This window comes from Hippoglossus stenolepis, chromosome 5 (assembly GCF_022539355.2).
Source record: "Hippoglossus stenolepis isolate QCI-W04-F060 chromosome 5, HSTE1.2, whole genome shotgun sequence".
Taxonomy (NCBI): domain Eukaryota; kingdom Metazoa; phylum Chordata; class Actinopteri; order Pleuronectiformes; family Pleuronectidae; genus Hippoglossus; species Hippoglossus stenolepis.
Window position 1 is genome coordinate 16,164,134 of NC_061487.1, and position 72,089 is coordinate 16,236,222.

The following is a 72,089-nucleotide window of genomic DNA, read 5'->3' on the forward strand; positions in this document are numbered from 1 at the left end:
GCGCCGACCATGGTCCAGACCAACGGACTAAAATTGAATCCAAAAGCGATGGATCGAACTGAACCATGGCTCGGTTCGTTTGCAGTGTGACATTTTGGGGCTGGTCGGTCCAGACTATTGGACCAATTCCAGGAAGTTCAGACGGAATTAAACAATAGAAGAAGAAAAAAGAAAATGAAAACAATGTATGAGACACGAATCTTGGTTCGGTCTTTCAGGTGTGAGAACCTTTCCCCCAGACTCATTACACCTCCACGTCTAAGGACACGCTGTTAAGGCAGCAGATTGCTTGTAAGTGCATTGTTGTCCCTATCAGGCGCAGGAGCACAGAAAACAATGATTTGGCTTCAGACTGAACAGGTTTAAAAACACCACAGCCAACAACACAAAGCAATAAATCAATACCTGAGCCCGGACCCACTGCCAATTTCTATCTGGTGCTCATACAGAGCTGTTCCTTAAGTGGACTAAACCTGGAGTTAGACAAATAAAAGCATGATTGATTCTCCGCCGAGCACCGAGGGACACAGGCAATAGAACATGTGCTGCCGGACCAAAGTGGCTTTCTGAACACTGCCCAAAGTGGGGCTGTAATCTCACTGCAAACCTGTAAGTGAAACCTATAGAATATATTAATCCCATGCAGAAAATTGAGTTTAAACACACCCATACACACACTCACTCACTCACACAGAACATTTCATTCTCCTGTCTCGATTCCCCAGGTACAATGACAGGCTTCAAATAAATAGTTTTTTCCTCTGGCAGAAAAAGCAAGTCGACTACAGTATGTGACAAAGACAGATAGCGAGCTCCCAGAATAGCATATTATTGGCCGGATGAGAGGGATAGTGATGATAGTGATGATGACTGTCTTATACCTCTGGGTCGTTTTTCACATTTTGATGTGGATGGGACCGTTTCCAGTCCAATCAAGGAAAGCAGAAGTTGTACCCGAAGTTTTATCTTCCAGAAGATTGCACCAGGCAGACGAAAACAGATTTAGGTGACACGATCATTTCATTTGGTTCTTTTTCTACCATCTCTGCGCGGCTTGGTGGGTGATCTAATGCTGCAGGCGTCTCATATGCTGCCGTAGTTTGTGGGAGATACTAAAGGGCGTCAACCACACTCCAGTGAGCCATTAATTCACATCACACAATTGAATCTGAGTGTGGGCCTCTGCCACACACGGAGAGCCCCTCCGCTTTACCATACGTGATATATTCCAGCACGGCTGCACACAGCCACATTTTTGGCAGAGCGGGAATGCTGGAGGTGGAAAAAGAGCGAGCGAGAGGGAAAAAAAGTTGGACATACTTGAAAACACTCTCTGTCAGAGTTTTAAATAATGCATGGTGTAAGTCAAACCATCATAGTGTCTGCCACATCTGAACTGCAGACAGCCGCACTGGATCTGTTGACAGTGGTTCAACCCGCACACACACTGCACACTTTCAAGCCTCCGCACACACTGCCTTTCATGGCCATCTTTCTTATTGTGTATTGATCTCTATAGGTTAGCGTAGCTTAGCCTTGCATAACAACTGTAAGGGGAAAGTAGAGCCAAAATACTTAGCCAGCCCCTGGTGGCTGGCTAAGTATTAAACCCTGCGTTTTTTAATGTTCGTGGATGGGATATGGACCAAACTAAAGTCGGATAAACCATCAAATACATTTTTCTTTAAGATATTTTCTGTCGTTTTAGGTCATTTTTAGTAATTTTTCCTGGTAGATTTGGTTTTAATTTGTTATTTGATGCTTCAAAAAACAGGGGAAACCTCAATACTGACAATTGTGACTGGCCGAGTGTGTGTATCATCGGGAACTTGATACCACAGCTCCATCCCCTGATCGCTACGGCGCAGATTCTAGCTCCAGATAAGCAGTGTTCATTTCCGGGATATTGTGGTTTCAATACTGAATAGTGGGAGATAGTGGAGACACGTCGTCCATCTTTATATACAGTCTATGTTCTCATCTAATTTTCAGCAAATCTCCAAAGAGAATTGAATGTTTCTTTGCATATTTGAATAATTAAGTGTAAATCCTCTTAAGGAAGACTCATCTGAATATTGACTTTGCCTCCATCTTAAAGTCCTTGTCCTTAGCACAGCCTGTTTCCTTGGAAACATGCCCCGCTCTGCCTGTCTCCTGGCCTCTGCTTTTATCTCCCTGAGTCTTGCTCCTGTGTGGAGCTGCTTATTGCTCCGGTACACAATAGCCAGAAGTGATAAATTGATGTGTTTCTTTTTGTATTCTTCTTTTCAGTTGCTTTCTTTTTCACTTATCTTCGTTCACTGGGTTTGCAAGAAAAATTAATATATCCACACTTTGCACAACACTTGCTGCACTAACTTAATATTCGTGTCATGTATTAGGCTGGATCAGGGAGGATTGTCATGCAGACACAAGAATAAAATGTCATCCCGCCCTCCACGGAGAACAAAGATTACTGCCAATTAATCACGTTTACTGCTGTGAGATGAAGACTGTATCATTTATGATATACCTTAAAAGGAAGCATATTGCTGCTGCTTACTTTAGAGAGGATGAACATCATATCTCTGTGTGTTCAACATCTATTGCAGTGGCTACAGGCTTCAGGTTGTGGACGGTTGTGTGAAATCAGTGAAACTCAAGTGTCTGGATGAAAGAAGGAACTCTCTGATTCGATAAGAAAAGATCAACCCTGTGAGTTCGCACATCGACAATGTTACGCTACAACACTTTCATGCCTTCACAACAGTGATAGCCAACACATCATGTTTATGGGTTTTTGTATCTCCCATTCTACTGAATCTCAGGAACACCTTAAGGGAATTTCTCTAAATTCTACGACACATGTCCACTTGGAATCAAGAATGAACCGATTTGATTTTGGTGGTTGAAAGTCAATGCTTTGTTACGGCTGCTGCAAATCCTCCCATCGTGTCCTTAAAGTGGTTTCACTAATCACAGGGGATAAGCAACGTCAAGACATTTAATTATTTTTAAAAAAACGAAATCCAAAACCCATTTTTCCAAATAAAATATAATCTATGAATTCTGAATGACACATTTGTCACAAAATAAGCTTGATATTAAAAAAGCGCAAAGTCTCCTCGGTAACAAGGTCGTGTACATTTCTGAAAGAGAGTGACAGCTCCAGATTAGTCAACAGCTCCAAACAGGCTGTTGACTCTGACAAAAATAAGCAGCCTAAGTCTGTTCTGACCTAAACAGCGCACTCTGATAAACAAGCGAGCAGTGCACACACACAATGACAGGCAGGCTGAACACACAGAGTAAACACGGAACAACACACACACATACACATACACACATTATCTGTCATACAACAACATAAAGAGAGAGGAAATGAGGGACACAGAAAGGGCAGAAATAAATGGTGCTACGTGAATTCACCAACAGAGAGTAAAATAATGATCACAGGAGATGTTGTGTAGGTAATGTGTGATGTGAAAAAAGAAAATATTTATTATTTGTCTGTTGGTGTGAACAAACAATGCTGCTTGTATAAACCATATAAAGAACTTGAGGGAAACAACAGACACCTTGAATTTACGAATTATTGGAAAATAAAAATATTGTTATCTTAATTTAGAAGTGACAAGTATTTTCTCTTTGTTTCTTCGTCACACCAGAATCTAGCTGGCATGAGGCATCGTCACATTAAGTCACAACAGAGGTAAAAATGGTAAATAAACTATTTATGCAGCGCTTTTCGAGTCTTATTGGCCACACAAAGCACATTGGCCCGTTCACACAGCGTTTCTATACACACACCATTCATACAGTGCAGGCACGGCTGTCAGGGGCAATTTAGGGGTTCAGCATCTTGCCCAAGGACACTTTGGGATTGGAGGCGTTCTGGTTAGTCGACGATCCGCTCTACCCCCTGAGCCACTTGGCTTGTGATCCCTTGAAATGAAGTAAGGCTAAAAAAAACAAAATTTTCATAACATACTTTTATATTATACTGCTATATTAAATACTTTATGATTCAGAGACACATATTTTCACTCAAGTAGAAGTATACAGATTTAAAAACGTGTGTAGTCTCTAACAATAACACACACACACACACAGAAGGAGAAAGATGGTGAGAGAGAGAGGGAGAGTGTGTGTTATTGATTCGACAGCCAGTTAATTCAAGTCTTTTGTTACCTAATACAGTCTGATCTATCGCCGATCACATCCTACAGCAGTGCACTGAATGTTGATCCTCTTTCAAAAAGACACCTGGGAAAAGAAGGAGGCAAATATAAAGAGAGGATTTCTGTAAACACTGACTCACTCTCATACGCCGACTGTGTGAGTTAACAGCAGAAACATGCCTGATACAGTGCGATGTGCCGGATGACCCTCTGTTTGTTTTACTTATAAAAACCACATGAAGAGACATGCATCAAGAACATGAGATCAAATTACACCGAATACTGCATTAATCCTGTAGCTGTCAAGAGCATGTGGAAATGTAGTCCTCAGAGGTATGCCGCCATCATCATTATCATCATCGTCATCATCATCACCACCATCTTCTTCTTCTCGGTTTGTGTCTGGACGTCTTGCGGCACATAGCTGCCTCCCTCCCTTTGCGATTAAGAGTAGAGTGATTCTTTATCCACAGGTATAATCCTGACACAGGGAGGAATTCAAGGACTCCTCATAATCCTTTACTGGGTTCTCGATGGGATTCAGCATTCAGAGTGCGTGTGTTTATTTCTCCAGTTTATTCACTTTTGTAGCTGATCGGTCAAGGTCAACAAACATATGGTCGGAAAAACACATTTTACAGGACGTCTCCTCATATAACAGGACTTGAGGGAGAGAAGCTTGCATTGATCACAATATTATTCCCCTCTGTATGATCTCATATGACAAGGGACGTGATGAAGAAGTCACACAATAACATCATGTGTAGTTCAACAATACAGGTGCCCGGTTTCCTCCAGACTTCATGCTGCAGTACAAAGTGCTGGAGTGTTGCTTGTGCCTCAACTATCATTCATGCCTGATCTTTAAAAGTAGAAATGTTCTTCACAGATATGCAATTTTACAGTAGACATGATTTAAAACTTGATATATTGAAAAATAATGAATGATCATGTCGCGGGACAATGACGTCCTGATGACGTAAGTATGAAATGTCATTATTACAAAACAAAAACGTTAGTATTGCCGGATTGGGTTACAACACCCCCCTCTGATGCTTTTCAGTGTAATTGTCTTTATATTAAAGGGGACATAGCATGCCCATTTAGGGAGACTTCCAGTTCCTTGTTACGACACAAAACCCAGGAAGCGCAATCGAGTCGCTCAAGCATGACGTTTCTGACTTAGAGGAACTATAACAAAACGCGCAAGTGTTTTTTCCCCAGAGTTTTTGGGTTGGTAGACATGCCAGATACCCACATTAACCTGTAGAAGCACTAACAAAGTGGAATTTGCATGCTATGTCCCCTTTAAGGTGTGATGCCAGAGCAGATCTTTCCTCCAATACCATGAGCAAGTAGTTCACAGTTTGATGTTTTCTTCACAGTCTGTCCTCCTGGTTCTCCATCTTGACCAAGTTTCCATCCAGGCCCACAGTGCCACAGTGTCAGTGTTGTCATAACATCTGTGTTCCGTCTCTCTCCCTAAATAACAATCTTCTTTCTTCACACTATTCTCTATTATGAAGCAGTGACGCACCCTCTTTGAATTTTCCCATTCTTTCTGCCACACATCTGTTATGATTCTGTTGATAATGAATCTGTACTGTACAGACGTCAGTAGTGCTGGGTACAGATGAGTCCTGATGAGTGCTCGCACCTCTGCGTCTCTTCAGCTTCCTCGTTCCCTTCCACATGGACTGACACCCTAAGGAACCCCAATGTGCCTCCAGCCTATTTAATATGATAAACAGCTCCAACACAAGGTCTGACTGGGCCTCATGTATCATCAGAACTGGGTTATGGTGAAGCTGAGTCTGAACATATGACTGCACTGCATGTCAAGATCGAAATCCCCCCCCCCCAGATAGTCATTCGTATTTTATATATACCAAATCTGAAAAGCAAATCATTATTTTCCAGTTTTAGTGTCTTGGGCGTCTGCATAAATCTGGAGATACTGTTGCAAGTTGCTGCCATCATGTATTTTTTGGTCATATTTGAAGTTGGAGTTCTCTCCAGCTGTTAATAAAGTCATTGTTAGTTGCGGCGCTACTTTTGTTTACAGTGTAAACAGTATGAGGCAGTTGTCTATCACAGACCTCACCAGGTCACAACAGCTTTATACTTCTGCATTTTTCTGTTCATAAACAGTCATCATCCTCCAACTGCAATCAGCAGCATCATTTTTTAATTATTTTTTTATATATATATTTTATTGAGCATCCATATTACAAGGTATCCACAGATTAAAAAGGGAAAAGGGGAAAATAAAACAAAATAAAATAAAAATAAATATATAAATGAATAAACAAATAAATAAATAAAATATAAAAAAAACATAAGGGATACAGAAAGAAAAAGAAAAGGAAAGAAGTCCCTCAGTGCTCAGCCAACCAACTCCTCAGGTACCATGTCAAGAGAGTCTATAAGGGACAATACAGGGTTCCAGACTTTGTCAAATTTCTTCAGGGAGGGATTAGTTTTTTACATATCAGAATAACATCTCCATCAGCCGTTTACTGGGTGTATTAATATTGACACAACAAAATTTACAAAAATTAAGCCCAAATATCCCGGGTACTGGTGACGCCATCTTGTGCTTGTGATGTCTTTTGCAGTAGTGATGGTGGAGTGGAGCTACGGTGTCAAGGTCCTGTCGATACACGTGCTTGACCAATCGTGAGTCAGTTCACTGCACTTTTACAGCATCATATAAGTAATTAAAACCAAACTTGCCGGTAACTAAACACTTGAACTTACATCAGTGGCAAAGAAAGTAACATTTATTACATAATCATAGAAAGTATATATAAAAAATAACATATTCAACATTCATGACAAACAACATTCCGCTCAACTGAGAAAAAGAAAAGACGCCACATGTCTGTCTTACTTTTTTTCTCCTATAGATTCACTTCGGTAAACAGACTGTAGTTATTGTGAAATGTGTTATGTCTTGAATATGTGGAATATACTGACGCACTGTATTATTCTGTGTTCGTAGCTAATGAGAAACATGCTTACAGTGAATGCTTTCGATTTATAAAAGCTGCTAACGGGTTCAGTTGTATACAAGCTGCATCTTAGAGCAGTGTTGTCATAACATAAACCAGATGTCTTTCTGTGCTGCATTTTTTTTTCAGACAGAGAAACACCTCTTTGGCGTCTAGTGTTTAGCTCAGTGTGCAGTGGCATAGATGGAGTATTTAAAATAGTCCAGTACAACCAGGGGAGAAAAACAAGGGGGGGGGGGCTGATGTCAGTTAAATAAATTATTACACGCTGTATAAAGGAATAACACTGGTTCCAATGATACAAGTGGCTCTGCTCTGTCTGTAACCTACGCACAGTGTGTCTGGATTGCAGGAGAATTACTTACACCCTGTTGTGGTGCTTCCCCTGGCTGTTTGGGTTTGGACGTGTCCCAGACAAAAGCCTGTCCAAATAAGATCAATGTGTTCGTGCTTCTCTCCTCGGAGCGGGCACTTTCCTGCAGCTCGGGAGCTGAGCAGACTGAGAGCGAGGATAAATGAGCACTTTGGAAGCTTAGATTAGATGGCAAATATCACACATTCTCAATATTCACAGGGCGGCCGTGGCTCTGGAGGTAGAGTGGGTCGCCCACTGACCAGAAAGTCTGCAGTTTGAGCCCAGTTTCCCCCATTTTGTGTGCCCAAGTTTCCTCGTGCAAGATACTGAAGCACAAATTGCCCCTGATGGCTGTGCCGACAGTGTGTGACTGTCTGAATGGGTGTGAATGGGTGAATGACAGAACTGTACTTTAAAGCTTTTTTAATTTTCATCCAAATTAGTTTTATAAATACAGACCATTCACAGTATGAAGAATTTAACTCAGGTGCATCTTTGCATCACTTTTATATAAATAATCCCAATTTAAGATGAAAGAGTTTCCATTTATTGGTGCAGAATTCCGTATTTCAAACAGCACGTTATGGGGATTTGCATGATTGAGTCAGTTACACATTAAAATGGCAAATCCAGGTCATCATTTGGTACCTGCTCCCTCCACAGCTCAGTTACTGAATCTTGCCAAATTGTAACACAGCTACTTAGTGCATGGCAAAAGCTGCGTAATAAGAAACGGGGATAATGATCATCAGGACTTTCTAGCACCTAGTGGGCTCACTCAGTGCTGTGGTTGTAAACATATAATGGCTTAATGGCGGGACAATTTGGAAGCAGCTGGAGGCAAGGCGGCCGAGGCAGCTGTTTCACTTCAAACCAGCAGGGGGGGGGGAGACGGCAAACTGCAGCTCTGCATTAGCATGGCAGCACACACATGTCCATGCACACACAAGCAAATATCACACTCGGTGAGGTAATTAAATAGTAAAACTATGGGATTAGAAAAAGAAACGAAGCAGAGGCAGTCAAAGATGTGAACCTGTGTTTAATTCAGGGGATGAATGTGGAGAGGATGAGCATCTGCGACCTGGACACTAGAGAAGAAGGTGTTTACGACACAGTCAGACCCAGAAAACACCATAAAGTTCTGCAACAGGACCATCACATTGTCTATTAAAACCATTGTCGCTCTTCACTCATAATAAGACACATGCAGATGTTGTATAACTACAGATGTCGCATCCAAATGCAGCAGCACACTGCAGGTAGAGCACTTTCTCACTTTCTCATCCAATCTGATCATAAAAAAATCTGTATTTAAAGAAACTGGAATCCAGAGACGTTAGGAGCTGCAGCACCCTCTACTGGCGGCTGCTGCCTTTTAGGTTTGTGGTTCCTGAAAACATACCCAAGGTCCACAAGAAAAACCATCAGTCACATTCCCTCAGCCACAAGCTTAAAAACTATAATTTCGTGGCTTGAGCACGACGATTTACTTGGACAGGCTGCCTGAGGTTTTGTGATCCGGCTGATCTCAGCTCCTCAGCGTGAGTCCGTCATGTTTGTTGTTGCCCCTTTGAAGCATTCAAATATAAATTAGCACTCCATGTGTGAAACAAAGCAAATATGTGTTTATGTTTTTTTTTTTTTAAATCCATGTTGTAAAAGGTCGACATGTGCTACCCTGAGAGAGTGAGCTGTCGTCCTGGCGTCTGCACGATCCACACTTTGTCACAGAGCGTGATTATAAACAATGAAGCCGACTGTGGTGCCTGTTCTCAAGTGGAGAACCACTCGCGTTCGCTCTCTGCACAAGCACATATTGTACACAGAGCTGAATATTTCTGGCACCTGTGCAAACACACACACACACACACACACACACACACACACACTTGCATACACACAGACAATCATAACATCTATTTTTAACAGTATAGCTCTGGAGTATTCCAACCAGAGAGAGGACTGAAACTTGAACAGACAATTTGTGATCCTCCCTTTTTTTCCCCCTGCAACAAATATTAATACTAACACACCTAAATACTGCTCATACCCTCGTCCTCACCTTGACACTGAGCTTACTGCATGGTGTGTCATAAGGATTCAATGAGCAGTCGTTTTCAAAAGTCTTATTCCACCCGTGCACTCTCCCTATTCAAAACAAGCTGAAGAGGGTGAGACAGCTTTCACTCAACGATACCACGCTGTGAAGCAGCCACACGAAAAAACACTTGACCACCTCTTATTTACAGTCCTGTGCTAAAACAGATAAATGGCAAGTTCGTCATCACAATAACAAAAGCACAGAGGACGAAGTAGCACAGTCGGTGGAAGACTGAGCAGCTGCGCCGCTTCACCTTCTGCAGTAAGTGTACACAAACAGTCGTCTCCTCCTCGAGCTTTACTTCTATTTTGCCAGTGATTATGAAGAATATGGTAGCGCTTGACCCGTGAATGTGACAAATGGGAAACAGACTGTCCTTACAGCTGTGAACAATTACAAACACTGGGTGGAATGTTTCTCTGCCGCTGATCTCAGGAATGTGCATCATTGCCCTTTGTCCTCTCGACAAATTGGGGGGAAAGTCAGTTTAAGCCGGTGTAATTCGTACATTAGAGGTGTTTGAAAGTGGTGGATTCTTTTAACTTAAACTGATCTTGACACCTGTGAAAAACAAACAGGTTTTAGATCATTCCGTTTGGACAGGAATTTGAAGTGTCGTGAAAGTTTTTGCTACCTTAAGAAAAGATTAAACTTTAAATTGAGTCTAGAAAAGATTCAATTTTCTGAAGATAATCTATGTTTTCTGCGGAAAATTCACAGTTTAAAAATATGAAATATATGGAGTGATGAAAGTGTGTAAGTTGAAGTGGCAGTGAAAATATGAGGAAGTTAAATCTGCCGTTAAAATTGAAGCAATGAAGTGTCAGATTAAATTTAAGGACTGACTGAAGTTGAAGTATGAAGTATATGATGGGAGCGGACGTGTCGGCACTGAATGAATTTGGAATAAATTGTGTCTCAGCAGTTGAACCTGTGAGAGAGAGAAGAGCTGAGGGTTTTTGTGGTTCAGATGTGAGAACTGAAAAGGTTTAAAGTGTCAGTTTATGTGTAAAGAAACTAGATAAGGTATTGTACTGTACTGTACTGTATTGTACTGTACTGTACTGTACTGTACTGTACTGTACTGTATTGTACACACCATGCAAACAAAGTCACTGTATTGATATGATGTGTTTTCAGACACAAATAATACGGTGAATAGATATTAATGGAATACACCAAATTTTTAGGCCTAGTTTACAAACTGAATCAGTTTAGATATTATTACATTAAACTTCTGATAGCTCCTAATCACTGTAACACACAGAGTGGAAAAACAGAAATATACATTAGATCTTAAAAACCCCAAGTTTAAGTAAAGTGAAAAACATTTTAATTTTTGACAACTCTTCTAAAAATAAATGTACATTATCTCATAAAATCACAGATTCTTCAGCTGAGAAAAATGTGTCTTTTTCTAACCAACAAAGAGACACAAAAACCCACCCATAACAGTTCGAGGTGTAAATCTCTGCGCAGCGCCTCAGCTGTGCAAATGAGGACAGATCCTTCTCAAAAAATCTCCATTCCAACCTGACAAGTTTAAACAAAGCAATTTCAGGCCCAACTGCACCGGCAGTATTGACATGCCTTACCAGGCATGTCTCACAGGAAGACAATAATTTGTCTAGTAACACGAGTGAAATGAGCTCAGAGTCTGGACGCTGTTGGCTCAGGGCAGACTGACACTGAGTAACTTTATAGAGGACGTCTCACATTAGGAGGAGTCATTCACAATCAACACACTCCCTTCTCTCTATATTTATTAACCTGCACATATTTACATCCCAGCTTTGTAATTTATGCAGTTTTGATATTTGAGATTTCCCTTTTATTAATCAGCTATTACTTTATCATAGAAAACCGATCAGCCATTTTATAAATCAATTATAAATTTGGATTTAATCTCATGAGATTTTATATTTTAGTGAATGTTAACAAATCCCAAGATAAAGCTAAAACCAACATGCAGCAATAGCTCTAAACTTTTCAACATCCCCGGCCTCAGTGTGGCACTTCCCAAACTCCCAAACTCATCTGGTTCTACTGAAGAAACTTGATCTTTGCAAAACATCACAAATACCTTGATTTAATTTTTTAGAAAATGAAATAGTCATTTCCATTGGGTCATTTTGTTTTTAGCAAATGTTACTCAAACTGGAGTAAACAGTTTATTCAAATTCTATTACAGAAAAATGTTTGGGGTGTCGATATAAAAGACCATATCACATGTTTTTAAGTATAAAACAACATGTCATCCAATGCTGTGTCTTGCTGCACAGACAATAACAGTTAATTGGACAAATTCCCTGTTGGTTTTTTGTCTTGTCTTGGTATTTGTTTACAATAAGAACAATATAGAATATCACCAGACCTATATCCTTTAATATTTACTACATTTCAGGTTTCTGTCTGCGTGAAAAGATCCATTATTAGCAAATTTTTTAAAAGAGGATCAGCTTTCGCTTTGCACTTCCCTCAGTGGGCCCGAGGGCTGAGGTTGCTAGGCGATAGTGGCTATCTCCGTGGTGACGTGATCCCCCTTGGGCCTGGTTCTCACTCATCACCTCCACAGAAAGATACAGGGACGTACGCCGTACACACACACACACACACACACACACACACACACACACTGAGGGACCAGTGCCATCCCTCCCCCTCTCTCTCTCTCTCTCTCTCTCTCTCTCTCTCTCTCTCTCTACTCTTATCTCTGGGAGGCTGTTGTCACTCACTCATGGCCGTGCTGAGAGGGGCTTCGATGGTCTGACCTGATGAGGCTTAGAGAACACCTCTGAAACCTCTCGGGTGTCAAGGAGATCCAGATGGTGACAATGAGGAGGCCCGGGGAGCAGGAGCAGCTCAGCACCTCCTCTGTCCACCGCTCAAACCGAGTCATGAACACAAAGCTCTGTTTATTCTTCAAGACTGGATGAGTGCGGAGATTTATCTTGAAACATTTAAATATCCTTAAAATACAGCTACTTGTGAGGTGTAGCTCACATTCCTGAGGTAAATATATTCCTGAGGTAAATATATTCCTGAGGTACGCTTTATTTTGAATTTGATTGATGGCAGTTGTTCAGGTTATGTTGTCAGATTTGATGAATACGCTGTTGATTTTTTAGGAAGTATTTGGAAATAGATACAACAGTTTGAAGGAACGTCAAAGACAAATTACATCCTGTCATCACAAAGTAAGTCCCACTAAACATGATGAATGATTGCGCCCCTGAGACATTTTGTAGACATCATATTTATTATATACTTACAACAAGAATCTAAAGCCACACTAGTGCCTTTGTGCTGCTGCATTTTCTCACAATGTCAACATATTGATGTCTATCGGGTGTAAGGTTTGCCATGTCCGCCATGTTAGCGTAGTGTGTTGTCATGCTAATCTATGCTAATTAGCACTAAACACAACGTACAGTACTGAGGCTGCTGGGGATGTCATATGTTTTGTAGGGAAACCACTGGACAAAACTCAAATTTGAGCTGATGATGGTGTAAAGGGAAAAGTCTGTGGACTCGCTGAATCACTCTGACTCATCTTTACGACGATGTGACTCACCGACTCAAATTTCATGACACTGCCTCCAGTAGTTGTTGAGACATTTCGTTAAAAAACACAATGAGAACTTCATAGTGGCTCAAGAGGAAAAGTCAAGAGATTATATTCATGGAGACTAATGTCTGTACAAAGTTAAGTGGAAATCCATCCAGCAGTTTGCTGAGATATTTCAATATGGACAAATGTGGTGGACTGATAGTTTGACCAAACGCAAGGAAGTAGCCTACAAGTTCCAAGTTTAAGTCCCAGAACTCGACCCGGGTATTTCTTTTCAAGTCTCAAGTAAAGTCAAACTAACAAGGAAGAATCATTGGCTCCTCACACCAATTGATATATTACATTATAAAGAAACTGTCATATGAGTCTACAATGACACTAAGTAGAGCAGACACCTCTGCCGAGGCCCAACGGCCCCAATCAAGCTGCACCATATTGCACACACTCATGGATATCAGTTCACCAATTCTTTTTATTAAAATATAATTTTTCATCAAGATCCATGATTCATTCCCTGGGGAAATGGTGAAAATATATATATATATATTTTTTAATCTCACAATGTTAACCCTGAGGAGTCCTCAGCCAATGTTTGGTCTATCTTTTTAGAAAAATATTGCCTTATGAACAGGAAACACATTTTTTACTTTTGTTTTTAAGCTCTGACATTTGAACCAATCACATGATCTGATTACGCTGGTGCGATTGGTGAATCGAGTAGAAGAAAGTGATACAAAAATGTAATGGGTTCAATCCTTCCACTAAGTTTCATGGAAACGTTTGTGCATTTTTTTCAGGATCCTGCTGACAAACAAACTGCCAGGGGTGAAAATACAACCTCCTTGCCCGATGATAGAGAATAAGAGTCAGCGAGTCCATCTTTGGCAGCATAACAGCTCCTCACCTTGTGTCAGGTCAGTCAGAGTTTTGCTAACTGACAGATTCAATGACTCCTTGATCGACTAAAATATAAAAGTACTACCGCGTGGCAGTTACAGTATTCACAGCTAAAAACCTGATCTGAGTGGCTCACAGATTTTTCAAGTGTAGAACAAAGTCTGACCTTTGGCATCAGGTTACAGCATGTTGGGAGACTTCATTGTCATCACTCTGACACACGCACACACAAATGCAGTGTGTGTATGACAAAGCACAGAGTGGAATCATGTTTTCCGTTCCCCTACTCTTCCTCTCCAGCAGCTGTATCCATGGGAGCACAAATCAGGTCAGAAAAACACATCAACATGGAGGAGGTGATTTCATATCAGCTCCAGAGTGAGGAGAGAATGTGTAAGTGTGATTTTATAGTGCATTCATAGAGCAAGTCATCAGAGTATAATTAAATTAAAGGAGTTGGGACAAGAGGCAGGCGGAAAAAAATGTTTCTCCATGCAACACATTTCAGGTTGAGCAAATGATGGCTATGAATAGATTGTAATAAACAGACTATAAAAAGACTTCAGTGGTGCAGTTTGACTGTCGTCCACATTCAGACTTGATAAAACAGTTTGTACGTCATCAGTTTTAGATTTTCTTTATCACACTTCATATATTCTTTACTAAATATTTTTTAAAAAAGGAAGAGGGCCCACTTTGACAGGTGTTTGACCCATAACATATCAGTGTGTGTTTGTGTGTGTGTGTGTGTGTGTGTGTACTTTATGTTAGGGATGAGGATTTGGTTAGGCTGTCCACAGTGAATGGAAGTCAGTGCAGTGGCCTAACAAGGATCGCTGCAGACTTGATTTCATATTGTTAGGGTTAGAATTAGGTTTAGTCTGCATCATGCCAATGAGTGTCCTCACTAAGTACAGATTTCTCCCAATTTCTATCAAATATCACCCTGGAAAAAAACAACTATATATATATATATATATATATATTACATGGGTTAGGGTTTGGGTTTATTTGACTACGTTTTTTGAATACTTGCACTAGAAAGCCCTTGCTTGCTTGAATTCACATGAATATTTAGTAGCATCTACAGTGACAGAACACAGCAACTCTGAAGCTCCGCAGCCTATTTTCTATTTTCTCAGGCTGCTTGTATGTTTAACACAGAGCTGAGAGGCACTGAGAGAAGAGTGTGCTTACATTTCTCAAGGGGTGTATTCCGCTAATCCTGATTGCTATCTCGGTTCTCTTGAATTGGAGAGTGTGTGCAGATACAGTTGGAAACTGTTGATTAGCTCAGTTTCAAAGTAAATTCACTGATGTATCTGTTTGCCAGCTTTCCAAGCAGATACAACTCTCTCACATTGCAAACTGTGTCCTTGTACCATTGATTACAAAGGGAGATATTTTCAAACCACAATTACTGGCTCCAGAAATGTTTGACACACATTAGTGACCTACTTAATATTTTGGTAGCTTAGTCACGTAGTTTACTCAGATTTTCCCGGCAGAACTTTTTTTCAAATGGGCTGAAATATCTCAACAACTAGAAGATGGATGGCCACAACATAGACTCAACATAAAGATGGACGACATGTCTGTCAGTCTCAGCTGTCAATCAAGATGTTTCACCCCATTTGTATGTCATCGAATAACTAATAGTTTGAGAAAAAATAATTGGACTTTGACTATTTAAGTTTGGTCCATGTCCCATCCACTTATATGGTTTAGACAGGGTTTATGACCTATACTGCAGCCAGCCACCAGGTGGCAATTGAGACGCTTTGTCTTCACTTTTGGGGAGGTGTCATGTCGTCCATCTTTATATACAGATTATGAGCTAAACATTCATGTTTTACAGAGGATGAATCCTCCTGATTTTGAGGATCCTCTGACTTTTCCTCTAGCGCCACCATCAGACTGACGGTTATGGTTTTAGTCAAATGCCACATCATTTCCAACAGATATTTAAGGTATATTCAACCGCACTGCACATCCTACTTTGACATATACTTTACTCCTGGTTTTCCTGTTGTTGTTCTTCACTATTGATTTTCAATTTCTTGTGGAAAAGAACTAATAAACTGTCCCCTGGTACACTGGTTTCTTCTGACTGTTGAAATCTGCTGACCGATCTGCTTCCTTCTGGAGACTGCAAGCTGAATTAATGACCAATCTACACACGTGTGAACACACACAAATCTGTTTGCATCTCTCACGTCTGCACATTCAGTCCATACCATGCAACATCTCTGAATGCAGCCCAAAACCTTTGTTTTGAATTGAAAAGGTTTCACATGAATTCTCCCACAGACAGATTTTTTCCGTGTCCCCAACGCCAGATAATCTTCAAGGTTACGTTTCCGTCTCGAGGTATAAAGACGCTGTAACTGTGTCTTTATCTGACCTCGGATCAGGAGCTGCTCGCCAAAGAGGACGGGCTGATAAGTACTCCCCGATGTATGGCAGCTTTGTGAGTCCTGTGATGAGAGATAGACGCTTGTTCCCAGTGTCCGTCCTCCATTGTTGGCCAAGTCCTCGATCATGTTTTTATCAACCTTGTTTTACCTTAACATTCAGCCGGGCTTCACTTGATCTGGCACTTGGTTGTCAAGCAGGAGAGGATGAAGTCTATTAGTGGTCGAGATTGCAGATTACACATGTCGTCCAGTAAAACTACTTAAAATAATCAACATTGTTTTTAATTCACCTAAATCTATATTAAACTATCTTAACGCACAATCACAAACAATCACATTAAGATACATATCGTTTTATTTAAATACAAAATGGAAGCTGTGAAAGTGTGCCAATCTTTCATTTCACTATGGCCTTTGGGCCGTGTCTAATCTTTGGTGTGTTTCCGACTTTTACGCTGAATGATTTGCAAACGCCAACTTTAACACTGACGTGTGAGCAACGGCAAACGCCAGCACAGCTTTCTCAAGCAAATAAATTTTCCTTTGAAAGACTCCTCTGAGAACATCTGCCCGGGAACATCTGGGAATGGCAGGAAATTCGCCATCTCCCAGCGTGAAGCGCAATGAATGTTTTTCGAGCACATCACAGGGATGAGCAAGAGCAATGAGCCCCGCAACCTCCAAACCCCGACAGGATTTATGGAGTCTGGCTGGAACTGGCTCTTGTTGCCCATGTCATCCTCCAAACAAATTAATGTATTGGGCTCGTAGCTGAGCTGCTGCGGTGATTTTGTCTCCTGGCATAATTACTGTTATTTTTGTGTTTGTACAATATGTCCACAACATTGTTCCAGCTGTTGTTAACAACACACATGTGTGATATGACTTGGACGCAGGCGACAGAGGAGGATTTTCAACTCATTAACATATGTACTCTGCCTTTTCTTTTAAAAATCCCCATGGGTCTTTGTGTGGAATAAAACCACAGACTGAGGAATATCTGTTAATAACAAGAATGCCCCGCCAGTGTGAGGGGAAATTACAGTTCCAGTTTAAAAGCCATCCACTTTTAATGGTCCTCATCTGGCGAACTACGAATTATCCGCCAAGAGTTATGGTGTAAATTGTGCCTGCGACTGGAGAGCTGAGCAGACTGCACCTGGGCTGAAACAGCTGTTTCACACACACACAGACACACAGACACACACACACACACACACACACACACACACACACACACACACACACACACACACACACACACACACACACACACACACACACACACACACACACACAGTTCTGCTGCTCACATCAAGAACCCTGCTTTTGTGTTGAGGCCTTGAAAATGTCTCAGGGGCAGAAAATAGAAAACTGCAAGGTCTCTTTCGTCGGTTATTTAAAATCCAACAGGTTTAAAGTGTGTAATTTAGCATCTACACGCTGATGGAAGAGAAGAATAGTGTGTCAGTGTTTTCAGGGGATATCTGATGTGTGTAAAGTCATTTAGCTGCTTTGATGGTTGAGGTTGTGTATTGTTTAAATCATATTGTGTTTTGATTTCGTCCGCCCTGCAGGTGTAATGCAGTATAACAGAGAGCCCATATGGAGCCTCTTGTTTACGTCTTAATGTTCTTGCTCAGGCCAAGCAGGTGCTCAGTTGAGTTGCATCCAGTGATTTGGAGATGCATGTCCAACCCATTATCCTCTCTTCAGCCATGCCTGTCTCTGTGAATTCTCTCTTCCTGCCAGCGTTTCACATTGTTCCGTGAGGACACAATGGAGCTCTGCATTTCTATGAGTGTGTGAGTATATGACCCGAGAAGCTCCACTTCAGATAGGATACCGTTTTTAAACTGTTTTCTGGTTTGTGAAATTGCATTGTTATTTATTAAATCTGTTTTTAGTAAAAGGTTTTTTATCCTCTGTTAGTATAAAAATCTAAAATTCTAAACACTACTCTACACCTGTAATGACTCTGTATAGAAATTATCTTTTTGTCACATGATAAACCAAATTACAGACTAGACACATGTTCTTCCTACATTTACAAACATTCAGTTTCTAAATTGTTCAGTTACAAATCAGGGCAAAGGGCCAAAGATAATGTCCCCAGTTAAATGAAGGGTGAGAGGAGGAGGACGAGGAGAAGGAGGTAGAGCAATTTGTCCTCTGACCTATAATCATCCAGGAAGAATATATATGATTATGCTACAGGACTGAGACTCTGTGTGAAACCAACACATTTACAAATCTGACAAAAAGATTTTCTATGAAGAACACTTATGTGGTTATGAACTATAGTGTAACTAGAGCTGAATCAGTCTCTGAAAGGTAATTCAAATGTAAACTGCAGTTCGTGCTTTATATTTCACTAATATTATAACTCTTGTATATATGCAATTTACTATGGAGTCAATATCTGTATGGTCGAGGCAGGAGAAAATAAAATAGGACACAACAACAGATCTATAGGCATAATAACAGTAACAGTAACACAGTCGAGTTAAATTACAGAATGCTGTGTATTTCAACACATAATCGGTTTGGGCAGCCGCTGCTAAAGACCATAACTGCTGGTGGAACAGTTATTATAAAAGACATGACATCCCACCTCTGTCAGGACCCCCACTCTGTGGAATACTCCTCATCCTCTTTTCACATTGGCCTTGGGATTTGGATTCACTCTTAACTTTTTATATATATATATTTATTTACTTTTAATCTGTCTCTTATCTTACAAACTATATATTCACTCTACAGTGTTTTATATTGTTAATTTTTCTTACACTTTTCTCATCTGTAACATTTCAATTTTTATATTTGTGCTCTAATATATATATATATATTTTGTGCGACCTTTGAATTTCCCTATTGTTTGCCTTCAATTCTTCATGTTTGACTAGTACCTTGTAAGTGTGTTTTGAAAGGTTAAGGTACAGTTAATACACCTCAGGCACTGACAACACGCCCAACCAATCTGTAGTGAGGATTACAGAGACAACGTCGCCCCTCTGGGACTAATCACTGACGTCTGAGCGCGAGGTGTCACAAACTGAAATTAAACACTATATAACTTCTGCATTCTTCATATACTCTGTGGGTTTAGTTTGAGTATAGAACCGTCCCTCGGGTGAGGACCCCCTCAAACCTCGGCTGGAATGTAAAACAGGTGCTGCACCATTGGTTCCTTCACAGCGGGGGCGAAAGAAAAACAGCCGCCCCTGCAGGAACATGACTGACAGAACATCGCATTCTCCGGCCAGCTGCACCCCCAGATGATCCCTCACTTACACAGTCAGACTTAAGGGATAACATACAGCGTGCATACACTGCGTTGTGTATTCTGACTGAGCTGCATTGAGAAAGAAATTGCACTCCTGTGGTCGATTAGTTTTAACAGCACAGATACTGTTTGTGTTTCTCACAGGACTGAAGAGATGCTGATAAAAACACACTCAACCATCTCAGCTCTCTGCCTGACACCTTGTGTGTTCTTGAAGTGACGCTGGAACATCTGGCCTGGATTTATACATTGAAATTCTGGCCGCGGATTCAAAGAGAAGATTTTTTTTTTTTAATTGAATCCACTCTGAAGCTTGTGAGACTGAAATGTCTCTTGGCAAGAAGCTTCAAATACATACTCATGTTGCTTTGTCATGTGACCTCTTTCACACACTTAGATATTTTTCTTCTGTTTTTGACTCTTGTGTCAAACTGATTCTGATCTTCTCGTGTTGATCCATGAAATGTGAGTTCTTTTTGGAGAATGGATCATCTTGGGGAGAAATTAACTTCATCCTTTCTGTCTAAAAAAGGAGGATAAATGAAAGGTGTATCTTTATCAGAATAGTTTTCAACAAATTCCCTTGTTGTGATTTTGGTTTTGTCCACGAGCGTCTACCCTGCTGCTGCCTCCCTTCCAGCAGTCCAGCCCTGACCGTCGCACATACCGGCACAACACCAAACCTACTGCTCTGCAACAATACACACATTCACAGGCCACAGACAGCAAATTGCTTCTCTCATTCCCCCACCACACCCTGCCTTCGTCCTCAGCCACCTGCAAAACAAACTGTGCTGGAAATTTCACTACAAATTACCCTGTGTCTGCCAAATCCCCCCGGGAGTGGAGGAAATCAAGACCTCGGATCTCCCTGCCCCCCACCAGAGAGAAGAAGAAAAAAAAAAACAGCCTAACTCACACAGAAAATATTCATTCTGTATTTTGGTTTTCTAATATGAATAATCATGATTGATTAAATCTACTTTGTCGTATTAGTTTTATTGAAATTTAGGGTTATAATTTCTACTATTAAAAGTGGAGACATGTCAGAAGAAACTACAGAGAAACTTTCACCAAAAAGTAGGTAGGAATAATAAAACTGTCTGTGGGTGAACAGGAGAAACCACATGAAAGAACTGGGTTGACTTTTGTTGACGCAGATTATACGAACAACCTGTACTTCTGTGGGTCAACGTGACAACGTGAAACTGAGTCTTCATTCCCACTAAGAAAGAGTGAAAACTGAGACCTGCTTTGCTTCAGGGGAAAATCAAAGGAAGGCACATACCTTAGCAGTGAATAATGATCAACAGCATAAACCCCACAGCGTTTGCATAGCAAGGGCCGCAGCGCCTCCTGGTGGCGCATCGGCAGAACTCCACCCAGGCAGGAATGTCAGAGAGAGAGAAAGAGAGAGAGAGGGAGTCAGTGGCCGATGTGCCAGAGAGATGAGTGTTGAAAGCTCCTTGGAAAAAGGATTAGGGCTGTTTATGTTGGCCAAGTGGCTCGCTGCCAGCTGCTCAAGTGTGCAAACTTCTTAAAGCTGCAGAGCTTCGGTCTGTTCATGAATCTTTTCACTCCGTTTGCCCTTCGCCCAGACTGTGTGGATGGCTGTGCTTTGTTCAGGGGGGAAAGCCCCTTCGGCTTCAGCCCCCCACCTCCCTAAAAGCGCACTCTGCTCCAAGAAAAATATATGCTGGAATCAAATTCTGCCTCTCTCCGACACCACCCCTAAAAACACAGCCATACACAGTGTGTATAGGTGGAAAAAGTCACTGTAAATCTACAAGCTAAATGTTTGTACTGTACATTTGTTTTTGTATTTCAGTGTAATCACAGTCACATGTCAGTCAACCCCTTCTGCTCATTGACATGTACTGTGTATTACCAACCACACACGGCATATTGCATTTGGATCGTCGAGGGTAAAGAATCAGATTAAAGTGAGTAAATCTAACTGCAGGAGCAGACTGGATATGGATTTCATCAAATAAAAGACAGGCAGGGGAGTAGATGTGTCCAGGTTGGAGGTAAAGGGAGAAAAGAAAGAGGGGAGACGGGGGACGGGTGGTGGGGGAGGCCCACCTATCAACAGTAGGATGAGACCCAGCCTGGGAGATGGCTGCGTGCCAGAGCTCTGCGGCCTGGAGCTAGATCAGAGCAGGGTTCGTGAGCTGTACTTATGATGCAAGGTTCTTGGGTCATGGAATAATAAAAGATGCAGAGCCTCCGCAGCAATAGAGCTAAAGTACTGCTTTTGTTCTGGAGTCTTAGACAATGACAGTAGAGATGTGTAGGACTGATGCTCCCAAGCAGACTTACACACACACATATTCACAGGTTTTACATATTACAAAAAATTCTAAATCTATTTAGCTGTTCCTGTACTTTTGAATCCCCACAGGAGATAAAATGTGTCTGTAGAGCGTCTCTGTGTTCTGTCTGGACGGCAGTGTTTGGGTAAACTATCGTTCAACCAGACGCTCCAGGTCCAGACTCCATTAAAGCGAGTGACCATGGGCCAGACACTGGATTTCCTTTTAGTTTCAACACTGCTGCTCCACTGCTGACCTTGTTCTTGGACTTCCACACAGAGGGAGGAGAAAAAAAATAATTTTGCCTTTGGGTCTTTAAAATCCAGCTTTTTGTGTTACCGAGTAAAATCCTATTTCATTGCCTCCACCAGTAAGGTTATTCATACATATTCAAAGGGCTTTGGTGCCCAAGACAATACAATGACTTCCTGATATAGGGTCCCCCTTCAAATTAGTCATTATACAGATCACAAATCCACAGTTGGACTGAATTTTTTTTTTTTAAACTAAGTGCGGTGCAAAAACACAACTCACATCTGTGGATACTTTCTTTGGAGAAGTTGTTAAATGAACTGATGACTGGGCAGAAGTTCAGACTTCTACTCATTGTTAACTGGAAAATCATTTAATAACTATTAGGACAATCATTTAGGAACAAAAATCAGCATATCACTAATCTACATGCAAAAATCCCCATAGATGCAGCCTGACTTCATTCCTGTAAAAACAAACACTACAGTGTCACTGTTTGTGCCTGTTGTGCCAATATCTTCTGATAACTGCAGGTACTGCAATAATAATCAGAAATTGCATTGGTATGAATACAGGTATATTTAGTTGTATATTTTCTGTAGTGAGCGATTTTATCGCATTCGTTTTGCATCTGTGTGCATCTATAATCTCATTGTACAAAAGCAAGTGTGCTAAAATAACCTAATCTTTCACAAAAGACAACATGTTAGAAAATACTTTAAAGACACAATACACACACACTATCTTACTGCATACAATGACCAGTTTATTAGGAACAACCTAACTAAAACTAATGCAATCTCATTCAACAGTTCTGCAATAAATTTCCCTTCATAATTTATAATGTTCATAGACCTGCTGATTTTACTGTGATCAGTTTGAAAGCTGCTGTTTGTGCTGTTGCTGTAAACGGACTCCAAGTTTCTATTAAATAGAGACACGCTCATGAAAAGAGTCGTGCACATCCATTGTGTCAACTCTTCCAAAGACAATGGAACTCAAATGTTATTGAAATACGTTAATGAAAATCCTTCACCTGTTTTGTTAAAATAAAATAATAATTTAGACTTAGAATTCACAACCTGTTCACAATGGACTTGAATTCCCATCAGACAATGAATGACAGGAGCGTGCAATTTAAATATAACAATAAAGGTTTAAGACACTCACAAGAGTAAGTCATTTTCAAAATACAACACCTTGTATTTTAAAAGTTGATGTGAAATGAACACATAGTCAAAACCAAATAATTATTACTGTAAACACACGTTTGGCATCATCAGACTCAGAGATAAGGCACAGGGTGCATTGTCATAACTAAACAATAAAAACTTGACACATTGAAAATAAGTTAGACCAAAAAGAGGCACACACACGACGCTCACACCCAGGTCAAATACAACATAACCTCACACAGTTTTGGCAACAGGGGAACACCGTTATAAAATATAAAATAAATCTCCCATTTGATCAGTTTAAAAATATATTACTCTGCCACGACAGATATCACATTTTCGCCTGATATCTGACGCTGATATGACATTTAACACACAGTGGTGGAAAGGCAGCTTGTGATAACGCAGAAAGAGATACAACTACAGTGTGGATTTATTCTCTCATAATGTTTTCCATACAATGTTTAGATTGAGTCATGTGGAGGAGCTTCAAGACACATTTCATAACTCAAATTTAGCAAAACACCTGAGAAAACTGAGATCCCAACCAACATGAAGAGTTTGTCAAGGCAAAGAATCAGAAAACTGTTCTCTATAGAAGCTGTTTGATGAAATGCTGCTGCCCTGCATCGTCACAAAAATGAGGCTGCTAGAATAATGCCTGGGTCGAAAGTTGCAACTGGAACAACCCCTCAAGTTGAAGTTTCGACTCGGAAGGTCGGAGAAAACTCACCTCCCCGACTTAGAAATACAAGATGGCCGCTTTGTGTATTAACATTAGTGAAAGGTTTAGTTTATGCTGTTTATTAGCACTTCTATATTATTCATTAAATTTGTCGTACACCTAGTATTGTCCAATTACTGACTGTGGATGTGTTACTACGGTGTTAGTATGCGTAAAATGCCACGTAATGTGTTATTATGAAAGTTTTTCGCTAACAATGGCTAGCTGGCAAACATAAACACTGAGCCTGTGCAACTGGATCGATCACAATTTGGGTTATTCGGATATGACGTCCTTCTGAGGGCGGACCTCCGAGGTATAAGTAACGCTGCATAATAGCTCGGTTCCTGTTAGTCAAGGCTAATGCCGGTTGTTTTCCTCCGGAAGGGGGTCATGTGATGGGAGCAAAACAAATCAGCAAAAGCTACGTTATGACCAAAGACACCCAATCGGCAGGCGGTCATGAGTGTCTACGACTTCGTTTCCAATCATCTACGTTTCTTCATCTTCATCAACGCAGCCCCTGAGTTTTCAAACTAAAACGGGACCAGCAGCGTTTCCAAATTGTACCCGCTCTAAACGTATCCGTAGCAGAGTTGATGCATTTTCAAACGAAAATGTAGTTGTGTGGATGTAGGATGAAAACAACTTGGAGCAACTTCACTCCAATGTAACGATTCCAGCGTCTTCACCCATCTTCAGTTACACCATAATAAAAAGGTAAAATTCACTCTTTTTAACTTGATAAAAGCTGATATTTCACTGCGCTAAATCAATGATAGATAAGGCTCTTTTTTTGATCGTCACCAACAGTCTTAAAATGTTTCTGGTTGTCTGAGACTCTAGTCTTCACTATGCTGGTTCTTGAAAATGCTTAAGTCCTTTTGTGCTGAGCCCCATCCCTGAGTTGTTTGAAGAGGTGATGGACGACTCTAAAGTGCCACTACCATTTGTTGGTGGAACGACTCCATTATCTTTCGTCTTGAAATAAATGACGTAAAATAATGGCAGGATGATGCCTATCAGGAGCATGGCAACCACAGCGTTCCACCACTGGATTCCCCAGTCGGCACCGTGACTGGTCAGGCCCCGTCCTCTGAAACCAAACCGTTGCTCTTTCTCTGAGTTACACAACATGTCCTCATCTTGATCGTTCGAAGTCTGAATGAGTTTCTCAATGTCATTATCCACCTCCATGAGAAAGTCTGTGACCTCCTGTGCATGTGGTTGGTTTCTGGCTCTGTCTAGAGTCTTTACTGGGGAATCAGACGCGTGTGGCATCTCTTCTTCATTTTTGTCAGTGTAAGTCTCTGTTAAAACGCTGTGTTTCTGTACCGGTATTTTGATGGATGTCAGTGCGAATAAATCTTGCTCCTGCATAAGGTTGTTCACCCGCTTAATATCTGCAACCTGTTGGCAGAAACAAAAATGGAATTACATTGATGAAGTACAATTGTAGGGGCACTGAGGTACGATTTAGAGAATTAAGTCGTACACGAGAAGAAAGTCATAATAATGCAAGAATTAAAAAAGAAAAGGTGAACCCCTGCCCTCTGGAGTTCTGGATACAAAATCTTGAAACAATCTCATTGTTTATTGAGAAACTACAAAACCCAATATGAAACGAATATGAATTTTACAGTGGAGCACATTTCCTCCTCAACTAAATTAGGAAGCTTCCTCCTTTGTTTCTTCTTCAGAACAGACTCAGTTTCTTAAACAATCTATTCAATGTCCTGATAATGTGGTGCTGATGTGTAAAATGATAAAGTATTTCTATTCATGAAACCTATGAACTTAAGTATCTTAATTTGGTGTTTTATAAAATTTACGACTTGTAGATTTAAAACGTATTTTCTCATATTATGACTGTATTCTCATAATATTGGGACTAAATTCTCAAACTCAGTTCATTTTCCTTATAAGTGGCCCTAATACTCTGTCGTACTGAGGATACCAACACCAGAAATCATTTAGCTAATGTGTGTCTTTTACCTTGCAGCCATATTGCAGTGCGAGCTTGTTGAGATTGTCGCCATCCTCCACCTTCCGCTCCAGCAGCTGGACATTCTTCAGTCTGTCTCGCTCCTGCTCTCGAGAAACCAACGGTCTCATCTCCATGACGTTGAACTCCTCGTCGTCTGAGGATACAGAGGAGTCATTCTGTCTCCCCTTGAACAGATACACCTGACCGTCTGCGCTGGCGTGGACGTCCACCGGGGCTTGGAAAGCCTGTGGAGCGGGCTCCCCTCGCCGCATAATGAATCACACGCCTGTAGAAAACAGTTTTTTCTTTATAATTGAACAATTAACATATGAGTATATGTTTATACTAACTCATACAGTACATACATTACACATCAGGCAAGTTTCTAAAAAGGATCTATGTAATATATACATTATTGTGTTAAATACAAGGGTCCGACAGTCTGACACAACTTTTATGTCTGTTTTGTGAGACATTCGTATAGACTGCCATTGATTGTCACTCTACAGTTGACATAACTCTGTTTTGGCAAACAAGGGGCAAAACTAAGATGTACAAAATCCTAACATGGGATGAGCTCTGGATCAGAGAATGACTGGAGTTTTTAATAATAATTGAAATAGTTGCTGATTCATTTTCATGTCAATCAACTCACAGATTAACCCACAAACCCTTTCAGGTCAACACTGAACAATAATCACTGATATGTTATGTAGCGCCTGATAGGAGCATGAGAAGGGTTATGGGTGACTGTTTCTAAAACATAATGCATTGTTGCAGACAAAGTCAATTTTCATAGCAGTCCTGAGTCTGAAGAACAATGTTTATTGTGCAGGCACTGATGCATTCAGGGAATCAATTTGACAGAAATCTGTAGCATCAGAGTTAAGTCCCTGCACATACAGAGAAGTGAAACTTTATACAAACAACACACTAGTTTGTCATCATGTGCTGGCAGAACAGGTTGAATGCACCTTGATATTAAACCTTCACGTCTCTGAAGAGTATAAACACCATTATGCCTTAATATATGCCATCTGTGATGATGGTGGTGGAGACTAACATGTGAGGTGTTCAAGGCAGAGGCCATAACATATGATCCATGTTGATACTCGTCAAAACATTCATTGTGCTTTAAAGATGGAGGTACTGTCACTCCGTTTCTTCACTAATGTTTCACTTGATCCTTTCATTTGTCACTGGTCTGTATTAGTTTCACCAACAGCTTCCTTTTAGCAGAGTCCGATTGTTTACTTCCCGATTCTAAGCGAACAAAACATGAATAAATTAAAACCACACCTAGTAGTGACAGCAGCTTAATGTGTACACATGGCTTACACGTGCTAACTAGTGTTGGTGTTTATTTGAAGTGGTTAACAAACTAAATAAGTCAAGTTGTCGGAAGGTCGGAGCTCACAGGGAGCACCTGAAGGCACCATTAGCGTTGGCTAGCAGCCTGATGCTAACGCTAGCAGGTTAGCTTTAGCTCCAACATGTGTCGGCACCGTGGCCAAGTCAGCAAACCGCCCCCCCGGCTACAGCTAAAGTTCGCTCCTGTATCTGTACGAACGCGATTAACAGGACATATGGTTTAACAAACTTTTTTAAACTCGGACTGCGCAGTTTCCAGTCAGTTACCTTCACACTTGTTTTCACAACAGTAACACAAGCCGCCGCCTTCACCGGCAGTCCGTCCCTGCGCTGCTGCCTGCCCACAGCCCGCTGCTTACTCTACTCTCTGTGAGGGAAGTGGAGTCGCCCCCCTCTGGTCTGGAGTGTGACAACATCCTAAACACGTTTTTTATTTCTAAAGAATGGAAAAGAAATAATACAAAAAAGACATCAAATAGATTATGCAGATTTTTGTTTATTTTGATCCGTTATACATTTTATTTGATACACATAACTAAGAGCAATGCTGTCCATTAAAGCAATAAACCAAACTTTAATTAAATTTACAATGTTTATTTTTTAAGAGAGATGTTGATTTTACTTTATGATCCTTTCGGAGGCTGCCTGTTCATGGTGCTGTGTAACTGTGCTGCTTTATACCGACAGGCGTTTTCATTATTTGATACATTAAACTAGAATGACTTTATTTGTCATTGCACTGAATTTAAAGCATCTCCATAGTGCACGCACGCACACACACACACACACACACACACACACACACACACACACACACATACACACACACACTACTAAGATAAACACAACCATGAAATAAAAAATACAGATACAGAGGTCCACACATGAGTAATTAACCAACGATGACACAACAGAGTGGCATATTAATCTGTACTGCACCAATAGCAAAATACTAAATGAATTCCAGTAACTTCAAAAATGACAAAGGACATCTTCTCGCATACTCCTGGTGGTTTTATATGATACCCAATCATCTCTGAGATTTATATCTCCATCAGATAACTTTTAAAATAAACAGATGTTAGTTGTTGTGCTTATAGGATTTTATATTAAAAAAGTTAAACCCTGTAGCATGTCTACGTGAGTACACAGTTGAATCTGTACATTTCTTAATCAGTTTCAAACCCCAAAAAACATCATAACCATCATTTGATATAATGCTACGTTTTTTATGCTTTTATGTTTTTATCTTTAGTGGAGCTTTCTTTTATGTGTGCTTCACATCCACTTCCACACCAAACCCTCTCTTCAGAGCTCACCGAACACTTATCAAAATTCACAACTTGAATTTGAGAGGTATGAATAAAAGCAGGACATTAAACTTACTTTTAAAATGTATTTTATATTTAAATATTTATGATTATAAATATTCAGTACCCAAGAACTGCTTTCCTTCTGACATCTGTTGGTAGAGAATCTTATTGTTACTTCAAATCCAAGCCATTGAAGCGTAGGGGCTGTACATTTATATAAGGTTCCCAGTATGAGAATAGTGGTGGTGAGTACAGCAACAGCAAACAGCTTGGACTGAGAGGGTGCCACAAAGTGAGTACTGGTTCCTCAGGGGAACGATCCTTAGAGGTTTAAAGGTCAGGGTAGTCACGGTGCCTTGTTGGACCACTAGATGGGGCTATTGATCTTTCATATCTCTTGTCCCCGTCACTGTTTATCAGAAGAAACTGATGCACAGACAATCTTTGTAATATGGTAAATAAAATACTTTCATCCTATTTCGTCAATTATTGCTTAAGTGAACAGATTGAATTAACAGTTTAATCGTTTATCAGAAGAAAACAGCAATTAGCACCTGGTGGAAGTTCCTCCATCGCACCATATATGACCAAGCAAAGCTCAAAAGATGTATTCTGTCCCACACGCTGCATGGTGTGCACTATCAGCAGAAAGAGGTATGAGCTGCACAGCATATACCCACTTGTATGTATTCAGTATAGTCGTAAACCCCAGGATAAACTGAAAGATCCTGTTGTATTTTGCTGTCAAAGTTTTTCACAAATTGTACTGGTCAGTGAACACAAGGCAGTTGTATTTACATTGTGAAGAAATATGACCAATGCAGTTCCCCCCACAAAAGACTAAAGTTTATTTTAAGTGAAAGTTTATGTTTTTCTTCAGCTCATGAAAAATGTCATATTTAACCCTTTACACTATTTAAGGGATTGTCTCTATTAGAAATTATGACTGAATGTTTCTTAGAGAATCCCCTTCATGTGGTGCTTGAGGACTTTCCCTGAAGAATACATTTTCTATGTATTGGTAAAAACTACATAATAAACCATCAGTACAAGTCATACTGGTACATCTATGGTATCCAGCTTATAGCAAACAGTAAGAATGTTAACCTGTACTGAGACACACGATAAATAGCTTCCAAAGAGACAATGGAAAAGTTGTATGAGAACTTTTACGGTTGTAGGGTTTTTTGTCTGTTCTGAAACAATAATCTTAAACGATCAAGATTCTAGATGTAGGTAACAAATAAATGATAAGCATCCTTAAAAAAGTTGCCTTTATCAAATCCGTTACCATTCTTAAATATATCTCTATTCAACATTATGTTATTTATAAACAAATAAAAATAAACCTTTAAGCATAATAATATAATTCTAATTATTACCTTCTCCAACGTGTCATTGGTACATGAGGTTAATGCACTTTAAAGAAAAAGAATACTCATAATGATAATGAAAGGATAATTGAAACACAATAAATAATACATGATCTTAATAAACACAATAAATATGAATAATATCTGAAACGGAATTCCAGTTAAATGTGTTGTATTGAAACAGAATAAACTGTTAAATGAACAGGGGGTAATTCAGATATACACAGCACGAAAATCACAAATGTATTCATGTATGTATGTATATATACAGGTATGTATGTATGTCTGTATATATGTATATAAGTATGTATATATATATGTATATAAATGTATACATATATGTATGTATGTATAAACTGTATGTCTATCTGTCTATAAGTCTGTATGTATATATATCTGTCTGTCAGTCAGTCAGTCTGTCAGTAGGCTGTGTTGCCATGACGCTCCTCAGTCAGTGGCTGTGCGGCACGTGCTTTGGAGCGTGACAAACGTCACACCTGATTGGTCAGTCCGGGAACAGCGCGCGCTCATTTGAAGGACAATGGCCGCTCATCCGTCCAGGAGAAGTTGAACTCCAGCTCCCAGGAAGCGGACTCTGGGTTGGTTGTGAAAGTGAAAGTTGCCCACAGGTTGCAGTGAATGTGACGCAGGTGTGTGAGCTGAGTTAAACATGGAGGAGTCTTCCCTCAGGCTCATTAGAGCCTGTTAGCTGGAGGCCTGTTGACAGAGGCTGGGTCTTGGCAGGATGATAAATGGCAAGTAAATAATGATTTATAGTGTTAAAATGTCACCTACAAACATGACATGGATTCATATTAAAGCTGCTCACCTAATTAGAAACTAGAAATATGCCGTCACTAACAGTGTTGAATGGGATGTTAGTCAAGTTAAGCTAACTAGCTTAAAAACTCAATTAAAAAACATTAGTTTAGCTACAAGCTAATGCTAAAGCTAAGTATCATGCTGCAAACACTTTTCCCATTGTAGGGATCATGTCCCGTGGGAAACAAATGAATCAAAGCGTTAAGACTTTATTTAGTTGTTAACCAGACTGAATGTATGTGTGTATTACTACTGTATAAAAACATTAAGCTGTCACTTCAACAATGCAAAGCCAAGTACTTTCTTGCAACCTTTATAATGTTCAAGGTTTTTGTCAAAGAGAGAAGATGATACTATTTTGGAGCCGCGTTATTTCGGCTCCTGCCACTTTAAAGTCTATACAGTGCATTGTAGTCCTGCTGGTCAGTCTACAATGGTAGTGCAACTTACTTCAGAGTGAAAGTGCTGCACCAGAAACATGCCACGGTATATATATATTTTATTCAGACAAACTTGACCTAATCGTAAATAAATTATACAAAGTTTATGCTGATGGATATGCATGGCATTAATATTGATACTCCTCTCCAGTCACACGTGCAGCATCAGAGGAAAAAAGATAAAGAGGAGTCCAAGAGAAGAATAAACAGGTGAGAATTTAAACTGAAATGTAATGTTATCTAATGTGACAACTACTTGTGATTTGTTTATTCACTGCAGTTTGTGTGTTTTTGTAATTTCTATGAAATGCAAGAACAAAATGTTAAAGTTGTCAAAACAGACATCAGAGTATAACATACTTGTTGTCAAAACAGGCGTTGGAGTTTCAGATGGAGAAAGAGAGAAAGCACTAGAGGCAAAAAGACAGAAGTGATGGGGTAAGTTGTTCTTTTATCATAGGTTCAGTGGTGGGTGTTGTTGTGTGGACCACTTTTCACAAGGCTAATTGACTTGTGCTGTAACAAGTCTGCAAACACTGAAGAAAGTACTTTTTCAGTGGCACCTCCTCTAGCTGTTGTATCTGTTGGTGCTAGAGACAGGGATGTGGGATGTGACACAAACTGGAAGAGAAAGGTTGGACACTGAGTGGAATATTTACAACAGTGACCAGATGTCCTGTTTAAATAGTAATTGTCCATACTGTTATACAATTTCCTCTTTTAAGACATTTGCTCATTTGTTTGTGTGTGGATGTAAAATTTGTTATAGTGTGTGTGTGCGCGCGCAGGACCTGTTGATTGGTCAGTATGGGGGTTGTGCTGTCTCTTGTTCAGTTGGGCTCTCATGATAGTCAGTTATAATTGGTTGATGTGATACCTCTTTTATCTCTCATCCCCACCTAATATCATTTGTATAGCAGTTGAAATAAGTGCAGTGTCGCCTGTGTGTATTGATGGTGTTGTGTTCAGTGATGGCTGTTTCCATAGAAACAGTTGACCAATTTTGTAGGAGGAAGACCATGGACGCCATCTTCATACGTCATACGGACGAGAAAGCACAAGCTTTTGTAACAACTTTAACATATCTTTAATTGTTATATATCACAGATATCCATGAACAATATCAGGATAACTGCTCTTAACATTTACTATTAAAGCTTGTGTCAAGACAAAATTACATTGGGGGAGGATACATCACATGCAACACAACACAGAATAAAATAACTGTACCTGGTGAACACAAACACAATCTCATGTTGAATCTAGAGACCTGATTATCAGGCTTAAATATTGGAGGCAAGTAGGATTGAAGTGGAAATAGAAAAAGGTCAGTCGACATAATACACATAAGGGAAACATGCATCAGAAGCTGCTTTCAGAAATCCAGACATTTTCCAGAAAATTTCCAGGGGGGTGTAAGTGAGAACCTTTCCTGGCAGCCCCCTTGTACAATGTCGAGTGAGTCCATGTGAAAATACAGCAAGAAGATGTCTCGTAAATTGGCCGCGAGCGAGTGGGTGACACTACAAATATCTCATGATAATGAAAATGAGGTGCAACACACATATAAGATGTGTGTAAGGAAAGACAAGTCTAGAGCTTTTGGTAAAGGCCAAATCTGGTGTTGGTGTGTTGTGAACCAAAGCTTGTGATTTTCGCAGGGGGAATTTATACATCATGTCTTGCCTCCTGCATCCTCTGACCAGGCGCCAGCCCTCGCCTGAACGTTCTAGAAATGTTCCTGTTGTTGTGAGCTTGAGTGATATGAACATTATCCTGAACCGATTTCCGTCACATTACAGCAGCAGGGAACAAATGTTGAACAGCAATATGTGCAGTGTTAAATGGCATCTGTAATTGACATATTAGCATAGTGTGCTGCTAAATGAAGAGATTAGTGAAAGCTCTGTACCCCTGTAGCAGGCAAATGCTTTGAGTGAAAAAACTTGTGTTCCTTTGGGTTGCGGCTTGAACAATTAATTTGTCAAGGATATTTGTTATATCCGTTAGTTATCATCCTGCACTCTGTGACGTACAGTGTGCTATTTTAAAGCACATTTGATGCAGGGCTAAGCTACAAGCAAGACTGGTTAAACATAGAGTTAATAGCAGTCATGCATATTCTAGTGTTTCTTTCTACATATGCATACCCACTCAGCCAGAAACCATGCATGACCTCCAGTTGACTCCTTTAACTAGACAGCATTACTCACAGTGACTGTTATAGAATATAAACCAACCACCAATCTCCTAATTAATAGTATCACAGTCACATGATGTCATGTGTTCGTACCTTGTTCCCCTTTAAACCAGAGTTGCTCAGATATTGTTTTTGTTAGTTGTATGTTCATGTTCATCTGTCAACTCAGCCTGCACATTAAGTTAAAGTGAACCTCACTGTTTGTACTGTTTGACTTCATTGTCTCATGGAGTCAACCTTTGCACTTGAGAAAGCTGAATGATAGTAAAGTTAATGTTGCCTTAGAGGGAATCATATCATTTACATTGCATTCAGATTCAGGGTGTAACGCTGAACGATGAGCAACAGAGCGGCATAATGTGCCATATTTCAGGGCCAGTGAGCAGCTTGTCCAACTGACAGAGAGAGGGGAGGGGGAGGGAGGGAGAGAGAGAGACAGACAGAGGGAAAGAGGGAGAGAGAGAGAGAGGAAAAAGGAGGGATGGAGTGGGGATAAAACTGTGTACACTGCATGCACAAGTTGCCCGGAGAACAACAGAGAGGGCTTTGGTTTAAATGATTCAGAACAAAGATTAAATATTTATTGAGGTGAAAGATTCATGTATGCCACATCTATGAACTCATTGCTGTGTGGCGACATTTACAGAATATCCTTTTCCAGTAGCTCAAGTTAAATACTAGAAATGCTTTTTTTCTCATTAGATCAATTTATCACATGTTTTCCCTTCACAAACGTTTCTAAAACTTAAGAACTGAACTACTTTTCCTAAAAAATGATATTTTGATGTTTGTATGAAAAACAGCTGCAGCTTATTCACACCATTTTTACACTTTATTCACTTTTTCAATAAAAAACAAATCAAAAAAACTTCTAGATTTTGAATGTTATAAGCGCAGTTTTTATGGATCAGTGATAACAGTTATGTGACGGATACATTTAAAACTGCTCCATTAGGGGAAATATTTAAATGTTGCTCCTGATTATCCCAAAATGTTTGGCTTCAGGGACCTCCAACTTTAATCATAATTACCATCTGCAAAGGGAGTCTTTTGTTTTTCTTTCTTTTTTCTAAAGGTGGTATTGAGGGCAAGTGAATTTTAAATCCATGTGCACAGAGGGTAAATCTTTCATGTCAACATTGGTAATTCTTTTCGTTGTTACTGAAGTGTTGACACAGGGCTGATTACACCCTATTGCCATACACTGGGAGAGAAATTTGATTATTTGCCTTGCAAAAAATAGAGCATAAGATTTTTGTTTTCATCTGCTGGTTGGATGTTGAGATAAACCACAGGTGACTGGGGGTCTGTCTCGGAAATCCGCAGGGGTTCTGCAGTTGTTGGTATGGGCAAACCAAATTGAATCCTTATGTCTCAGGGTCATGGCAACAGTTCAGATCTTTATTGATTAAACGTCAACAGCCTAGGTGAACGTGATTCACAACTCACAGGGGCCAAATTCAACAATCTATCACCAGAAGCGAACACCAAAACCAACACATCAACACTGCGTGTTTAGATCTCAGGTTGTACTTTAATTCTACTACATTTTATGAGTGGTGACGGGTGTAGCTGGGTGTTCTGCATAGACCTAACAATATACGATATATATTCCAAAATTTGATATTTTTTGGAAAACAGCAAGAGACACAACATGAATTTTGGCGAATGTGCTTTTGCCCATTTAGGTTTTAGAAGTCTTTATAAACTAATGGTCATTAATTAAAGCTGCAATGAAAAGTTGATTGTGTGATTGCAGTCATTTGACAAACGATTATATGGCATTATTTGATTATTGTTGAAGTCAATAATGCCAAAGTTTGATGGCTAAAGCAACAGGACACTTCCTGCCTCCAGTCTGAAACACACAGTCAAACTAGCCCCCACTCATTTCACGCTGAGCATTGTTTCTAAGCATTAAGTTACGAGCGTGTTAGAGTGATTTCAAAATAAAAGCAACCTTCCTGTAAATGGGACGTCACATTTATTCAGTCTGTAAATGCATTAATTAAATTCATGATGTAACAAATTAATTAATTAAATAAGTTTATCAAAATACACAAAATTTATTTAACTGAATAAAGTCATGATTAATAGTAAATAAGATCAATGATAAAATATTATGACGAGTGTGAAACTACTTTAGAGAAAATTGAGTATATTCAGTATATTTGGTGTTTTGGACAACAAATTGTTAAGTTAGCAAAGCTTCTGTGAGGACACCAATTAAGGGGAAACGTGGTGGCTACAAAACAAGCATCCTTATATATTATGCTTGCGTGTCAATGATGGTGTATTTCAGGTTGGTATGGATGTAATTTCCGGCAAGGAGGGACTTCAGCCAGGGGACTGTGGGGAGAATGTTGCTGATATGTGCAGCATAAATGTAGTGGGGTATATTAATTTGGATCCCAAACCCTAAGGGTAACCCCTCACGCAAGACAAAGCCCTGGCAGTCCTGGTCTTCATGCAGGCCATGAGCGTACAGTGACACATAACCTTGCCCTGTCACCACCCTCACCAGTGTGTCAGCTAACATTACTGTGATTGACGTTGAACCAGCACTCAAGCCCTATGAGATCGGAGGCTCTCCATAACCTCGCCCTAGCTGTGTACCAGGGCTAGGACATTTGGGGCATGGTACTGGATCATGATGCCATCTGCATTTTTAGCCTGTACCCCTGTTAAACAAGGGCACAAGCCTTTGTAACCTTGTATAAAGAGTTTATCTTTTGTTTTGACGAGGGGGCTGACAATGAGTTGTTGAGTAGAGTAGAGAAAGGACAGTTGAGGCTAAAGGTCGTGTTACAAAATCATTTGGAAAGTCTAAAACCTTTGATTGCTTAAGTGAGAATTTTGTTTGCTAAGCAAGAATAATGTGCTACTTTTAACTAGGTAGACTATTAAATGTAGAATTCTTAAATAACTCTTGCCATTCATTCTGTTACTATAGCTCCTTACAGTCTGCTTACAGAAACATTGACTCTAAAAGCTTCGTGTAAGGGGCTATGTTGGAGAAGTACTCCCCCTCTGAGCAGGGACTGTGTTGTAACGCTCAGTATCCTCAGAGCGAGTTCAAACTGCAGTCACAGGCGTCAGTACCTTTGCCATGATGTGAGCTTCCTACTGACCGTGGGATTTCAATAATGCATGTCAGTCGTGTTCAGGCACTGCAGTGTGGCTTCAAGCCTCAGCTGAACCGCTACACGACCTCAACCTTCCTGCCATTAAATCATCGCTGACGATGGAGAGAATGAGATGCATTGAAATATTGATTATTGTATAAAAGACTATGCTCTTCATACACTTATGCACACCACTCTATAGAGTGGAAAGAATCTGTAAAAATGCCACCATGGACACGATGAATACTCCTGAGAGTGAGCAATGACAGTGATACAAAAGCATGAAAAAAAAATTAGAGTTAGCATTTCATCCGATGATTGTCTCAACCGACTTATATATATTGCTGTGCAGAGTATTTTCTCTTTTCTTACTTCTTATAAAAATCATAAACAAATAAATCAGCCTCATCCACAACCACAAGAAAAAGAACAAAAACAAATGAAAACATGAAAATGCTTGATGCTGATTCCTATCAAAAATAAATTGCTTTTGTTAATTCTCAGCCACAGCTGGGGGTGAGCATTGTTACTGTGGTAAAATGCTTGTTGACAATGAAGTGAGAATAATTCAATGATAAAAACCGAAGCATGGTAGCATTTCAATCTATGTTGACTGTGTATGCAATGTACACAGCACCGCATTACAGAAACCTCTACTGAGTAAACTGCTTTCTTCTAATTGGCATCCATTTCTCTTGGTTTATGAGCTGGCAGGCGCTGGTCACAAGTGCAAGTAGCTGGAACAATAATTACTGCCCTCTGGGCAGCAAAGCCTGGCATCCTACTGCACCATAACTAGAGCTGTAACATTATCATATTTATCATTGTGATGAAGGGAAAACTTCAGTTTTGTACAAACTGTCGGTCCAAAATTAAATCAACAATTATTTTTCTGGTGTCACATTTATTTTGTTTAAGTTTTTGTAACTCTTTGACATGCAGTTTTTTGACAGCTTCAAATATCAAGGTAATTAAGAACCATATACTGTTAAGTACTTGATTTCAATGACAATAAATAAAAATGCTAGTCTGTTTATAGATGACAATGTGATTGTGGTACAGATTAATTTAGTATAAAAAATACAGAGATATGATTTGATGACACGGCTTAAAAACATCAGTCTTTCCAAGTAACTGTCTTTCTGTGTAATCATCTCCCTGTGCGTGTGTGTGTGACTTGCTCCTCTTCTGTTAGCTAGCTATGTCCACACCCACATTCCAAATTTAAACCCTGCACTTCCCTGAAAAAATCCCACACGCTAAGAAATGTCAGACTCTATATTGTGTTCACAGTCTGCAGAAGGTGCCACAGTATCCGTTATGTGCACTTAGGGCATGACAAATTTCACATCTGATTTAACAAGTTGAACCATGATCTGATGGTAGCAGCAGTGAGTGTGACGTGGGCAATGCTAATGCTAATTGCAGCCAACACTACAAACAGTAATCCAGTCACACTAAATGGGCAATGAATTGAATCACAGTAAGTTATATTGTTACAAACATATTATGACATTATGTGTTTCATTTTTCAGATGTATATTGAGTTGCACATACTTATGTGTTTTGAGTGCTAGTCATTTTTATATTGACTAAAAAACTCACAGTTAATGTAACCACAATACAAATTAAAGGCTACAAGTAAGCACTCACATACACATTGCTTTAATGCTTTATATTGGGCAAGCCAGATTCCTGGTGCTGCCATGATTGTCCTAATGACAGCAGCAAATCACAGTGTCGCACTCGGGACACACAACATAGTCGGGTTTTGTGCTAGCGTGCCATGCTAGCTGTCTGTTTAATGCTAAAGGGAAGTGAACGGTAATAAAACTCCAGATGAACACATACCTGGTTCATTAACCTCTGACACCTCTCTCCAGGCAAATTTTGACGTTTCATTTCAGTCAGGTGCCTGCACTGGAATACTAGCATATTTATGATTTGATTGGCTCGGTTGAGCTTTTCTCAACTTCCACTGCGCTCAATGTCAAAATACTATCACAACATAGTTAACTGAAAATGTTGTTAATGTTACTTATTAAGTGCATTTCTCTTTTTTTACATTGTAGTCTAGAAAACTGAACCCCACACACAACTTGCATGTTTATCTTATCTGGGAAGATAAAAACTGTAATCCGTGTCTGACTGTGGAGGTGATGAAGGATGAGTAAACAGTCAGATTGTATTTTAAAATCCTGCATTACACAGTAGGTGACCTCTAAATGAACCACTGTAAAACATATAAAAAAGGGATATGGGGGAGGGGTGCTATCGAGCAAAATACATGATTGTAATTGCTGTAATCCAGTGACTGACATGTATGAGCACAACAAGTATAGCTCAAGAGAAAATACAATTCCTTGTGATCTATAGAGATAACACAGGATTCAAATAATTGAAGAATGAAAAAACAAGAAACAATTCTCAACAAGGGGACTAAGTGATCACTGTTTATATTACTACATGGTGTTATACACAACTGCTAGTTGTATATGGAAAAAAACAATGTGACACTCATCTTTCATTTCAATGGGTATTTTATACAACACAATACAGAGCAGTACCGTGTTAACCTTCTGCAGAGAATGCCATGACCTACTGATGGAGTACACCATCTCTCCATTTGGTGGTCATCCACAGGGAAGGAGAACAATTAGGCAAAAAAAATAGAAATGGTCAACATCAGGAAACAATGCTTCTCATTCCGACCGTGCTATCCCTTTCCCACTTTTCCAAGAAGACAATAAAAGAGGACAGGAAAAACTGAGAGTCAAATCGAAGGTTAATTGCAGCCAGGAAAATGTCAACCAATTTTACCGATCACCCACGAGGGGTATTTAGCCCTTGGTGAAAAAGATGCTGGAATATCTGTTGAGTATATTAGCTTCCTATCCATAATGGCCTCCTGAAGAGAGTGATGATGACATGTTTCCAGCACTCTGTTCCCCCTCAAAGCATTTGTGTGTGCACACAAAACACAAAGTGTGTGTGTGTGTGTGTGTGTGTGTGTGTGTGTGTGTGTGTGTGTGCGTGTGCGCGTGTGTATTCCGCTTCGTGTATATGTATGGATGTGTTATATGCTTTATGTCATAGTCAATATTGTTATTGGAGATGCAAGCTTCCTGGGAACCGACAGGTGTTGGCACCAGATCTCTGACACCTCTGTCGTCGTGACACATCCACCCCCCCCAGTTAGTTTTACCATAATACACGGTGGCTTGACAATAACCTTTTCACTGAGGTATATAAACAGTGTTTTTGGCCTGATATGCCATGTATTAGAAATTAGTCCTGACGGATATTATATATTTATGAGCCTTTCACAGACATATTGCACTAATATGAATTATTATTATTATTTTATAGAATCAACAATACAATTTTCTTAATTCCATATTTGTTTGTATTTGTGTGTTCTTTTAATTTATGGTTAATTATAATAATTAATTTTACTTTTAAACTGTAAAATATCAAGCCTCACTTACATTTCTTTGTCATAAAGGTTTGATAAGGACATCGTAGAAATCATTCCCAAATAATAATAATAAAGAAAATGTTGTTTTTACATCGGCCTATATATCGGTATTGCAATTATTTACTTCCTAATATCGGTATCACCCTCGGCCTCAAAATAATCCATATCAGTTGGGCGCTATTATAAATTTGGGAATAAATATAAGTGAATGTAAAATATGCTTTATTCTGCTTCTCAAGACTTTGAAAAGCTTTCAACATGGTAGTTTTTGAAAAAAAAATCTGAGGTAAGAATTCAACTGCTGATGTATGTTTTCAAATGATTGTTACAGCATCCCTCACTGAAATTGAAAACTCAATGAAAAGATTGATAAGAAACTTAAAAAGCTATAATAGAAAGATTTCTATTTGAAGGTTAATCTTTGCCAAAATATCACATTTGTTCAGCAGTTTAAAGAGGAAATTGGCCTGAGCTTTAGTTGAAAAATCAAAAGAATTGCCATTTTAAAGTGTTTTTACACACACCCGGTTGTTATATTTGTAATGGGTTCACATTTTCTGAGACCTTGAATGGTGTACAGTATAAAACATGGCTGTAGTCCCCTAAAGATTTCATGGAAGTCGTATATCTCTCCTCATGTTTGTTTAAATTAGTTGAGAATAGTGAAATCTCACAGGGGAAAAAAAATTACAACCCACTGCACTGACATTTACAACTGATTTAGACCATGGCCACTACGGTGTTGTTAATTAAATTGATTAGCTCATGCAAGTGCATGTTTATTGCAACCTTATTGAGGTGACACCAGCTCTGCTGCACTCGCAGTAACCTAATGCTATCAAGAACATTATATCATGCTGTCACACCCTATAGTCTATTTTGTGCCTCTGACAAAGGGCAGCTTAGCCTTGATCTTCCTCACAGGACTACAGAGACTAATGATAATAAAAAGGATTACTCTTGGTATAAGAAAAGGTGCTGTAGTCTGGTCTTAATTGGTGAGTTCCCTTGCTAAGTTGATCGAGTCTTCAGGCTGGCAGTTAGTGAACTGGTCAATTAATCTTTCCTCTCTCGTAATGAAGTGGGGGATTTCAGATGGCTGGTCTCACACACAGAGACAGACAATGTGCCCAAAGGATCTTCTGTCCCTGCATCAAGTGACCTGACAATTAAAAAATGTACCTCCCCACTTCCCTCTCCTCACCAGGTGGCAAATTAGTCTGACCCAACCTCATATCAAAAGGACTAACCATGACTTCAAATCAACTTCACAGGCACAAAAAGGGGGAAAGGGCGGTATCCTCCATGAAATAAGATTATTGTATTAAGACTTTTGGCCCCATATCATTCATTTTGAGTTAAATGAAAAGGGACTTGTTGGATCCTCCCTGCTGTGTGTCACAAAGGTTTACCCTCTCAGAGGAAAAGAATGTGTTGTAGCTTGACATTCATTTGATGATGCGGATGTGGCAGTGGAAAAAGCTAAATGTTTAGGGTTAAATGTGTTTGACCTTGCATTGCAGCAGGCTTATTCTATTCTATCTATTCAGTAAGAAGGGGGATAAAAGAGGTGCCAGTCCTAATCATAGTCAAAATGAAAAACAGGAATCTGACAATTGATCTTCTTTTGCTCTGTTAATGTTTTATCTGTTCCAAAACAAAATACTGCAAAACAAATACCCCCACTGCACTTGGTACACTGGTGACTCTTGCAACCAATTCTATGGGGTGGGTGAAATAATCCAGCAGTTGGAGGGTGTAGAGGGTGCACAAACTGGAGTGACCTTGTATTTTATCTTTAAAAAAGATGCAAGAATCTGAGGATATTTTGGATTTAATATTATTGAATATATACTTATATATATAAGTTTTGCCAGTATTTTTCCAATTCTTGCAGCGCCAGTGCTTCCCACAGAATTCGATTCAATCTATGATGGTAACTTATTTGCCATATGTGTCAAAAAGACCCAGCTCTCTTCCCTTGTCACTCCTTTCATCCTCTGGAAGTCCTCCGGCCGGCTTCACTGCAATCAGCTGGTGCCTGCTGTAAACTCAAAGACCATTGAGTTGCTGCACAATAGTTGTGTAGCTGAATGATAACATTTAATAAGCTAGCAGAATTAAAGAACCAATTACACAGAGAAAACTAGAAATATCTCCTTGTGGTTGTTCACCTCTGCCAACCAGTCTGGAACTACCATCACAATCTCCTCTTTGGTTCTAGACTTAGAAGTGTTTCTGTAGAACATGATGTCACATTAAGGGTAATCTGCAACCTTTTGGATATGAAAGAGTAAATCATCATCATTTGTCCTATTAGACATTTGTGTGAAAATGTGTGTCATACTCACGTATGACCACCTATTCCTAATCAGTTCATTCTAGAGTAAAAGTAAACGTTTCTTCAAAAATCTTAAGGGATTTGCTGGAGACGCTCCTGAGATGTTGAGTGTATGAGGCTCAAAATATGTTTAGCGAGGTCAGAGTGAACTTGACTTTTGACCACCAAATTCTAATCAGATCATTTTCCAAGTCCAAGTAAATGTTTGTGCAAGATGCAATAAAAGTTCCTCCAGGCGTTCTTGAAATACCACATACACAAGAACTTGAGGCCACTGTGACCTTGACCTTTGACCAAAAATCTAATCAGTTCATCTTTGAGTCCACATGAACGTTTTTGCAAAATCTGAAGAAATTCCCTCAAGGCGATCTTGAGAAATCCCATTCAAGAGGTCAAAAACGCATTTTGTGAGGTCACCCTTTGACCTGTGACCAGCAGACGTTAACCAGCTTATCCTTGTATGGATGAACTGGTTAAAAGTGCTGCCTATGTAGGGGAAAGGTTTACATGAATCTTGATGCCAATGGTATATGGTCAAAATAATAGTGAAAAAAAATGGGATTTGTATTTCATGGGTTAATACATGTACAACCCGCAACATCAGTTCATTTAACATATAAAATAGCACTAGACGACAACAAAATCAAAGTTATCAATCAGTTCCTCTAGGATGTCATCGGGTTGCGATTGTAACGATCAACACAAATTCAACCACACTGTGTGCAACCTTGAAATCTTGTCCAATTATCTTTTCTACAAATTTTGCCAATTACCCCAATGCAAATTGTTGTTTTGGAACAAACCACACAAACAAGAATAAAGTGTTAATCAGAGCGATAAGTCAAACCTGTTTTTGGGACAAAGTGCTGAGCATTTGAAATAGTTTAGAAAGAGATTAATAAGCTTAAACATGGTGTGAAAGCTTTATACCAAGAATTACAACTGCTTTTGCAATCTTTACTTGCTCCCGCATTTTTATTGTAAAAAACTTGCAACATGCATCGCATGACATTTTTGGAACAGTCTTTTGGTTACAGCTCAGTGGCTAGCCATTACGTTGACTGATTTTTTTAAGTTCACTGTTGAGCGTCAGTTGCTGCAATCCTCAGTGATCCATGACTTTACCAGGTGCTACCATGCAGAACGATGGTACAATCTAGGAATGAGACCACTCACCGCCTCAACCTGGCTGTTTGACCCCTGACATTTTGACATTGTGCGCTAAAATTAACCAAACTTACTCTACAGAAAATCAATTTTTATAGGCAATGTAAACCTGCACTTTTATTAATTTAAAGGAGTTGCTTTATTTACAGTTTGGATTTGCTTTTGTTTGAGTTCACAATTAAAACACAGGTTTGGCAGCTTTGATCTCAATCCATTGAAAGCTAGATTTGAAGAAGGTGTGTGAATTGGACAAAAACTGTGCAAATAATCAAACATTAAGACAAAAATTTGCCTGACACGTGTCAGTAAAGAATTGTAGGTTAAGTAAGAGCTGAGCTACGTTCTGAACTAGTTGCCACCACAAGCTTCCTACTTGAATTCTTGATTTTTTTCTTCTTTTATAAAGACACTGGTTGAAATTTGAATGCTATGAGTCCACCCAAAACTTCGCTATAACTTTTGCATAAAAGTGACCATTGTTAAATATGATAAATGTGAAATATGATGCAACCTTTTACCCTTTAGCTTATTTGCTTGGCTAAATAAAAGTATAATAAGTGGTGAAGAGACATTAAGTCAGAAAACTGACATAATAAGCTGCTCATCGTGCCAGACCAATTTAGACTGTTGCACCAAATCCCCCAAGTGTAATGAAGAGGGCAAGAGTGTATTATGTTGACTATGCATTTAAAGAAGTTGGACAAAAGACAGTTTTCTGCTGCAAGAGGTTTTCTGAGCTGATTGTGTCTAGAAAACTCAGATAAATTGGCTTATTGCAGATATATTTGTTTTGGTTTTTATGGAGACAACACATTTCAGTACAGATGCACCAAACTACATTTGGAGAAATTTTGAAATAGTGTTTTTGTTACATATTTTGTCAACCAAGGATCAGTTTATGTTAACATAAAAAACACCAATAGCCAATATATTGTCAGATTTTTTCAAGCTACTGACATTGATATACAGTATATATATATATAGCGTCAGAAGTTGTGTACAGTAAAGTCTGTTTCTCAATCAGCAGACGGGCGTTTTATTACAGTGATATTTATTCATTCAAGGTCTCAAACAATCTATGAAGGAATTGTCGTCTTTCTCTACTGCTGTCTCATTGAAGTCTGCATGTGGAGATACACAGATAACACATCATATCACCTATAGTTAAAAATGTGCTCCTAATTTCCAATAGGAGCACATTTTATCTTACCTTTCAGGAAATAAAAACACATACAGTTTTTAGAAAAAAGCTGAATTGCTATTTTCCTGTTAATGTTACAGCCCATTATTTATATTTCGAAGAGAATATGTCTAAACATGAACTTGACCTTATTCATTTTCAATTTGTAGTGACTGAATTGTTCAAATATTAAAACCCTGTGAGGGATGATTTAATAGCAAGAGTACCCTAAGTATGGGTCAAGATCAGAGTCAAGTTTTTTTGGCTTTGTCTTGTGGAGTGCAGACTCCACCGAGAGTAATTATTTGTGGAGGGTTTAGGGCCCTGAGGGTGACGGAGTTGGCGGGAGGGGCAGAGGGTGCGCTGAAATGGAAAGCACGCCAGTCCCACTCATGGTTGATGATCAGTGAATCTGAAAGGTCATGTCATGTTTTCTGGCAATTGACTCGATTGGTTTGGATTCTGCAACATAAGGCTGGGACAGTGGTGTGTGTGTGTGTGTGTGTGTGTGTGTGTGTGTGTGTGTGTGTGTGTGTGTGTGTGTGTGTGTGTGTGTGTGTTTATTTGTGTGTGTGTGTTTATTTGTGTGTGTGTGCCTGCGCATTTGCTGGGAAATGTGCCCCTGGGTTATTTTTTGCAATGACCTTATTACCCTGCACAGTGACGACGTGCCACATCACTTGCACCCTGTCTCTTTAACACACAAACACATCTAGATGCAGATACTTGTTAATTATGAATATCCAATATAATCCTTTAATGCATCACCTACAGCTACTCTTTTAAATAACTGTAAAGCAAGACTTAAATGATACTTTAATGATGATAAAACATTATTATTAAACAAATAGATTTTGATAAATGTATTTATAAAATCCTGGTATACTATATCTGTGTGAAAAGACAAGGAGTTGCTGTTGGGTTTTGTGTTGTGCTTGTCGCAGTCTCCAGCTCCATAAATGATCTGTGACAAAGACAGTATTAGCACTTTTAATTAAAGTTGATCACAATCATCAAACACAGACCGCTTACAACCACGAGCTAGCTCCGACATATTGTACATTCTCTGCTGTGGTCTGTGGAGATGTATCCACTGATATGGCTTCTGCCTCGCAGCCATTCTGTGCAAGTAATTTACCAGAACAATGCAATCTTAACCTCTTGCCTTTACTCATCATCTGGGAGGCTCAACCATCGAGCTATAAATATAAAAACACCATCGGCATTGGAAAGATTTCTAAATAAGGTGTGAAATGCAGCATTCAAAGCTTTACAACCCAATTTAAAGGTAACAAATTCTCAGTTTCATAATTTACTGGTGCTCATTAAAATGTTTAACATATGTTTGGGGTATTACTTATTGACACCAGGATGCAAATAATTTATACATCTGAATATGTCCTAGTTTTGCAAAAACATGCATGAAACCACCAAAAGGAATCAGTCTGTCCTCTAGGCGATAACACACTACATGCAGTTTTACCAGCAAATCCTTTGCCAGCCTTCACTCTGCCATGCCTACGCGGTTGACTCCTGCACTCCAGCGGATCGGTGGCAGAGGTCCAGAATCACTTAGATCATTTTACCCGGGGCACAAGGGGGGCAGAGAGGAGCCACTGACCCTGTGCTCGTCAGACAGGGCTTTACGCCTCGCTGACTTCCCTAGTGTGGCATTTCTCCTGTATTTGCCCCCTCCCAACGCCTCCCTGTGTAACCGCCACTGCAGTGCAGAAAAAGATCATTGTCTGTAGCAATATCAATCAAGTGAACAGCATCTGGGGTCAATCTGCTGACAGTGCTCCCTCTTTGCTGTCCCAGCTCTCATGTAAACTGACAATAATGACAGAATGTCAGAAATGTTACCAAAAAGTAGTCGGTTAACACAAGACGACACTTTGAATCCCTGTGTACTTAAACAGAGACATTGCACCTGTCTCCCCCCCATCACCCAACACCAGACCCTAACACACTTCCCTTGCCTCTCTCAACATGATGCGTGCATGTGTGCGTCTGTGTGTGCGTGTGTGCACATTCAAGCACCTCCCCCACCGACATCTACAACAAACCCCCCCTACGTACACCTCCACAATGAACACACCCCCTGCTATGGGTCATACAATGGTCATGACATTATTAAAGGATCAATTGTGCCTTAAAACACTGCCTCTCATCCATGGGGGCATGTAAGAGAACAGATGGGGCTTATGCAGAGCGGATTCAATATCTATTTAAAGTGCTGTTGAGACAATGATCTAATGAGACATTTACATTTTGTTCAGCTGAGTTGAGAAAGCTTAGAACGAAGCAACTTTCATCTGATAATGCCAGCAGTAATGTCCTTAAATATAGCTGTTACACAGGCATCTTATGAGGGGAAATTATGCATTTTTTTCCCAAGAGGAAAATACACAAAACTAAAAATGTAAAAATATTGCATGTGGGGATTTTAAGTCCCCACATGCACAAATGTTATCTCCTAGTTAGTAAAGACAAAATAAATGCTTAAACTGCAGAGTTTTGACACAGATGTTTGTATTGTTGGAATACAGTTTTCAGTCCAATATTTTGCAATTTCTTAAATTTTATACATTGATTATTAGGACACATTGCATGGATACAGAATGCCTGTCATATAGTTTACACATGAATAGACAGCCTCCTTTCATGTGATGATGAAATGCTGCAGTAGAGTTTAAAAGCGTGGGACATTTTCTCCGTCCATAAGCTGCTGTCAAGGGAGTTGTGAAGATGGGGCTGGGGAGGTAAAAGTGAGGACATGCTGTGCTGGGATCAACACGTGTCTGCAAAAGCCTGGAGGTTCCACAACAATCTGTTCCAGTTGGTTCACTCTTGTGCTGTGACCTCAATTTTTGACTGCTGTTGGAGCTTCCTTGCACTCTGGTTTGACACAAGAACGGGGCAGGCAGCGCTACACCCGCTCGGCCAAGCAGAGGGAGGCAGAGTGGAAGAGCCGTTGGAATATCAAACAATGAAGCTGAGGAGGAACATTGAATTAGCATCCCCGCATCCATGGGCTGCAAGAGCAACTCCAACTTGGCAATCCTATGAAATGACACTTTCAATTGGGGTCAATTGGACCCCTGCTTCTGGATTTCAGGCTGCTTCTCTGCCTAGGGGTAATCAAGGGCTAGAGATATAATTAGAGTAACAGGCTTTCATACTGTAGTTCAAGCGGTGAAGTCGAACAGTTGAGCAACACTAGGGGTCAGTGGCAGTCTATGCAATCATGTAGTGAAGAGACCCTCTCTGCCATGTATGTCATCACGTTTAGCTTTGATCAGAGGACAGAATGTTTAACATGTGCACAAAGGTGACAGTTGAGACGTTTACACACAACACTTAAGCAACAATCGAGACCTTGTTGCAATTTTATTCGTGGCTCTTCAATTATTTTTACTTGCAAAAGGTTAATCCGCACGCCACCATATTTCAGTATTTTCTGTTTACGCCTTTTATTTTTGAAACATCATCTGTTCTTCTCTGTCTCAGTGTGATTGTGGGCACTCAGCGGTGTGCGATATTTCCCTCACTCCCTCTCAGTGGCACAGCAAAACATCTCAGCAGTGGTGACACGGTGGTCGAGTAATTATCTAATTGTTTGAGCTATGTCTGTCTTTGATTTATGGTCTTGTATCAGTTGCTGACCTGATTTATAATGAGGTTCCCCCACTTGTGAAAATATGAACTTGAATTATGTGGCACTCGTCCAATTATTTCTTTGTTCGGCCGAGGCTCCTGTCTACGTTGACGGTGTGCATCACAAATAGCTGCCATTGAGGCTTTCACCTAATAACAGTAATATGATCCATCATTTTAGATTGGCCCAATCATACCTCCCTCCATGTTACCTACTTCATCTATCATTGTGTAGATGCACACTTATCCCAAAAGATTGTAATCAGACATTTCTCTCTAATGGATTATTGGTAGTTCATCAGATTAGAGTTTTATCACAAGGTTTATCTATCTCTCTCCTGCCATACAGTATGTAATGGTCACTCTTGTAATACTGTGTGGGGACAATCACAAGAGGAGCAGCCGTGGAACAACATGACTGCACCTTCCATTAATCCAGTCGGCCTCCCATTACCAAGTTCAGGCCACAAAGTCAAAAAACTGGGCACTAAGTGGAGCAAGTTGCTTGGCACAAGGACAAAGTTGACAGAAAACATAAGGCCCCCACACACTGTCTGGACAGCAGGAGGCCGTGAGTACATGGGTTGAAGAATAGACCCAGCCGCAAACCCATCCACTATACAGATGAGCCGCTCCCTTCAAATTAGCACAGAGCTCGGAGACTGCTGCTGGTGTCTGATGAAAAGATGCACGGCTGCCACTATTTGTGCCGCTAAGGCATTCATCAAATTAATTACTGGTGGATCCCAGCACCTCTCTGATACCTCTTTATTTTGAGTCCGGTAAATGGGGACTCAGACTAGCGCTGACAGAGAGGCCTAATACTCCCAGTCTTTCGCTGCACATAATTAATTGAAATCTTTGCTAGCTTGACAAATTGGAATGATGAATCTATCTTCTATGAATAGCTTAAGAAAAATGCATAATCAGTCAAAACTGTACAGTAGAAGCAACATCCTGCTCCCTCTGTCACACTCAGTCTTTTGCTCTATGCAGTGTCGTATGATCCATTAGACTGAGGTAGCGTGGCTTGTTGAGAAGACTTGCCTTCCTTTCACCACCTCGATTGATAACTTTGGCTTCTTACTTTAATAGAGCGGTCAAGGTGGAGAGTTCCTTTGTATAGTTCAATAGAATAGGGGAGCACATAAATCAAACTCTGCTGTTCTTTGCCACAGGAAACACATGTTCTGTAGTGTCTAATCTCTCATGTCATACAATAATACAATGCCTAATCGTCTATCTATGTCTGTTATTGTTTTTCTAATAAAAATTTATCAAAAGGTTGTGCAATGTGCGTAAAAGTCGAATTATCACTCTGAAGTTGCCCTCAACAGAGCTTTATGGTGTATTTTTAGCCTTTTGTCTTCTTGCTACAACTTTACTGATTTAGCTCACAATCAACACTCTGACTGTTTATTTTTAAGCTGCAGCAGGCAGATATTTTCAGTGATTGAATTCTAAAAACCCACTGTACATTACCTGCCAAACACCAAAGTGTGGACGGACAAAATTTGTCTATCTACAGGCTAGCGAAAGCTAAAGAATGAGATATTTCCTTCACTGACCAATTACACAGTAAACAGGAGAGTGAGTTTTGTACTTAATTCACCACGTGGACAAAAACTCGACTCCAAGTTATTGCAGGTTTCAAGTCTGAGATTATTTTAAATGAACTTGGTCATTGACGTACACATCATAAGACTCATGCCTATATTTTGAATATGCTTAATTTGCTGCTCTGTGTTCAGCTAATCACCCACAATATTTCCCACACAGACTTTACTTGAGCAGGCTGCCTAGATATATTAATGGCCACCATTGTACATTTATTTTAGCACTTTTTTATTTATTAATTTGTGTTTATCCGTTCAAGAGAACATGCCATCTACAATCAAATAACTTGTGGACAATCTCCCATTGGTCTACCCATCCCATAGCCAGTTATTTTTCAGAATTTATGCTGCCATATTTGAATAACCTAAAAGATCTCTGATCTTTGACCCATGATTTTTGCTGTTGCCTAATTGTAGATGGTAATCATCTAAGAAACAGCATCAAGTGTTGTATTGGCTAATGGCTGCTTGCCGCCCATAGCTGCTGCTATGCTGTTTTGGAACTGTCATGCCCAGTTACATCTTCACACCCACATAGTTGTCATGCATGGATTGACAACATAATTACATTTACACTTTTAGCTGATCGGATCACAATCCATCCTCAGTGCATCCTGGGCACATTTTCACCTGAACCTTTATGTGGTAAAGCATTATCCCATTGCAATCCTGTCACCATAAATGCATTTTAATGCTGGTGTAAATGGGTTAATAGTTGAGTTGGCCAATCCGGAGCACTGGGTGAAAACCCACCTCATCTCTAAGCCAGTGGATGGTTATAAAGTCCATAAACTCTTTACCATCCCTGTTAGTGCCAGATATAGAAGATTGTCTAGAGGATTGAAATAATTATTTTTGATTGTGAATTTGGAGTTGGATTTTATAAAAAAAGATCTAAGATTGGCATCATTTAGGATTCTGTAACTTCTATTTACACTTACAGTTTGTATGCAACATTTGCAAAATATTGTCCTGACCTTGCTACATTTTCACTGTCATTAGAAAATACTGGTCCAGGTACAGTATGTGATTTAAAATATTTCAAGGGTATGGGAAGGATGTTTGTAGGGAGGACAACACCATGGATGAAATATAACACTAAAAATATGCACAGTAATTTGTGAGTGCACACATGCAGTGTACATTTATGTGTCTGTGTGGGTGTGCGCAGATTGAAAATACACTGAATGTGAAGGTTGCTGCTGTGAAGGACATATCTTGTCTATGGTAAGTAGTCATCCTTAATAGGTTTGGTTTGGATGTGAAATATTGGTGTGCCAAGTTAGTATGTGACATTAGTGTTGTCTCTAGGGAAAACTGCAGACTGATCTCAAGTCAGCATGTACCCAGACAGGATAGGGGTCTAAATAAAGGCTCAGATAGATGAAACCAAGCATAAACCTTACACCCCCAAGACAATCATTCCCCTCTACCTTCTATGATGACCACATTCAACATATGTATCATACTGTTGTTGGAAAATACTCCTTGTGGTTGAGCGTAGATGCTTTCTACTTCTCTATTTTATTTGGAATAGTGTATAGTGCTTGCTAATTTCAAAGTCGTTTATGACCAGAATTAAAGTGTGTTTCATATGTTTTCTGTATTATCATGTATTATTGGTTTTATTCTGATAACTTTAGACATGAAGATATAAAATTCAATGTTAAATTCATGAAACAGGAATGTCTCCAACCCCATAAATACTAGTCGACTTAACTTTTGTTTGATATATTAATTGGCTTGTGCAGCATCATTATGCCATTTTATTGCAGTAATTACTGTAACAATAATCCGATTTAAAGGAAGAAATAATCTATGGTATGTTTGTGAGGAATGCAGTAACCTGAACATAGCAGCCAGTGTCTCACTGGTTTCCTATAAATATTTCAAAGATTGCAGTATTTTCATTTCTTTACAGAAAATAAGTTTGTCTAAAATGTACAGCCAATTAGAAAGAAGCCAACTTTTAAGCATGACACAGATACTTTCTTGAAAGGAGTTGCGGGAAAGCTGAGGTTTATATTTGTTTTAAAAAGTCTCGGCTCTCTGAATGAAGTTGTCCTTTGATTGAAACCCTTGCCACGGAGCGTGACATGAGCATTTCCTCTCCGTTCTATTATCAGCTGAGCCTGTGGTGCACAACCTAATCCCTCTTCATCAAAGCCGTGTGGGCAGCAGTCAGCGAGATGTGACCATCAATTAATCACCCACTACCCCCCTGACCACACTCGGTCCCTGCACAGATGTGAGGCCTCATTGGTTTTAAACACTCACTGGGAGATCCGCTGTGGACGTCCGACTGCCACAAACTGGCTTTATCAAAGGGCTTCTGTGCACCGTGAAGCTGTCCCCCACAAAAAGAGTCGGGCTGCTCTGAGGGGAGGTCAGTGTGACGGAGCACCATCAGATTAACCTTTGAGCTGAGCCTTAACTACTTCCCTCTTACAGTCCTGCTTTAGTATCTTAACTTCATTTTTAATTGAAAGGAATGCTCTATATTTTCTGTTTCGTGGTCAGAATGCCTTTGCGGAGAGATAAGACCAGCTTGTGAGCTCATTAACTCAGTTTCACTCTCAGGGTTTCACTGCTCCCCAGCTAAGCTGCTTTCTGAGAAGTCCATTGTCTTATTGGAAATCTCTTGAATATTGGATAAACCAATTTCCCCAAAGCCCCCAGCACAAGCCTCCTCTGCTCTAGATGCCCAATTCCCAACTCACAAGGCAGATAAAACACCAGCATGCTCACCTTACTTTTCATGAAAACGCAGGTAAATGTCATTTCAAATTGCATTTTCGTTCAGCCCTATATACTTTAAACTCTAAATGCACTATACTTTTTGCAACCTAGCCATATAATATTCCATGTAAATTTAAGCATCTCAAGACCAGTAGCTTAGAGCGCTGCAGAATAGAAGGGTTGTAGAGTTCATAAATGAGTAAGAATCTCCAAATGAGTTTGGTGACCTCTTAAACTCCATGAAATTAATATAAGCAGACATGCTGCACGCTGCAGGCTACTGCAGAGCTGGGGAAGATCACTTAAGCTCTCAGAGTTCCATAAAACTTTTATAAGTTGACTTTCAAGACACATTGTAGCTGCTTACTGGTGACGACAGGGAGCAATATGGGAGGAAACAAACCTTTACTACCTTCACTTAACCCCTTAGTCAAGTACAGGGGAAATGCTGGGATCAAAACATGGAGCGTCATCCCCGGGCTTCACACAGGAAACTCATCCCAAAAGATATGTGATTAGATTTCTACAGATGTGAGGCTGTGACCACTGAACACAGTTAACAGGTGCCTCAGCAGAAATCCAGATTCATCAGACGAGGCTATGTATTTCCAGTCTTCAACTGCTTTGGTGAGTCTGTGCCTGCTGCAGCCTCAGAGTTCTGTTCTTGGCTGACAGGAGTGGGACTCGCTGTGGTCTTCTGCTGTTGTAGCCTCAAGCTTCTACAGTATTTTTCTGAGAATCTTCTCTGCTTGCCACAGTTATGACTTTATCTGAGTTACTGTAGCCTTTCTGTCAGCCCCAGCCAGTCTGGCCATACTTCTCTGACCTCTCTCATCAACAAGCCCTTTCTGGCTGCTGAACTGACTCTCGGTGAACGTTTTTCACATTATACTGAGTAAAATGTAAAGATCGGAGTGTGTGAAGATCAGAGATTTCAGAAACACCCAAACCAGCCTGACAGGCACCAACAACCATGTCACACTCTGTCACTGAGATCACATTTTTATCCTTGTTTTTATGTTTGATCTGATCATTAACTGAAGCGCCTGACCTTTATCTGAATGATCTCATGTGTTACACTGCTGCCACATGATTGGCTGACTGGATACTTTCTGAATAATCAGGAGTACAGGTGTTCGTAATAGGACCTGACTGATTTATCGGTTTGTCGCTAAAAATTGGGCGATATAAATCTTTCAGACATATGCAGTATCTGCATTTATTTTAGCCGATATGTGGCAACATGAAAACTTTTATTATTTTATGTAAAAAAATGTTTGCATGTATAGCTATTTATGATAAATGTAAAAGTATAAAATACCAACACTTAGTTCAATTTCTTTGTCATCAGGAATCATAGCAATAAAAAAAAAATACTATTACTAATTACTAATACTATATTGGTCTGACTCTAATCCTAATAAAGTGCCAAGTAAGTGTGCACATGCACTGAAGTAAGATACTTTAAGTGGAAGAATTTCTGTAATTTAGATTTGTCACCTGTCCAACATCACTCAGAAATTCTCAGACAGAACTTCAAATTACAAACCAATATATATATAGTTTTCAGCTGGATGTGGAGCCCAACGAAGCTAACTTAAGATTTTCGAACAAACGGTGGTCAGACATGGTTCTAAATAACCACTTATGTTGCTGTGCTAAATGTATAATTCAACTTGGCTGGCGATTAGTATCAAAATGGTTTCAAGTAGTTTAAAGTGAAAATATTAAACACTCAACGTTGTTCAACTCTTTCTGTGACCTTTTTCTTCAAGCATCATTCCGAGAATCAAACATACCTTTTTACCTAAGGACACTTCAGGAAGTTCTTTTAATTACTTTCTTTAGCCTTGGAGGTTATATGTGAACTCTGTCTATGTTAAACTGCTGTCGCCTGCTCCACCCTCATGAATCTTAATGCCACTCTTATAAAAGGTGCTGAATCAAATCTCTACTGTCCCAGAGTGCGACTTTAAGTAGATGGTGGGATACTAATCTGAACACGCCTCTGGAAATTAGGTGAGAGAGAAGTGGCTTTTTAAATATGATCAAGCACAGTGATGCTGTGGGTATATGCTGGAGGTTATCTGGAGGTGTGCAGAAGCTGGTCCAGGTTAAGCAGCGTGTTTTTGTGGAAAATGGGCCAGCAAGATAAATGGGGACACTGAAATGTATTTAATGAGGATGGAACTGACTTTTCCCATGAGGAGTTTTACCCCCAACTTTAAAAGAGGATTTACAGGAATAATCTTGCCAAGTTGTGATTTTTTTTTTCTTTAAAGAAAAGGACAGTTTAATGTTTCTGTTTTATTATGAAGTGTAAGTAAGAGGAGTCCACAGTTCATAGTGTTGTTGATGCAGGAACGGTTGTAAGGACTTGTTAAAGAGGAGCAAATCTTAAATACATTTTAGGTGAATGACAACATAAAGTCAATAAAAATATATAGTTAAAGGGGTCAGAATCAACTTTAAGAATAGGCCCCTTTTCTCCTTTAATAAGCATCAACTTCACACCTGAATAAAATACTTGTTTGTTAGGTATTGTTTCCCAATGACATCCTTTTAAATCCCGGTGATAAAGAACAACTCTGCATGATGATCATCAAAAGAGACAGGGGCAGCAAAAGGCTAAATATAACTCCATTTCAGATCTGTTATTATACACCACAAGACCTGTTATACAATCAGGTCCCCTTTAACATTGCTTGTCCATGATATGAGAGAGCCTCCAATCTCAAGCACATGAAAGATCTGACTGAAAGTCTTCGACATTAACATATCAGTCGAGTGCTGTTTAGTAAAGAGGAACAAAATCTACTAAAGAACTAAACTATCTTTAGAGTTTTGTGTTTGGGATGAAGAGGAACAACGTATACAGCAAAGGTTAATTTTGAGATTGTGACCCTGTGTGGCACACAAGTGTCAACCCAGCGTGATGTCACCCATTGGTTTGTGAACTGCTGCTTTGAAGCCTTGAGTTTGGCATTTTGTCCAGCACCATCTTGTTTTTAGTTTAAAAAAACCCCCCAGATGTAACCAAATTAGGAGGAGTGAGGGATGAGCCTGACGGACAGCTCAAAGATGCTGGACGCCCACCTGCAGCTGTGAACCTGAACCGATTGGACGATATTAGCTGCCAATGACAAAGTATCATTGCCCCAATGCATGTCATGCTTTATCTTCTATCTACCTCTAAATGGGAGCATAAACTGCTCTCTGCTGCTCATATGAGAGAATACAGGTTTCAGGCACCTCTGCATTGGCTTCACTTTCTGGACCGAGTCTACGTCTATTTTTAATACAGTCCGTGGTTACATAGGGCTCTTTGGACAAGAGGTGGGAAAGAAATTATGCCTCAGAATCACTATAAACTTATTTTTTTAAGCAACACTGACTGTGTTTTCGAGTAAGAAAATGTTAAACTGTGTCTAATCTCTGCTCTCAGCGTCTCATGATATCAAGTGACAGCAGATAAGAATCTGTCATCTGTAAAGTTGACTGGGAGGTGACTAAATCAGATGTGTAGTGGCCCATAAACAAGACTGTCACACTCGAGTGAGCCCCATGTGATTGAAATGAGCTAATAGTTATTTAATGTGATAGTTAGTTAATGTGCTAATAGCTTTTAGTACAATATTTAAAACAATTAACATAAAAAAAATTATGTTGACATTATTTGTTGTAAGCGTGATCTTCACATGTAACTATGATTTAGACTCGACAGCTAAAACCACCGTCACACAAATGGCTTCATATCTGCAGTGCTGATGTTTGGTGAGACCTTTAACACTGAACATTGTTTTTCATCTAAAACATTAATGAAGCAACATGGAGCTGGTGGGTTCACAGGCTTTGCGATGCAGTTTTCCCTAAGATCTCACCTGCAGGACATTTGGGATACTAATCAAAAGTGTGATGTAATTTTATATATTCTTATCTCTCACCATCTTACATATGATTAGGTCACATTTTTATGTCTTTTTGCATCAGTACATTTCACGATATAGAATGACACCACATAGATGCAAAAACATGAGAAACCATAATGTCATCTGCTTGTTAGTAATGGTGTCTGCATACATGGCCCTATGTTACTCATGAGTTTCTGTCTACCGTTCACCTTATGTTCCTATAGCATAATAGCAATAATAATAATATTGATAATAACAGGTAATCCTAGATTTGAAGAAAATAGCAAAGCCTTTCTTCACGCAGCAGGAAAGTGAGGAGCGCTCACTCTGTAGCTACTTCTGTGGACCAAAATGTCCACAGAAACATAACTGCCCTACTTAAAGGGTTTCACGGGATCTTAAAAAATATAGAAAATCAAAAAAGCTTTAAAGAGTCTTCAATACGTTAAAACATTATGAAGTGGGTCTTAAAGACTTTCGGGTTGGTCCTGGTCTTATTTTAATGCGAATTTAACGCTACTTCTGTCGTGCTTTCTGGATTTATTATGAGTAATTATTTAGCTGGAATGTCTCGGTATCTTGTAGTTCTTTCTTAGCAATCCAGATATTCACATGATGAAATAAAACTAAAACACCCCTTCAGCATTCATCTTTAATAATGGATGTGTGTAAGTAATTCTGGGAGCCTGATATATCGTGCACACAACATCAAGTGTATGTCATGAAGCATACACTGTATTTTTTATTTTTTTTATTTATGGAATAAAGCAACGTTAAGAAAATCAACAATTAACTTCATCTTCTCTGTTCCGTTTCCTCAGCTCCAGTGTGTTAGCTTGGCAGAGCACTGTGGTAGAGTGCTGTAGTGCATGCTATGATGAGATTATTAGGGATGAGTGAAAAGGCGAGGTCAGAAGCAGGGCATTGTATGCAATAATCTCAGTTACATGCACCATCAGTATGGAAAATATGTGGGTTAGAAGCTCACCTACTATGTGTGATAATATGTGCGCTCGCAAGTGCGTGTGCGCATGTCTATGTTCGAGAGAGGGAGAGAGAGAGCGAGCGAGAGTGGGAGAGAGAGGCACACAGAATGCTGGATGCTGCAATCTCCCCTGTGGGCTAATAGATTCGAGATGACATGCTCTCTGCTTCCGTGCTGAATGTTCACTGAACTTTCTGGCAAAAGAGGCTGCCACTAAAGAGGGTTCAACCAGAGGTTAATATAAACAAACAGCAGAAAATGGAGAGCTGGGGATTATTAAACACAGCGATGACTGACAAATCCCTCATTGCTATTAACCCCTGGCCTCCACCTATGCCCCTTGCCAAAAATACAGTGTCTTCATATTGTTGTCTTGATGACCCTTTGTATGGAGCATCGGCTTCGCAGGTTAAGTTTTCCTCATTCTGAGCTGTGAAGTGACACAAATATACTTTGGAAAATTACCAATTATCTTCACAGTAATCGTAGCTGCGCCTTTTCTAAATTACACCTATTTTTGTTGTTTAGCTCGTAAGATTCTGTAGAATGGAGTTCGTCGTCTCACTTAAGTGTCAATGTCGTTAATATCCTAGAAAACCAATATGATGGGGATGAATATGTTTTTCTGATACCCAAAACTTTTTTCTTAAATCATCCCTCCTGATCTTTTGTATTATTTCACTTTGAGTAAAATACACATGTGCATGGTGTTTAAAAAGTATGCTGCCCTCCAGTGGTTGTTTTCATACATTGCTCATGTTGTCAGACTGCATGGCTGAGTATCTTGACAGGTGTACCTGGATAAACTCTGTCTCATGTCATTAAGTCATTTTCAGGTTTGCAGCACAGAAATAAAACATGCATGGAAAAAACATGTAGCCGTGAGTATTGGGATTTTTATGTCTCATCTTTTGTTATGAAGTCATTAAACAACAGTATACCGTAAAGACTGGATTGAGAGTGCGAGTTGTCCCTGCTGGGCCACCGAAATTTATCACTGCCAGCGCTAATGTGCCAATTTTGTGATGTTGGCCGTGCACTTGTTAACAGTGATTGTCATCTAATTAAATTGTGGTTCGTCACGAGATAAGCGCGGGGAGTCCACTGAAGCATTCCCAAGATCAATAAAGATATTACAGTTTGGAGTAGGAATTGTCTTAGGGTCGCACAGGGCGGTTGAATTAATTAGTGTTGCATTCTAGTATCTCCACTCGAACTTCCTGACCAAGCTGCATTTGGTTGGTTGCTTGCTACGTCTCTAACTCTTATTTCATTAGCTGTTACGTAGCTTCGTGAAAGAAATTCATCTACCATTGTTTTGTTTTTACAAAATAAATACATACATTCTGCTAAAAATCAAACATGTTATTCTTTATAGATATTTTTTAGGGTTTCCTAACAGTATTCTGGGGGGGCTATGTTCTTTTGTCCACTTTGGCCTACTTGTTTTTTCTTTCTTGCAACCGCTTTATAAATGTCCATCAACCAGTTCTGGAAAAAGCTTTTCTGTCACTGCAGGGGGCCACACGGACAGACTGATGTCTGCCCTATTTGTAATAGTGATTTCAATCAGCAGACCTTGGTCAGGTAAAAGAAAATGCCTTATTTTTACTTTTCTTGGCTCAAAGAACATTTGTAGGGCTTAATACTAAAAATAAATTGTGTTCGTAGTTGCTGGCAGCCTCATATATGTTCTGAGAGGAGGCTTGTCAGGCTGGACTCTTTCTTATTGTACAGTGAATTTACAAAGACCAGAAAAACAGTATTTATCCCAACAAATATCGGAAACAATAGATTATGCACAAAGGACAATGTCTAAGTTTAGTTTATTCAGTTTATTCGTTTATTTAACAGCGGCCATGGACAACAAACGTTGAACCAGAGCTAATTTCCATCTGCGATTACTGCATGGACAGGATGATACAAAAGCCAATACAATACAACAATATAACGATTAACAGCAAACAACTGGTCAATATTACAAATAGTTCATCACATATAAATCATCATACAAAATAAACATGACATAGGCTCAGTAATAAAACATGGCTCAAGACAAATCGGTCATGTTATTGACTTTGGAACCATCTGCCATATTGAGCTGTGTATGAACACATAATTACTCTGATTAATGCAAATATATTACTTAAAATTAAATGCATACATTAAATCCGACATTGATTCTGTTTTTTGATACATAACTTCTTCAACATGACAAATTACTAAAAAGCTCTTTTTGAGTTGTTGTCAACATGCCTGCATGTGATAAGTCGAGGACAGAACTATGTTTGAAAAGTTTCTACACTTAAATGAAATGTATTAGTTAGTGTAAGATGGGGAGAAGCTAAGGAGTCGTGGTGTCAGTCCCTCCATACTACAGCAGTGTCCTGCAGAAGACATGTGACTGTGTGAACCCCGGGGTTCCTCACAGACTGCGCCTTGTGTCAGGACAGCGAGCCAGGGGCTGAACTCAGGGGCTGAGCTCAGGCCACCTAACTGGGAGTCAAATCAGAGGCGCTCAGTTGGCACCTCATGCCTGACTGGCCCATGACCCTGAGGGCCGAGACCCATGTCTGGGTCATGTACAGTCCTGTGACCCACTTACCAACTGATGGGAGTGTGACATTAATGTTCTTATGAAGCAGCATCAACTTCACCTTCAAATAACAGTTCTGCTGTTGGCTGTTTAACTTCTCGTCCCGTCAGAGGAGAGTCACAGAGGTGTCATAGGTTGGCTCCATATTTGCTGAGTGCTGCCTCTGTGTCCACTTCAGGTACATAAAGGTTGTCAAGAGCTTTCTCAAAATGTTGATGACAAACGACAAAATGACAAACAAGCTATAACAGTTTTTCAGTACATATTTCTCACGTCTATATTTCTTTTACGTCTTATAAAAAAAACCTACATCATATAACGTGTAAATTGTCACTATTCTGCATGCGATTGAATTTATGCTGGTAAAGTTGAACTGGACCCCATTTTAAGTGGAATTACATTTGTGTTGTGATCTGAGGCATATTCATCAGATCTGACATGCCATCTCTTACGGGTATCAAGAAGCAGACCGCGGGCTGCAGCGTGGTGGAGGGTCACTTGGAGCACATCACCTGCTTCCCTCGTCGTCATCCTCTTCCTTGCAGCTGTGAGGCACCACGGGGCCTGGTCACTGCTCCATGAGCCAATGCTAACGCACACCATCCCCCCCTCTTTGCCCTCTTAATGGCCTTCACACTTGGTCGTCACTCCTCGGCTCACCTACAACACTTGATTGGATAAATGAATTTCCCAGTGCCATGTTCACACGCTCCTGTTTTTCAAACCGATTACAGCAGCATTTTATTATTAGTTTAATAGGATTTAATGAAATTCATTTAATCTTTTAGTTTAATTTAGCATTTAGCTTTAATGTACACCTACTCATGGATGCCCAGTCGTATTAGTTTTGAAGAGTAAGGTGGAACACGGGAATAACGTCGCTTATGGCTGGAAGAAATAGTGCACCTCTTTAGCTTAATTTGAGAAGACAGAATGAAACTGTGGTCTTTCCTTGTGAGATGGGGTCTATTAGCTCACCGACATGCCGCACAGTATGTCATTTGAGTCTGTTACAGTGGCAAACTGCCTCGTTACCCCTGTGTCTTGTTGTGCAGCCTGACCAATTACTTCTGATCTTAAGAGGACATGACATTTGTAGGTTTTGCACTCTGAAATGACTGCACATGTTAAAAGATGCATCATGCCTTTTCCCTTGCAAATAATTTATAGCATTCGCCCCCCAGGGTTTACTCTTTGAACTTCAAGGTACAAGCTTTAAATAAAGTCGTTATTGCTGTGCTTCTTAAAATGTCACCTTTTGGAATTTGTTACAACAAACTAACAAATTTGTGTATTCTTGGGAGAGAAACCCAACACGTTTAAAGTCACGAAATATGTTTTGATGTTTGTAGATTTCCACACAGACCATTTTGTTCGTTTTTATCTCTTTTATCTGCAAACTACCCTAAATATAGTCTTAAAACATTGCTGCCGTGAAACCTCAAACACATACTGTTACAGCAGAAGCTCATAGGACTGAATAGAAAACACCACAGGGTAATGCAAATACCTTTTCTGATCTGTCAACAGCGCGCATATTTTCATCTTGTTTTATGCGGCTAACTGGTAATGGGTGATATGATATATTACATGTCATGCTTGTGTTATTAGGTGTACTGAAAGCCTCAGGTTTAGACATATTTTATGCTTATTCAGCCATTTGGATTGTTGCCTTTCGTATCCAAATTTGCTGTGATAGATTGTGAAAATGGGAAAAACAAGCGTCTATGCAGATGTGCTGCTCAATGATGTTTCCTTTCATAAAAACTGCTGCATTCATTATGAAATCTCTAGAAAAACATACTTTATTTATATTTTTATTTTATGCCATTTTATATTTATTTCTTTAAATAACATGTATGTGCAATCATTTTACATTAAAGTATAAGTACATTACAATAATATCCTATATTCTGTTATATTCGGGCAATAATCACAACACTGAGTTTTCAACGGTCATAAGGTCAGTGGACATGTCACTTGGTTGTCATTTTACCAACGTTTAGCAGTGAAGTAAAACATTTTTCTAAATTGTTTGCATTACATATTTATAAAATAAAAATGTATGATTTTCCTCTCTTAATATTAACTTATTATTTACATTGCAATGATGTCATTTTTAAAAAGTGGCAGAAAGTGTTGCTTCCCTGCTCAATCACTAATTATTACTTATATGAACCAGGCATCTTACTGTCAAACCCCCTCTGCAGCCTGCACAGCAGATTATACACATAGAAAATCAGTGGTGGGTGAATTGGTGGGAGGCTGGTTGTAAACCCAGTCCTATTCCCTAATTCCCTTGCTGAATACACGTGTTACCTCTATGGCAATTTGTCAAACACAACACTGCATGCTTGAAGAATCAAGTGCCCCCTGGTGGTGATGTAATGGACCAGAAAAATAGATTTTGATTGTTCAAATTGGATGTACTATTAGCCAAGGGCACTCTAAGTCCATTTGAGCATTAATTTGTGCAGGAGGAAACAACTTGTAATGTCATTTGTACAAGCCTCAAACAGCGTTTTATTTCATAAATTATTTTATATCTGCCAGATGGAGAACAGGCAAATATTTTTATATGCAGAATTATTATTGAATATGCTGAGACATGGCAGCTATGCTTTTTTTATCACAATGATTCAGCCCCTCCACTGTCTTAGATTCAAACTGTCAAGTCTTATCATGGGTGAGTAACCCACTGCCTCTTGTGCACACAAACAAACACATGAGCGACATCAACAAATAAACAAGGGACACGAGTGTCCGGCCAGATGGTTTTTAGGCTTTGTTTTTCTGTGGGGAGGTCACTGAATGAAAGAGAGCCAGAGCAGGGCATTTAATCCCATCAGCAGAACTGCATTCCCATAATGAGAAATTAATAACATGAGCATGCTTTCAGATTAAACAGAGCAGTTAGGACCATTAGATCGTTTTCATTGCTGGCATTAGGGCAGCAGATCAGTTTTTTTCTTGTATAATCCAACAAAGTAGGTCAGTGTCTATTGAGTATTAGTGCTGTGGCTGTGATCCTGTTGTTTCAGCTCCAGGACATGGAATTAACCCCAGAGACGGCTAAACTGCACAGGGCAGAGGTTGTTGGAAGGGTAGGTTGGGTTGGGACATCAGGCACCCCTGGACATGGGTGTAAACTGTGGGTAGTGACTCTAAACCTCTAACAGGTCCTGACACTCAGCTCCTCCTTATTCTCAGAGCATGAAAATGTGTGTGTGTGCGCGCCTCTGTGTGTGTGTGTGTGTGTGTGTGTGTGTGTGTGTGTGTGTGTGTGTGTGTGTGTGTGTGTGTGTGTTTGCCTCCACGCAGCATCAAATAACTGACTTGTTACTGTGCTCTACACATACTGACCCTCACTTACCCACTAAATCTGCATTATAGTAAGCTCCACTGAATTACACTACACTTTCACTTTGGTGCTTTGTTTAGTTCAGCAAAAATAGAATAAAACTTAAGGCAAATCACCACATTTTACTGTAATAGAAAATTACTATTATTATTAAGTATTATTTCTTAGAAAATAAATGTTCTTGGTGTCTAAACACATATTTGGAGTCATCTGCAATTTACAGAAAGTTTAGAAGTCCATTATTTAGTTGTCTTGACAAGGACTGAGGGAAGTGGCCAAAAAATCTATAATAATCAGGATGTATGCAACAACATCAATGAGACGGATATTTGCTCCTGAGTGAATGTTTTAATTTTAAATCATTCTTAACATTTTACAAATCTGAGCTAGAGTTATGAGTTATACCTCCTAACTGTGCTTACACAATGCATAAGCAACACATCAATATATATTGTACTCTTGTTATATTGCTATTGAGGAAAATTATATTGCGATAATTATTGATATTGTTTTATCGCCCAGTCTAAAGTTGTCAGATGAAAAACAGTAGTTCCGGTAACCAGCATATGTGCACAGATTTTTTTTTAGTTGCATGCACTCGCATCGCTCGAATAGGGTCCAACAAATCAGTGATCCCATCCCACAGCTGCCCAGCGAGTAATAATCTGTGAACAAACAGAAGGCCCATTTAAGATCAGTGTCCTTAATAACCACACCCAAGACCTCACACCCAATGAGATGATGAGGGGGAGTCACAGATCACGCCAGATTAGTGCAACTTGTTTTGCTTTGGCGGTTGAAGCCCCCCCCAATGGCCCCCACCACACCCACACGCATGCACACACACGCACACACACCACATACAGAGCCAGCCTGTCACAGCTGCCCCCCTCTTAATGTGGCAGCAAGAATATTTTGACAGATAAAGAATGAGTGGCAGGAGAACACAGCATAACTCCTGTCATATAGTGTAGTGATGAGTGTTGGATATGGCAGCTGGACCATGGAGAAGAAGCCCCGTTTTTTTATTGAAGGCAAAACTGGTACAGTCTAAAGAGGAAATGACAAATTAGTCGTGTGAGTGTGTGTGTGTGGCATCACATATGTGACTGATGTGGCACAGCTCAGGCTTCAGTCGCTACACAAATGCTAAAAATACATACGTAACATGCACGAGATTTGACTTGTTTAAAAAGTGCTGTGAATTTGTTTTGGAAATTCTGATAATTAGAAAAGATTACATTTTCATTAAAGTCTTAAAAAAAAAAAATATCTCTGTTTACAGTTTACTGCAGAAATGTTGCTACATGAAAGTGTTTCCCACCGTGAGACATATTTTCAAAGATTCATGAAACAACATCATATCCCTGACAATGGATGACAACCATTTGGGCATGGAACGCAATGAAGCAGCGAGGCTTGGCTTCCTCTCTCTTGCTCGTACAATCACAGAAGAACCTTAAGCCAATGGTGGCGCTTGTGAAACAATCTATGATGCCATTAAAAGTGACAGCAGCTGCTCTGTCTGTCCTTGTGCACAGTATCAGTAATTCCCTCTGCCACTTCTTAAAGAGCCAGGTCACTTTTTACCTCCGTTGACCCCGGTGCCCCCTTTGGGTGACACGATCACCTGACATCACAAATGCTTCTGGGAATCCCGAAAATAGACAGCAGCAGAGCAAATCCCTCAGATTATTATTTTTTTTCCCCCTTGCTGTTAGCACATCCATGTTTCGTGCCGTCAGCCCATTATATCTGGTGACGAACTCACTTAGGATGGCATGACCTGAATTGCCCTATTGCCGTGAATGCAGTCAAAGTTTTGCCGGGTTGAATCCCAAGTGAACTGTGCTGTGTTGTTAGTGTGACCTAAATAGGGCAGTTTGGCACATTTACCTCAGTTGCCCCACACAGAGACTGGAGAGAGTGCAGAGGAGACAAGAGGTTGAGACAGGAGGAGATGCAGTGAAAGGGAGAGAGTGGGCTCAACAGAGTGTGAGAGCACGCACATGCATACAGTAAGGGAAACGCTGTGGGGAGGTAATGTGAGGATACGTTTCACAATATTGTTTTGAAAATACATGTCACAAATACAGCAGCACTTGAAAGTTTTTTAGTTTTGGGTAAAGATGCGTGTCACAGCTCATAATGTCAGAGCAAATTGTTCATTCAGACGCACGCCACGTAATTACGACTGTTGACTCTGCAGCTGATGGGTAATGGACTGTTGTCAAAGGTCTGGCTATAATAACTCATTTGATAAAAGAGGTGCTATTGTGTGAGTGCAAAGTGCGGATCGATAACATGGTAGGAGAAATCACACGTGTGGTGGTTTCTTGTATAGATCTGTTTATGTACATTATTGAGCTAATAAGTAAGATTAATTCTAAATGTTGTAGCAGACATAATTTATACTGTACAACTTGTGAGACAAGAAGAGGTCACTGATGCTTTGACCTCAAAGGGCAGTTTGTAAGCACTAAATAAAGGCAAGAATACAACCAAATATAAAATGTGTATAATTTTAAGAAAACATCATTTTATCTTTTATACTCTTAATATTAGATAATAGTTTGAAAGAGGTTAACAGATTTCTTTATTTAATGAATGATTTGAAGGTAAAAAAAACTAACGTCTGAAACATGTTCTCTGAAGCATGTTGCATGAGTGTGTTTTTGTGTGTGCGTGTGGGTAAATGGGATTAGGCACAGCTTGATATTAATAATCACACCCTTTATTATATTAGTTTTTATATTGGCTGGGACAGAACAAACAATCGCAACCGACACAAGACTGAAACTTTGTTTTGAAATCTGTTCTTCTTGACACATTGGGAAAAAAAGACCCATCTGAGGTGAATCTTTCATTCACTATGATTGAGTGAAAATTATAAAGCCTATCCCAATCATTTTTAATCAAAAATTACCATAAACGTTTAGGAAACTTTCAGGCTCATCTATGTTGAAGTTTATATATCATCATGGGAGACAAGTCATGGTGTATCAACCTCGATGTATTTAAAAAATGTCTTGCCTCCCTAAATTTGAAGAAGAGATTATTCTGTCTCTGGCAGATATGCAGACACACAAGGCCCTTTAGGATCAGCAGGTTTGTTTAGATTTCCTCAGAAAACTGGCTGTTTGGGATTTGTGTGTGAGTTAATTGCTCTGCTGGTTAAGCTCTTAGGCACTCAGGTCAGTGACCTTAGCTTCAGATTATCTTTTGCTGTGCTCTTTGAGAAATGCAGCAGGTGACAGACAATACAGCAACTTCCCTAAGACATAGGACAACAAGTATAACTTTTAAATCTGCGAGAGCATGTTTACCTCTGAACTTCTGAAATGATAAACTTTAAATTTATTTTCATTTAATACTATTAAAGGAGATTATATTGATACAGGTCACTTGAACATGTGTGTACAATGTAAAACACAGGCTCTTTAGTGCTGAAAGGTGCTGGTTGTAAAAATTATGTTTTTATAAAGGGGGGTGGCTCAAGAACATAGCATGGATCACATGGTTCGCTTCATCCTGTAGAGGGCAGTGACGACACATGGCACAGTGTAACCCGGGGTTCTGTCCTTTCCTTTCAAAGCTGCAAGTGTAATGTTCTCCAGGCATTTCATCCTAACAGAAACACAGCACGTACAGTACATACAATAGTAGTGATATGTAATAAACAAAACCTATATATAGCCACTGATTTGCAGCATAAAACTGACCATGTCAATCCTGTTAGATGCCTGAAAAAATATATATTACAGGATTATAGAGTTTTACAATCTAGTAATGTATTTAAGATATATTAGCAGTAAAGGTACTCCTGTAGACCCCAGATATTCAGGAAGTAGTTTTTTTAAATTCAGCTGTCCGGTTCCTAAAAGTTTAAAGATAAATCACAAGGCCATGGATTTTAGTTTCACAAGAAACCGTATATGTTTACCCAACTTTTATAGTAGTACCCCAGTGATTTAGTATTTCACGTCAATAAACATGCAGAGGCCAAAATCCTGACTTTTGGTTTTATTAGACCACACGTGTCTGGTTAAATCCTCATGTGCTATAAACCCACTGCTTTGTGGGGCTTTAACCTTAATTTAAAGTTTGAAGCTAACTTTGAAATAACCCAGATGGTGAGACTCCCTACTTGTGATGAGTAAACTGATCTTTATATGTTCAGTTGATTGATCCTTTACAGCTAAAATAACTCCTTATTGTTAGATCTAGAAAATGCTTGTGGTCGTCCCGTGGTCGTTTTTGATTTAAAATGTAGAGAATCTCTGTGTAAACATATTGAAGTTTCATACTCTTCACCAGGCATTTGTTTGCTTCAGCTCTGCCTTGGTTTTGTTGGAGTTGGTGTGTGCTGTTAAGACCCGTCCATAAGGGGTCTAAAAGTCATTCAGACTCTGTACTATCAGTCTTTCTCAAAACTCTCTCTGGAGAGAATGTAATTAATTATTTCAAATTATTAAAACTGATAACTGGAGTTTTCCCACTTTTGCTTTTTCTAGGAGTCATTTGTTGTTACTTTACGATCTTTGTTGTCTTCTTATTTCTTCTAGATCTCAGCTCCATGCACACGTTTTGATGAACAAATCCTGCTTCAGGAAAATATATTCATGTCATCACTGGTACCGTATAAAGTCTAATTACATTGAGCTGTCACAGACTTTATTAGTCTTAGGAAATTCATTTTATCTTAATAATGCCCCCATAATGAATAAATGGGATGCGTATGAAGAACCATCAAGGGGAAAAAAAGGGTTGAGATGTAATGTTAGTCTGAGCCCAAGACATTTTTTCCATCAATAGTCTTTTCCCTCCATCTTCCAAGCCACGGCCCACATCCTCCAAACTCACACTATATTTAGTCCTCCTACAGTCGCTGTATAAATATCTGGCCTCAGTAGGCACTGCACATATGAAGGCAAACACACTAGCGTACTTATCAGTGCACTGCGCTGGGCACTTATGTCATGTGATTATTACATGCCACTCTGAGACAGAAGGCCCCGGGATCAAATCCTCCTTGGTGCTTTAGACTGTCCGTGTGCAGATTCTCATCCAGCATAATGTGGGGGATTAGGGGAGTAATGCCTGTGATGGCACATCAGTGGCACATGGTCCAAATTGCTTCCTGACCTGCCTGTTTTTTGAAGAGGTAATTGAGGCAGATGAGTCAAATGAAAACATGAGACAGAAGTTGCACAAGTACAGGGTTTACAGTATTTCATGGTAAACTTGCTGCCATTCTGTTAGCCAGCTTATTTAATCTACACAGGAAAATTACGTTGCCATTTATTTCATCATATATTGATCCAACTTATTCCTTTTGCGTTTGTGGGTTTATGTGTTTAATTTAGAGCCAGACCTATTTATCTGGTGGTTGAGAAAAAAGACATTCATAGACATATCTATGTTTGTCAATATGCACTGATTAGAAAACTTTTATTTAAAAAAATAAACAATGCAGAAAAGAAGTGCATTATGTTTAAATTTTACAGGAAATAAATATGTTTAGGTTTTCTTTTAATTTATAGTGATCTATAATAAAGTTTACAGCTAAATGTAAATATCAAGGCTTAGTTACATTTCTTTCTCATGAGGATTTGATAACAACATCTTAGGAATAATTATATATGTTTCAACCGATATATCGGTATTGGACATGTTTTAATTTTTATTTCCTTCATCGACGTCGGCCCCCTTAAAATCCACATCGTTTAGACTGTAGTTCAAATCTTTCAGTTCTGATTCATTTTCTTACACAATTGGATTTTGTTCATCACGTCCTCCTCCATTAACCTGGATATCATCGCTCTGGAAAGGGAGCATGTCTTATGTCACATTATAAGAAGTTGAAAGTAAAAGATAGGAGACACGCCTGGGTCATCATGGCAATCTTCCAAACAGCTTATAAACAGTGTTTCACAATTGATAAACAACCTCGCCTGTAATTAATATTGTACATTCATGGTAAAAGGCATTCTGCATAATTACTCCACTGTCTCTTCCAGAAATATGCACATTCAGTGTTATTATAAAGCACACCAGTATATCATATTAAGTCATAAATAATGTGCCAGTAGAATTAATTAATTTTATACACACCCCCTCCCCCTTGTGTGGTACTTTACATTTAACTATGTCAGCAGTTATTGATGCACTCTTTAAACCATGACATTTTACATGCTTTTTTTAAAAGGAGCTGTTTGGTGAGGTGCTGATGGTGTTTGTGAAATTTTCTTAGAGATAACTAAAGGAGTTTGGCAAATAGATTTAAACTGTTGTTCAATATTTTTCTGCAGTTACGTCCCAGAAAACATTCGTAGTTTTTGTTCACAAACATATCAGATAACTAAGACTTATCATGTCCAGCTGCTCACAGAAGGGATGTTTCTGTTTGCCGACTCTAAACCTCAATCAGCTAATTAGCCAATTAACCCAACCCAAGAAATGAAATTGCAAATGATTGCTGATGTATAAGATGGGACCAATATCCATAGTCCTGATGTGAATACAAGGCTTCAACAGTGTGAGTTTGCCTAATCACAAGGCTATTTTCAACAGTTATATGTGTCCTTTAGCACAATGCTAGTTTTGTGTTTGCCCTTGCTCTTTACACATTGTGGTAGCAATATGTGACCATCATGATGAGGATAAACACTTGTCATCTTTATGCATTTTACCTTGGAACCAGAACTGTGCATTTTTTTGTCCCCTGTTTGTCACATTGAAGTAATTCCACAGAGATATTGCGTCTCCAGTGATTGTCGAAGTGTCCTTGAGCAAGACACTGAACCCTTAACTCCTCCTGCTGCTGCGTCATCAGTGTGTGATTGTGTGAATGAGACATACAAAGCTTTTTGAGTGGTACAGACAAGAATAGCTCCATATAACTGCAGTCTATTTACCACTTACTGCCAGTGTGGACAGGAGCAACGATTACAGCCACCAATAACTCCCAACGTTCACATTGTGTGGAGATGGACGAGAAAAATCCAAACCTATCCTTGACACGTTAATTAGTTACTGCTCAAATCTGCTAAGAGGAAAAATTGCAATGGCAAAAAACTAATTTTAACATTGTTGTTAAATAGAAAATAGCAAAACAGTGTTGAGTGAGGCATGTTTATGCTGTTGTACTGTGAAGAAAGTAACGCTGTGGACATTTGCATTATGCTGAATTTAACAAGATAATACAATAACTTAAAATGTGTACCCCCCCATTGTTCTCCCTATCTGAGCTGGACCCTTCCCATATAATAGACTGGATCCAATTATATGGGATTTGCAGTTTTTTTTTAATCCTGGCTTTAATTCTGTTACAGCATATAGCACCCAGAATCATAATATAATCCATCCATGCATCCATCCGTCCATGTATCTATCCATCCATCCATGCATGCATGCATGCCATAGGCTGAATATAAGGATGGAAGACATGGCAACTCTCCAACAGTGAAGCGCCTCAATCACCCCCTGGTGGCTGGCTGCAGTATACCATACAGTAAATACTCTATCTCCACCGTGTTAGTGGGTGAGACATGGACCAACTTAAAGACACTAACTCACGATTAGTTGGGTGCATGTATCAGCGGGACCTCAATTCCGCTGATCCGTCCCCCAGTTGTTACTATGCAGACTCTGGCTCCAAAATCTCAAGATGGCAGCTTGTATCTGGGATATTTTGGCTTCATTTCTGAATAGGGGGAGGTAGTGGAGATGCATTGTCTATTTTTATACAGATCCATCCATTATCCATACCGCTAACGGTTTGAGGGTCGTGGGGAAGCTTTGAGCCAATCCCAGCTGACGTAAGGATAGAGGTGGGGTAAACCCTGGACACCAGCATATGATAGGGACACATACACAGACACACAACCATTCACACTCAGATTTACACCAACGGTCAATTTAAGTCCAGTTAACCTGAGCTGCATGCCTTTGGACTGTGGGAGGAAGCTTGAGTACCCAGAGAAACAAGGAATGCACAAACAAACACCACATAAACAACAGGAAATAGACCATGATTAATAACCATTTACATTTTTACTCAGCAAACTTACATAAACCCATATAAGAAAAACAAACTAGTATGTGCAGCAGAATAAATTCCAACATTTCTTGGTGCAGTTGGCAATGTTTGACATT

The 72,089-nt window shown here is 39.6% G+C and overlaps 1 protein-coding gene and 2 long non-coding RNA genes across 3 annotated transcripts; 2 read left to right on the plus strand and 1 right to left on the minus strand.

The window, feature by feature from the left end:
• Positions 1-12,347: 12,347 nt before the first annotated feature.
• LOC118109559 lies at positions 12,348-22,999 on the plus strand. The gene is made up of 4 exons (XR_004696826.2): positions 12,348-12,662; positions 12,762-12,830; positions 14,002-14,118; positions 19,949-22,999. It is a non-coding gene; the product is annotated as an uncharacterized LOC118109559 (long non-coding RNA).
• A 117-nt stretch (positions 23,000-23,116) lies between these two features.
• lysmd4 (LysM, putative peptidoglycan-binding, domain containing 4) lies at positions 23,117-28,013 on the minus strand. The gene is made up of 3 exons (XM_035156785.2): positions 27,896-28,013; positions 26,266-26,543; positions 23,117-25,680 (listed from the first exon to the last, which is right to left on the minus strand). The coding sequence occupies exons 2-3, from the start codon at positions 26,527-26,529 to the stop codon at positions 25,123-25,125; spliced, it is 822 nt and encodes a 273-aa protein (XP_035012676.1). The 5' UTR covers positions 26,530-26,543; positions 27,896-28,013; the 3' UTR covers positions 23,117-25,122.
• A 3,713-nt stretch (positions 28,014-31,726) lies between these two features.
• On the plus strand, positions 31,727-31,992 carry LOC118109970. The gene is made up of 2 exons (XR_004696882.1): positions 31,727-31,786; positions 31,952-31,992. It is a non-coding gene; the product is annotated as an uncharacterized LOC118109970 (long non-coding RNA).
• The last annotated feature ends 40,097 nt before the right edge of the window (positions 31,993-72,089 follow it).

Bases quoted from the DNA above. Each gene is read 5' to 3' on its own strand.
- lysmd4 (XM_035156785.2), bottom strand. From the start codon at position 26,529: ATGCGGCGAGGGGAGCCCGCTCCACAGGCTTTCCAAGCCCCGGTGGAC. The intron at 25,681-26,265 runs GTAAAAGACACA...TTCTGCCAACAG, and splicing joins CACTGCAATATGGCTGCAAG to GTTGCAGATATTAAGCGGGT.